At 48.9% G+C, this 70,503-nt stretch overlaps 3 protein-coding genes across 3 annotated transcripts in view; all 3 read left to right on the top strand.

Moving 5' to 3' along the window:
• The window catches only part of LOC121270973 (DNA repair protein XRCC1-like), a 16,269-nt gene extending 546 nt beyond the window's left edge, over positions 1-15,723 (top strand). Inside the window, exons 2-7 of the mRNA XM_041176649.1 lie at positions 1,838-2,009; positions 2,733-2,790; positions 5,892-6,031; positions 10,013-10,103; positions 12,023-12,098; positions 14,735-15,723. Of these exons, the coding sequence (XP_041032583.1) occupies positions 1,838-2,009; positions 2,733-2,790; positions 5,892-6,031; positions 10,013-10,103; positions 12,023-12,098; positions 14,735-14,848 (651 nt within the window). The 3' untranslated portion in view covers positions 14,849-15,723. The remainder of the gene's footprint in view (positions 1-1,837; positions 2,010-2,732; positions 2,791-5,891; positions 6,032-10,012; positions 10,104-12,022; positions 12,099-14,734) is intronic.
• A 13,365-nt stretch (positions 15,724-29,088) lies between these two features.
• LOC121271061 (D(2) dopamine receptor-like) lies at positions 29,089-47,279 on the top strand. The gene is made up of 8 exons (XM_041176765.1): positions 29,089-29,342; positions 29,796-30,110; positions 34,845-34,954; positions 41,193-41,332; positions 42,500-42,699; positions 43,892-43,978; positions 45,495-45,834; positions 46,718-47,279. The coding sequence occupies exons 1-8, from the start codon at positions 29,301-29,303 to the stop codon at positions 46,912-46,914; spliced, it is 1,431 nt and encodes a 476-aa protein (XP_041032699.1). The 5' UTR covers positions 29,089-29,300; the 3' UTR covers positions 46,915-47,279.
• A 934-nt stretch (positions 47,280-48,213) lies between these two features.
• On the top strand, positions 48,214-56,954 carry LOC121270994 (interferon-inducible GTPase 5-like). Its single transcript, XM_041176679.1, has 3 exons — positions 48,214-48,238; positions 51,299-51,355; positions 55,888-56,954. The coding sequence occupies exons 1-3, from the start codon at positions 48,214-48,216 to the stop codon at positions 56,952-56,954; spliced, it is 1,149 nt and encodes a 382-aa protein (XP_041032613.1).
• The last annotated feature ends 13,549 nt before the right edge of the window (positions 56,955-70,503 follow it).

The following is a 70,503-nucleotide window of genomic DNA, read 5'->3' as shown; positions in this document are numbered from 1 at the left end:
AACCCCCCTCATACCCACCTTTGCCCATACCCCTGAATACCCTTGACTAACAAGATAATCTTATCAATCTCAGTTTTGAGATGAATATTTGATCTCCTGTCTGCTGCTATTTGCCAGAAGAAAGTTGCAATCTCCTGTTAAGGTCTGCACAACGCTGCCTGAAAGCTTCACGGAATTGGATTGAACAGGGGCTTTTAAAAAGCCATCAGACACGGACCTTTGAGTGCAGTTTGGTCGGGTGACGGGAGGGCTGGATTGTGGAAAAGCTCCACCAACACTCAAGAAGCTCGACACCACCCAGGACAAAGCAGCCCCTCTTGATTGGCACCCCATCCACAAACATTCACTCCCTCCACCACCGACGCACAGTAGCAGCAGTGTGTGTACCATCTACAAGATGCACTGCAGCAACTCACCAAGGCTCCTTCGACAGCGCCTTCCACACCCACGACCGCTACCATCTAGAAGGACAAGGGCAGCAGACACATGGGGAACACCACCACCTGGAAGTTCCCCTCCGAGCCACTCACCATCCTGACTCGGAAATGTATCGGCCGTTCCTTCACTGTCGCTGGGTCAAAATCCTGCAACTCCCTCCCTGTGGTGTAGGTACACTATGGGTGTACCTACGCCACAGGGACTGCAGCGGTTCAAGAAGGCAGCTCACCACCACCTTCTCAAGGGGCAATTAGGGATGGGCAGTAAATGCTGATCTAACCAGCGATGCCCACATCCCACGAATGAATGAAAAGGAAGTTGCAATGGACTATTTTGTTGAGGTTCATCCCGAGCAATTCTATGACACAGGACTCTGTGCTCTACGGGCTGTTCCCAGGGACACACACCAAGACAAACATCAACTGCAGCTGGAGGATCATCAACTCAGTGAAAGACGCTCTTTGGTCTGCCCAAAACCTGTTGGTTTTCCAGCGCAAAGAGTTGTCCCCGACCAGTTGTTGCAGACTGGCACATTCCAAGGTCCAGGACTACGTGCTGAGGGACACACTAAAGCTTGGGGCAGCCGCTGGGAAAGGCGCAATGGGGAAAGGTCACTGTCTTAAGGCCCTCCCACGATAATAATCCTCGGGACGTATGTTTGACATGAAACATGCGCTGCATTGTGTTTATATAACCTACAGTTGTAAGTGTAGTGTGGCACCTCAGAGCGCCACGTACTGTCTTGAAAGAAACTGATCTCGTTTGCACATTATTGAACCGTTAAGTAATGTACCTCTGGTAAATATCTTGTAAATTCTTTGGGAAAAGAAAGTGTCAGGGCTGGGGCAAAATCAGCCCCCTCTTTCAAAGAGCCGGCACTGGCTTGATGGGCCGGGCAGTGGCGTAGTGCTATTGTCGCTAGGCTAGTGTTTCGGAGACCCAGGGTAACACTCAGGGGACCCAGGTTCAAATCCCACCACGGCAGATGGTGGAGTTTGAATTCAGTAAAAATCTGGAATTAAAAGCCTGCTGATCATTGTCGATTGTTGTAAAAACCCACCTGGTTCACCTAATGTCCTGTGGGACATGTCTGCCACCTTTACCTGGTCTGGTCTACAAGTGACTCCAGACCCACAGCAATGCGGTTGACTCTTCAATGCAAATAGGGATGGGCAGTAAACGCTGGCCTAGCCAGTGACGCCACATCCCACCAATAAATCTTTTTTTAAAAATGGTCGCTCGTTTCTGCGATTGCATTCAACATAGCTTTTTTTTTCCCCCCTCGGTTATCTAGCTTGCCGCCTCAGCCCCTGGGGTTTGTCCTCGGCTGTGTTCTGAGCTCTTTTTCGGAACCTGACTCTGGCCTGCCCTTGCTGACCGCTCTTCTCCTCTGTGGCAGGTAGCACCGGCAGACCCCCGCAGGTTGCCCGCCAAGGGGCCGAGGCTCCCCCCCAGGCAGGAACCGTGGAGACCAGGCGGAGAGGACCTCGGGCCCAGCACGTCCCGGACCAACCCCAGGCCGCTGACTCCGGACGAGGATTATGGAGGCTCCACGGATGAAGATTCGCCAGGTCTGGAGTCCTTGGATGGAATTTTACCCTCCTGCAGAGCATCAAGGGGCTTTTCAACTGCTTGTCGTGTTTGATGACCCTGTAACGTTCTGCCCATTCGGGAGTAGGGGGTGGCGCGGCGGACGGTGCTATAACCTCGAGCTTCATCACCTCTGTAACCTCCCTGTTCTCCTTGGAGCAGAGCAGGTTAAGGGGGAGATTGAATCGAGGTGTTCAGAATCATGAGGGGTTTGGATAGAGTAAATAAGGAGGAACTGTTTCCAGCGGCAGGAGGGTCGGTAACCAGAGGGACTCAGATTGAAGAGAATCTGGAAAAGAACCAGAGGGGGAGATGAGGTTTCTTTTTGACACAGCGCGTTGTTGTGATCTGGAAGGTCTGAAAGGGCGGTGGAAGCAGATTCAATAGGAACTTTCAAAAGGGGGGAATCAGATTAATGTTTGAAGGGGAAATATTTGCAAGGCTGTGGGGGAAAGAGCAGAGGGAGAGTGTGGGGACTAATTGAATAAACCTTTCAAAGAGCCAGCCACCAGCACGATGGGCTGAATGGCCTCGTTCAGGGCTCCACAATTTATGCTCCTGCACATGATGCAAATTCCACTTCCTTTGATGTACAGCTGAGATTCTGATTTTGCATAATCACTCCAAGAAAAACTAACCTCGTGGTAATAAGGTGTGAAAGTACGTAACTAATTTAGGTTGTTGTTTATTTTCTTTTAAACCAGTTGGTGGGAAGTGTTTTGATGATGATTCTGGCTGTGACACAGAGGATGAACTCAAGAGGTAGGTGTTTTCTGTGAGAAATCCAACATGCTAACCTGTAGAACTATAACTTGCGTTTATATAGTGCCTTGAATGTAGGAAATCAAGTCACAGCAGCGTCAGTCAGATAGATTTCAGCACTGACCCACATGAGATATTAGGGACAGGCGACCAAATGCTTGGTCAAAGAGATAGGTTCAGCTAGCATCATAAAGGAGGAGCAAGGTGGAGAGGTTTATGGAGGGAATCCCAGCGCTCAGGGCCCCAGGCAGCTGAAGGCACGGCTGCCAATGGTGGAGCGATGGGAATTGAGGGATCTTCAAGAGACTGGAATTGGAGGAGGGCAGCGATCTCCGAGGTTTGTAGGGGCCGGAGGAGGCTACAGAGATGGGGAGATTTGTAGGAGCAGGAGGAGCTTACAGAGATAGGGAGGATTGTAGGGGCTGGAGGTGGTTATAGAGATATGGAGGGTTGTAGGGGCTGGAGGAGGTTACAGAGATAGGGAGGGTTGTAGGGGCTGGAGGAGGTTACAGAGATAGGGAGGGTTGTAGGGGCTGGAGGAGGTTACAGAGATAGGGAGGGTTGTGGGGCCGGAGGAGGTTATAGAGATATGGAGGGTTGTAGGGGCTGGAGGAGGTTACAGAGATAGGAAGGGTTGTAGGGGCTGGAGGAGGTTACAGAGATAGGAAGGGTTGTAGGGGCTGGAGGAGGCTACAGAGATAGGGAGGGTTGTAGGGGCTGGAGGAGGTTACAGGGAAAAGGAGTGTTGTAGGGGCTGGAGGAGGTTACAGAGATAGGGAGGGTTGTAGGGGCTGGAGGAGGTTACAGAGATAGGGTTGTAGGGGCTGGAGGAGGTTACAGAGATAGGGTTGTAGGGGCTGGAGGAGGTTACAGAGATAGGGTTGTAGGGGCTGGAGGAGGTTACAGAGATAGGGTTGTAGGGGCTGGAGGAGGTTACAGAGATAGGGTTGTAGGGGCTGGAGGAGGTTACAGAGATAGGGTTGTAGGGGCTGGAGGAGGTTACAGAGATAGGGAGGGTTGTAGGGGCTGGAGGAGGTTACAGAGATAGGGAGGGTTGTAGGGGCTGGAGGAGGTTACAGAGATAGGGAGTGTTGTAGGGGCTGGAGGAGGTTATAGAGATAGGGACGGTTGTAGGGGCTGGAGGAGGCTACAGAGATAGGGACGGTTGTAGGGGCTGGAGAAGGTTACAGAGGTAGGGAGGGATATAGGAGCTCGAGGATGTTACAGATTAGGGTGGTGGGGTGAGAGGAGGCCAAGGAGGAGATTTGAAGATGAGGAGGAGCATTTTAAAATCGGGTTTCTGCTGGACCAGGGGCCAGTGTCGGCCAGCAAGCCACAGGCAGTGAGAAGAATGTAATCCGAGATCAGGCGAGACCTGGGCAACAATGCTCCCTCGGGTGGTCCCGGGGATCGATGAATTGGGGCTGAATCGTGTTGGCGGTTTGCGGGATCTTGCTGTGCGCTTCACCACTGTCCGCTGCTTTTTGCCTGTATAACGCCAGCGACCGCCTTTCGAGGAGTTCACCGCGGTTTGGGTCAGAGTGGTAAGTGCCTGGTACATGCACAGCCTTGCCTCCACTCCCTGCAATCCCCACTTGAGCCTCTCCCCGTTGTGCCTGTTCCTCACTCTGCTGGGCTGACACCGCTGACCACCTTTGTGAATCCGTCCCTGGGAAACACGGCGATTCACTTCCTGGAAATGGAGTGGATTATCGGCCATGCCTTGAAGAGAGAGAGAGCACGACAAACCCTTTTATCGTTGAGTTTGATCCAGCACTCTTTAAGATGCGCTGTGTTCACCCACGCTCCCACTCGAGTGCAGTCCACTGTAGCTCAGCCTCGCCGATGTGGACAGAGTGGTGCGGAGGTGGCTTTACCCATTTCCCCACCACCTTCTTTCAGTACCTCAGCTGCCTCTCCCGAATGTTGTTGGGGGTGGGTGAGCGGGGTGGCAGGTGTGTGGTGCTACCACACCTCCAGCTCCGCCCCCTCAGCAGCTTCACGGAGAAAGTGGGGGTGGGGGCATTACCGCTGTGGTGACTTAATCCAGGGGTCTCCAGGCCGGCCTCCCGTATTCCGCCCCCTGTAAAGGTGAAATCGTCCAAAACACTGACGCGCCTCCCCCCCCCCCCCCACAGCATCCTAACTCATACCAATTCCCATTCACCCATTGCCTCCTACTTCTTGCTGACTGACATTGGCTCCCAGTCTGGCAACACCTCAGTTTTAAAATTCTCATCCTTATTTTCCAATCCTTTCTTATCCCCCTCCCTATCTCTTGTCTCTCCTCCAGTTCCAACAACCCTCCCTATCTCTGTAACCTCCTCCAGCCCCAATAACCCTCCCTATCTCTGTAACCTTCTCCAGCCCCAATAACCCTCCCTATCTCTGTAACCTCCCTCCAGCCCCTTACAACCCTCCCTAACTCTGTAACCTCCTCCAGCCCCAACACCCCTCCCAATCTCTGTAACCTCCTCCAGTCTCTACAACCCTCCCTATCTCTGTAACCTCCTCCAGCCCCTACAACTCTCCCTATCTCTGTAACCTCCTCCAGCCCCTGTGACCCTCCCTATCTCTGTAACCTCCTCCAGCCCCTACAACCCTCCCTATCTCTAACCTCCTCCAGCCCCAACAACCCTCCCAATCTCTGTAACCTCCTTCGTTCCAACGACCTTCCCTATCTCTGTAACCTCCTCCAGCCCCTACGACCCTCCCTTTCTCTGTAACCTCCTCCAGCCCCTACAACCCGCCGAGATCTCTGCTCTCCTCCAATTGCAGCCCTTTGAGCATCCCCCGATTCCCATCGCTCCACCATTGGCGGCCGTGCCTTCAGCTGCCTGGGGTCCTAAGCTCTGGAATTCCCTCCCTAAACCTCTCCACCTCTCTCCTCCTATAAGACGCTCCTTGAAACTCACCTTTTTCACAACTTTCCCTGTGCCTAATATCTCCTTATGTGGCTCGGGGTCAAAGTTCTGATTGATATCGCTCTTGTGATGCAGTTTTACCACGTGGAGGATGTTTATAAGTGTGAGCTGCCCCCCTTTGAGTGATTGTACCAGCCGGTGTGGCCGCTGAACCTCTGAAACTCTCTCACTTCTCAGGGTACAGGAGCACCATCAGAAGAAGCACAAGGCACTGAAGGAGGTAGAGATTGACCCTTACGCTGGCTCGACAGATGAAAATACAGATGTGGAGGAGAGTGGCAGCGGAGACGTGGACCTGCCCATCCCAGAGCTCCCTGGTGAGTCCCGCTCTCCCTGCTCGTCTTGAGCTGGGGTCTCTAAGGTTCAGCAATGGGGAAAGATTTGCCCCAGCCTTGGTTCATGCATTTCAGGGAGAAGGTCCCCATCAGAGGCCAACTGACCCAGGTTTGCGTGCCACACGAGCCTTGTTGAGGTGAATAGTGTCGCTGCATTTAAGGGGAAACTGGATAGATAAACAGATGAGGGAGAAAGGAACAGAAGGAGATTGTGGTCAGGTGAGATAAAGAGGGAGGAGGCTCATTTAGAGCAATTGTTTTATTCATAAATAGAATGTGCACTTCGCTGGTGGGCAACAAATGTTGGTCCTATCCCTAATTGCTCCTTGAGGAGGTGGTGGTGAGCTGTTTTCTTGAACCACTGCAAGTCCCTGTGGTGTGGCTACACCCACAGTGCTGTTAGGGAGGGAGTTCCAGGATTTTGACCCAGCGACGGTGAAGGAACGGCCAATATATTTCCAAGTTGGGATGGTGAGTGGCTTGGAGGGGAACTTCCAGATGGTGGTGTTCCCATCTGTCTGCTGCCCTTGTCCTTCTAGGTGGTAGAGGTCCTGGGTTTGGAAGGTGCTGTCGAAGGAGTGTTGGTGAGTTTCTGCAGTGCATCTTGTAGATGGTACACACACTGCTGCTACTGTGTGTCGGTGGTGGAGGGAGTGAGTGTTTGTGGATGGGGTGCCAATCAAGCGGGGCTGCTTTGTCCAGGATGGTGTTGAGCTTCTTGAGTGTTGTGGAAGCTGCACTCATCCAGGGCAAGTGGGGAGTATTCCATCACACTCCTGACTTGTGCCATGTAGACTGTGGACAGGCTGTGGGGAGTCAGGACGTGAGTTATTCACCACAGGATTCCCAGCCTCTGACCTGCTCTTGTGGCCACAGTGTTTATATGGCTCGTCCAGTTCAGTTTCTGGTGAATGGTAACCCCCAGGGTGTTGATAGTGGGGGATTCAGTGACGGTAATGCCATTGAATGTCATGGGGAGGGCTGGTTAGATTCTTGTTGCAGATGGTCATTACCTGGCACCTCCGGTGGTGCGAATATTACTTGTGCCTTAATCATTTACAAGCCTGCATGTTGTCCAGATCTTGCGTAAACACCAGCGTGGACTGGTTGAGCTGAATGGCCTGCTCTAGTACTGTAATTTCTGTGTAAAGAGCGAGAATGAACATTGCGACTACACTTTATAAACCAAGATGGAAATAAAAGGATTCGGTTAGTTCTGTGGCGCTTTGGGAAGCCCAGGTGCCGTGACAGGCACAATATAAATGCAGATTTTTGCCTTGGTTTTTAACCTCCGTGCAGATTGCAGGGTCGTCCTTACAATAATATTTTCAGTTGTAGATTCTTTATGAAGCTTTTCCGCACCAGTGGAACTCTTGATTTTTTTTGGCGTTTCGTTTTTTTGCTCGGAATAACATGACATTTTTTTTTTAAATTTCCTTCCTTTGTGCTGTTGATTTAATGGCCGGGGTTGAAATTCCTACTCCCCGTACCGACCGAGCAGAAAGCAAATTGTTTCTCATCTGGGCGCGTTTGTTATTGAAGCCGGGTCGATATCGCGTAACCTCGCCAAGTCGTTGTTCCCTGTTTGATGTTATCTGCCCTGCTGCTCGGAGAGTAGCTTTTATTGAAATTATTATTGTTATTTTTTTTTTAATACAAGAGCGAGGGCTTTGCGGCGAATGCAGAAACCGTACTGAGGGTGGGTCGGGTCGGCTGTGGAAGATGCTCGGAGCTGACCTGAGACCAAATGCCGGCTGTGCCGCAGTTGGGAATATTCAGCGCCAAGCTCCTTCCCGGTATCTGGGAAGGGTTGCCGGTGGGGGGGGTAGGGGGGTGGTGGTGATTGGGACAAGATTATTGGCTCAGGCGAACTGAGGAGCCTGCGCCCCGGCTTCATCACAAGAGGAGCCAGATGTTTGCGGGATAATACAACATGGGAGGAGGCCATTTGGCCTGCCTCTGAAAGAGGCTGTCCGCTTAACCCCATCCCCTCGTGCTTTCTCTCCTCCCCCCCCCCCCCCCCCCCCCCCATAGGCCTGCCACATGCCTCAATTTTCGTGTGAACAAGAAATGTGTTCGCGCAATGGTCACAGCACAGAAGGAGGCTGTTTGCCCCGTCGTATCTCTGCTGGCCGTCCAAGGGAGCTCTTTGCCTAGTGTCACTCCCCTGCCTTCTCGCCGTGGTCCACCGCTTCCTTCCTTTTCGGATAAGAATCCAATTCCCTCTTGAAAGCTTCGATTGGACCTCCCTGCTTCCCTCCCATGCTCCCGGGCAGTGCGTTCCAGACCCCAGTCACTCGCTGCGTGAAAAAGTTTCTCCTCAGGTCTCCATAGCTTCTTTTGCCGATCCCCCTCTAAAACCTGTGTCCCCTCTGGTCCTCGATCCTTCCAGCAATGGGAACAGCTTCTCCCGATCCAGTCTGTCCAGACGCCTCATGATTTTAAACACCTCTATCAACACCCCCTCTCAACCTTCTCTTCTCCAAGGAAAACCCATCCAATTTACCCAATCCAGCTACATAGCTGAAATTCCTCATCCCTGGAACCATTTACTTGAATCTTTCCAGCACTCCCTCTAATGCCTTCACATCCTGCCTAAAGTGCGGTGCCCAGAACCAGACGCAATGCTCCAGTTAAGGCCGAACCAGTGTTTCATACAAGTTTAATAAAGCCTAGGTCTCTGTTTGCACACTAAATACCTCGCCGCAAGGTTGCTGTTCAGGGTGGGAACTGGCTCATGTAAGATTATTGGATAAATGTTTGAAAAGGGAAGACCATGCAAGGATTGAAGGAAGGGAGATGGGATGAGACTGGACAGCTGCCGCTGAGTATCTGGCATTGTGTGGGTGGAATGGCCTCTGCTGCTGGAACTCGCCGCCTTCGAGGGCGGTGGAAGCGGAGACAGTGAACGGTTTCAAAAGGAAATTGGATAGGCACTTGAGGGGAATAAACTCGCAGGAGTATGGGGATAGAGCAGGTGGGGGTGGGACTGACTGGATTACTCTACAGAGAGCTGGCATGGACTCGATGGGCCGAATAGCCTGTGCCGTAAAGCCTCTAAAGTGGAACTCCCTTACTGCCAGGAGTGGTTGAGGCAAGCGGCCTGGATGCACTCAAGGGGAAAGGCAAATAAGCACATGAGGGAGAAAGGGTTGGAAGGATAGAGTGATGGTGGGGAGGTGGGGGGGGGGTCAGATGAAGCAGGGATGGGAGGAGGCTCGTGTAGAGCAGAAACATCGGCAGGGAGCAGATGGGCCGAATGGCCTGTTTCTGTGCCGTAGACTGAATATTGTGGGACCAAGGTCTGGAAGCAGGTCTTGGCTGAAACCCACGTTTGGTCCAGTCAATTAGACGTTTTTACATTCTTACAGGGAGGTGATGGCGTAGTGGTATCGTTGTTGGACCAGTAGTCCAGAGACCCAGGGTAAAGCTCTGGGGACCCGGGTTCAAGTCCCACCATGGCAGATGGCGGAATTTGAATTCATTAAAAAAAAATCTGGAATTAAAAGTCTGATGGTGACCATGAAACTATTGTCGCTTGTTGTAAAAACCCATCTGGTTCACCAATGCCCTTTTAGGGAAGGAAGTCTGCTGCCCTTACCTGGTCTACATGTGACTCCAGACCCACCGCGATGTGTGGTTGACTCTTAAAATGCCCTCTGAATTAGGGGATGGGCAGCAAGTGCTGGCCTGGCCAGCCACGCCCACATCCCATGAATGAATTTGAAAAATCCCTGATTTGGGAAACGTCACATTGGACTCCATTAAACGACTGTGCGACTGGTAAAGAGTTTCTGTGGGGATCTGTGGAGTTCCGAGAGCCTTAACTCTGTGTGGAAGTGATCGTTCTTCATGCATGTTGTTGGAATGCGTTTCCATTTCCTCGTGCCATCTAACAAAGCCTTAGCTATTACCGACCGCCCCTTCCTCACCATGACTACTACCTCTCTTCATTTCCAACAGACCTCTTTTTGGGGAAACACTTCCTTTTGTACGGAGAGTTCCCCAACGACGAACATCGGATATTAACCCGATACATCACCGCCTTCAATGGGTGAGCGGGGTTTTCGTTTCCTAGCCTGGCGTCGGGGTGTAAGTATGAAGCGCGATCAGTTTATTCGAGGGAAGCAGCCAAGGCCTTGGCCGTAGCTTGGTGGGTTTAACATTCTCGACTCCCGAGGTCAAAGGGTCTTGGGTTCGAGGCGATAATTCCGTAAGTCCTTATACAACGAGGCGGGGGTGCTGTGGGCGCTGAAGCTGTTCCTGTGGAGCGAGGTGGAGAATGGACAGGATTTCACACGTTCATCGATGAGGCAAACACACACCCCTAATGCCTCCAGTGCTATTCCACCCAATCTGCCCATCAAAGTCCCCCCACCCCCGGCGGCCTGCTGTCAAAGTACTGCCCGACTGTCAAGTCCATTCAAAACTTTCTCCGGCCAGGGACTTTACCGATCAGCGTCGCGTCTGCAGACGTTCCTGTCCTGCCAAGTTGACCAGTTATTTGATGAACCTCTCAAGCTGGTGAGCGTTTAAGCCCCTCCATTCCTCCCCCCCCCATCAAACCCCAGACTATATTGTGGTTCCCTCCAAGTGAGTCACCAGTTGAGGACTGGATGTAACAGTTCTCTGAATGTAGCTTTACAAAGGAGTGTGAGGAGGCCATTTGACCCCCTAGAGCCTGCCCCCCCCCCCCCCCAACCCCCAATTCATTCGGTTCAGGGCTGACCTTCTACCTCAACTTCACCCTCTTGTCCTATCCCCAGATTCCTTGATGCCCATAAATCTGTCGATCTTAGCCTTGAATATACCACACGACGGAGTATCCCACAGCTCTCTGGGGTCGAGAATTCCAAAGAACCACAACCCTCTGAGTGAAGAAATTTCTCCTCATCTCAGTCCAAAATGGCCAATAGGAGCAAGCTAAGTTAGGTGGCAGGGTAAGCTGTGGGGAGGACACCGAGAGGCTGCAAAGAGATATAGAGAGGTTAGGTGAGTGGGCAACAATATGGCAGATGGAGTAGAATGCAGGTAAATGTGAGGTTTTTCACTTTGGTCGTAAGAAAGGAGAAGCAGAATAGTTTTGAAAAGATGTGAAACATTTACATATTGACATTAGAGATGTGCTTGTACAAGGAACGCAGCAAATTAGCATGAAGGCGCAGCAAGCAATTAGGAAGGCAAATGGCTTTTTGGCCTTTTTATTGCAAGGGGATTGGAGTACAAGAAGAAAGAAGCCTTGCGATAGTTGTACAGGGTTTTGGTGAGATCACATCTGGAGCACTGTGTGCAGTTTTGGTCTCCACATTTAAGGAAGGATATGCTTGTATTGGAGGCTGTACAACAAAGGTTCACTGGATCGGTCCCTGGGGTGAGGGGATTGTCCTACGATGAAGGGGCTGAGTAAACTGGATCTACACCCTCTGGAGTTTGGAAGAATGAGAGATGATCTCATTGAAAGATAAAGATTCTAAAGGGGTTTGACAGGGTGGACGTGGATCGATTGCTTCTGCTGGATGGGGAATCTAAAACACCGGTGGGGGGTGGTGGGGGCGGGGGGGTGCACCATCTCAGGATAAGGGGCCGATCATTTAGGACTGAGATGAGAAGAAACTTCTTTACTCAAAGGGTTGTGAATCTTTGGAATTCTCTACCTCAGAGAACTGTGGAAGCTCCGTCACGGAGTATATTTATGGCTGGGATAGACAGATTTTTGGTGCCTCAAGGAATTAAGGAATATGGGGAGCTGGGGTGAAGGTGGAGTTGAAGCCCCAGATCAGCCATGATGGTTATAGAACGGCGGAGCAAGTTTGACAGGCCGAATGGTCTACCGCTTTTCCTATTTCTAGGAGGAGACCATCCGATGAGATCGTGGTTAATCTGCTAGCTCAGCACCACTTCCCGCCCTATCTCCGCCCGGTTAATTTGGAGCCTTCTGTCTAAGATGTCTTTCTCTTTTGCCTCTTGGTGTAGAGCCTTGGAGGAGTACATGAACGATGCAGTAAACTACGTGGTCACGGCTGAGGAGTGGGACGATCGATTTGATGAGGTGAGACAAGGACAGGGCAGTCCTGTGGGTTTGGAGAGGGAGCAGTGAATCCAGTGTTAACACAGCTTGAGCCTGTTCCACCATGCAGTTAGATCACTGCTTCTCCAACGTTCTGGGTTGAAGGTCCCCTTTCCAAATGGATTGGTAATTATGGATCCACATTATCAGCCCCTTGGCAGCACAGAACTTGAATTTGCTGATGAGAGATGTGTTGTTGAAGCTTTTCATCTCGCGCTCATCAACAATGCCAAACTTCAAACATTCACAACAATCTATTGGACAGGGGAAAAGGATGCTGATTGGTTGCCAAGTTGAATCTAATTTGCCGAGGCTTTGCCTTGGTTCTCCGTTGCTTTCTCCGACAGTGCAGCACTCCCTCAGTACTGACCCTCCGACAGTGCAGCACTCCCTCAGTACTGACCCTCCGACAGTGCAGCACTCCCTCAGTACTGACCCTCCGACAGTGCAGCACTCCCTCAGTACTAACCCTCTGACAGTGCGGCGCTCCCTCAGTACTGACCCTCCGACAGTGCGGCACTCCCTCAGTACTGACCCTCCGACAGTGCGGCGCTCCCTCAGTACTGACCCTCCGACAGTGCGGCGCTCCCTCAGTACTGACCCTCCGACAGTGCGGCGCTCCCTCAGTACTGACCCTCCGACAGTGCGGCGCTCCCTCAGTACTGACCCTCCGACAGTGCGGCGCTCCCTCAGTACTGACCCTCCGACAGTGCGGCGCTCCCTCAGTACTGACCCTCCGACAGTGCGGCGCTCCCTCAGTACTGACCCTCCGACAGTGCGGCGCTCCCTCAGTACTGACCCTCCGACAGTGCGGCGCTCCCTCAGTACTGACCCTCCGACAGTGCGGCGCTCCCTCAGTACTGACCCTCCGACAGTGCGGCGCTCCCTCAGTACTGACCCTCCGACAGTGCGGCGCTCCCTCAGTACTGACCCTCCGACAGTGCGGCGCTCCCTCAGTACTGACCCTCCGACAGTGCGGCGCTCCCTCAGTACTGACCCTCCGACAGTGCGGCGCTCCCTCAGTACTGACCCTCCGACAGTGCGGCGCTCCCTCAGTACTGACCCTCCGACAGTGCGGCGCTCCCTCAGTACTGACCCTCCGACAGTGCGGCGCTCCCTCAGTACTGACCCTCCGACAGTGCGGCGCTCCCTCAGTACTGACCCTCCGACAGTGCGGCGCTCCCTCAGTACTGACCCTCCGACAGTGCGGCGCTCCCTCAGTACTGACCCTCCGACAGTGCGGCGCTCCCTCAGTACTGACCCTCCGACAGTGCGGCGCTCCCTCAGTACTGACCCTCCGACAGTGCGGCGCTCCCTCAGTACTGACCCTCCGACAGTGCGGCGCTCCCTCAGTACTGACCCTCCGACAGTGCGGCGCTCCCTCAGTACTGACCCTCCGACAGTGCGGCGCTCCCTCAGTACTGACCCTCCGACAGTGCGGCGCTCCCTCAGTACTGACCCTCCGACAGTGCGGCGCTCCCTCAGTACTGACCCTCCGACAGTGCGGCGCTCCCTCAGTACTGACCCTCCGACAGTGCGGCGCTCCCTCAGTACTGACCCTCCGACAGTGCGGCGCTCCCTCAGTACTGACCCTCCGACAGTGCGGCGCTCCCTCAGTACTGACCCTCCGACAGTGCGGCGCTCCCTCAGTACTGACCCTCCGACAGTGCGGCGCTCCCTCAGTACTGACCCTCCGACAGTGCGGCGCTCCCTCAGTACTGACCCTCCGACAGTGCGGCGCTCCCTCAGTACTGACCCTCCGACAGTGCGGCGCTCCCTCAGTACTGACCCTCCGACAGTGCGGCGCTCCCTCAGTACTGACCCTCCGACAGTGCGGCGCTCCCTCAGTACTGACCCTCCGACAGTGCGGCGCTCCCTCAGTACTGACCCTCCGACAGTGCGGCGCTCCCTCAGTACTGACCCTCCGACAGTGCGGCGCTCCCTCAGTACTGACCCTCCGACAGTGCGGCGCTCCCTCAGTACTGACCCTCCGACAGTGCGGCGCTCCCTCAGTACTGACCCTCCGACAGTGCGGCGCTCCCTCAGTACTGACCCTCCGACAGTGCGGCGCTCCCTCAGTACTGACCCTCCGACAGTGCGGCGCTCCCTCAGTACTGACCCTCCGACAGTGCGGCGCTCCCTCAGTACTGACCCTCCGACAGTGCGGCGCTCCCTCAGTACTGACCCTCCGACAGTGCGGCGCTCCCTCAGTACTGACCCTCCGACAGTGCGGCGCTCCCTCAGTACTGACCCTCCGACAGTGCGGCGCTCCCTCAGTACTGACCCTCCGACAGTGCGGCGCTCCCTCAGTACTGACCCTCCGACAGTGCGGCGCTCCCTCAGTACTGACCCTCCGACAGTGCGGCGCTCCCTCAGTACTGACCCTCCGACAGTGCGGCGCTCCCTCAGTCCCGATATTCAAGTTTGTGCTCAAGTCTCTGGAAGGGCCTGCAGCCCTTTGATTCAGAGACCAGTGAGAGAGACAGAGAGTGCTACCCACTGAAGTCTCTTGTGAGGCAGAGACAATTGGGTTTGGTATTCAGGGAAGAATGAGATCAAAGCTGCAAAAGGAACGTGCCCTCAGAACTGGTGATGTGATTTGACCCTCTCGCCCACAGGCTCTGATGGAGAACTCGAACCTGGCCTTCGTCAAGCCCCGATGGGTCTATGTATGCAACGAGAAACAGAGAATGGTACCCCACCAGCCCTACGTTGTGGTACCCCAGCTATAGCAGCTTGAGCAACGTTGACCATCACACTGAACCTGGAGGAGAGCACTGGGGCTGAAGACAAGGGGGACCCAGACTCTGGCTGCACATCAATCCATCAACCCTGTCAAACTACAAGATGAACTATTCTGCAGTTTACTGGCGCTTTGAGTGTGCATCTGGTGAGAAGGCAAATAGATAATCTTTATGGGACAGAAGGAGTCCACTTGGCCCATCGAAACCCTGCCGACTGTCTGTAGAGCAGTCCATTTGGTCCCATTCCCCAGCTCTGTCCCCATTGCCCCACAGGTTTATTTCCCTGAAGTGCCCATACAATGTCCTGTAGAAATCGTTCATCATCTCTGCCTCCACCTCCCTCATAAGCAGTGAATTCCAGGTCATTACCACTCGCTGTGTTTAAAAAAAAACCTTCTTCATTGCATTCCCTTCCCACACCTCTTGTCCAAAGCCTTAAATTTGTGTCCCCTGGTCCTTGGTAATGGGAACAGCCTCTCTTTGTCTACCTTATCTAAACCCATCATCATCTTGTACACCTCGATCAGACCCCCTCTCCCTCAATCTCCTTTGCTCCAAGGAGAACAACTCCAGCTTCTCCAACCCGCCCTTGCAGCTAAAATCCCTTATCCCCTGGACCCATTCTGGTCAATCTCCTCCGCACCCTCTCAAGGACCCTCACCTCCTTCCTGAAGTGTACCAAACACACCAGAAATCTTGACTTGAAAGGAAAGGGGTAAACTGAGTTTGTATAGCTTGCGACACCACTGATCTTGATCGAGGTCATTTAAAGCTGTACTCGAGATACTTTTTTTGTTGTTGTTGTTTCTATTTTGGTGTAAATAAATAAAACGGAGTGAAATTCTTCGACATTTTCATACAAATTGCCAGCTGTGCTGCCTGTTGTTTTAGGATTTTTGGATTATCTCTTTGCCAGGGGCATCTGACAACCTCGCTGCATCAACCCAGAAGGATCACACACATCTCCCAACCCTCTCCCTTCCGCTTTTAGACGCTTCTCAAAACCTCACTCCACAACCCAGCTTCTGGTCACCTGCGCCGAACGTCTCGGAGAGTACAAGAGCAAAGAGTTCCCGTTGAACTTGTATAAGACACTAGTTCAGCCTCAGCTGGAGCATTGTGGCCCAGCTCTGCACTTTCGGAAGGAGGTGAAGGCATCGGAGAGGGTGCAGAAATGATTCGTGAGAATGGTTCCAGCCATGAGGGACTTCCATTGGTGAAGATAGGTTGGAGAAGCTGGGACTGTTCTCCTTGCGGACGAGAAGGCTAACAGGAGATTTGGTAGACGTTCAAAGCCATGAGGGGTCTAGACAGTACATCGGGGGAAAACTGTTCCCACGGGTGAAAGGATCAAGGACGAGAGGGCACAGACTTCAAACAATTGGCAAAAGAAGCAAAAGTGACGATGAGGAGGAACTTTTTCGGCAGGGAGTAGTCGGGGTTTGGAATGCACCGCCTGAGAGGCAGGTTCGATTGAAGCATTCGAAAGGGAAGCGGACTGTTACCTGAACGGGAAGAACATGCAGGGTTGCGGGGAATAGCACACAAGGTGCATTGCTCGTTCAGAGCTGGCCCAGACGGGATGGGCCAAATGGCCAGCTCCTGTGCTGCTGTAACAGTTCTGTGATCCGGCTTGACGACAAATTCTGTCTGAATTCCCACCGGTGAAATGCCTTTGGACGTTGTACTATGTTACGGGCGCTATGTAAATGCACGTGGTTGTTTTGAAGGAGTGCACTGGAAGAAAATAGAGTGAAGACTGGGGCGGATGTTGTCGCACTGGAACCAGTAGATGCATTCGTCCACTGAGGACAAATGGTGACAGAAGATGGTGGAAATGATGCCAGACTGAGGAGGGCTGAGATGGCCAGAAGTAGTTTTGTGAAGATGATAGGGTGTGTTAACAGCAAGAAAACCCAAGCTTGTAACGAGGGGGAAAACTAGACTCCCTCCCTAACAGCGCCGAGGGTGTACCTACACCACATGGGACTGCAGCGGTTCAAGAAGGCAGCTCACCACTGCCTTCTGCAGGGCGACTAGGGATCAGCAATAAATGCTGGGCTTAGCCAGCAAAGCCCACATCCTGTCAATGAATTTTTTTTTTAAATCTCATGCGCCACATTCTATCCACCTTCCCGTCTGCCTCAGAAACCTGGACAGCAAATAAATGTCGGTGGAAGAAAATAGAGGCCTTTGACATGTGGATGCTATGAGGTGCGCTTAAAAATTCCACTTACAGACCATGAAGAGGCGCTGGAGACTGGAAGAGCAAAAAAGATCTGCAAAAGAGTGATGTCCAGAAAAGCGCATAAACCTCATACTTTCCCCACATTATATTTCATCTGCCAAGTTTTTGCCCACTCACTTAACCTGCCTTAGAGCCCTTCGTAGACTCCTTGTGTCACCCTCCACCACTTGCCTTCCCACCTATTTTTGTGTCGTCCGCAAACTCGGGGATAGTACATTTACTTCCCTTGTCTAACGTCAGTACTTAGGCCATTTGGTCAGAGCTGGGAAGCGACAGGGATCTCTGCTGGAGGTCAGAGTGGAGGGGGACAGCAGCTGGAGGGGTCAGGCTCGGCATGGCCGGATGACAGACGTCACGGAGCGGCTGCGGACGAGCTACACTGGATGGCGCAGGGCAGATGAACATCACGTACCGTGACAGCAGATCGCCGGGTAGGAGTAGCTACAAGCAGCAGCAACGTACCCTTTCCTTTAAAGGTTTACCCCGGTCTGTTACGACTGCCGGCGGTGAGGGCTTTGTGAGGCCGTGGAACGTTTTGGAACCCCGGTTCGCCTGCGCTCAGACTGTGCCGTAACACACGCAATTTGAGTCACGTTTGGACTGCACCGGGGATGCGTGGTCGTCTTCAGGGATGTTCTTAAAAGATTCCCAAGGGAATGTCAGCATTCCGTTCGCAGAATATTACCGACAGGAGGGTCTGGTATCTGCTACAGATACATTGGGGAAAATGTACCCAAACACGCTTGAAGTTATGCTCGTTTTCCAAAGGGACTTTTTAAAATTTGCAGGAATGTGGGAGGGGAATGGGTGGAGGTGGGGGCGGAGGGGGAGTCTGATAGAATGGGACAAACTATGTTGCTCCTCAGATCAGTTGACGCAGACTTGATGGGCTGAATAGCCTCCTCCTGTGACATCCTGTTCCATGGAGTTGCCCCCCTCCCCACCACAACCAGAAATCTGGGTATGCATATCAGGAAAGGATTGACAGGCTGGGTCTCTCTCTCTCTTGAAAATGATGATGGAGGGGTGACCTTATCAAGGTCTTTAAAATGATGAAAGGCTTTGATAGAGTGGATACAGAGCGAATGTTTCCTCTTGTGGGGTAAAGCAGAACTAGAGGCCATCAATATAGTGGCAACAGTGTGTACCATCTACAAGATGCACTGCAGGAACTTACCAAGGCTCCTTAGACAGCACCTTCCAAACCCACGACCACTACCATCTAGAAGGACAAGGGCAGCAGACACATGGGAACACCACCACCTGGAAGTTCCCCTCCAAGCCACTCACCATCCTGACTTGGAAATATATCGGCCGTTCCTTCATTGTCGCTGGGTCAAAATCCTGGAGCCCCCTCCCTAACAGCGCTGTGGGTGTACCTACACCATATGGGCTGCAGCAGTTCAAGAAGGCAACTCACCGCCACCTTCTCAAGGGGCAATTAGGGATGGGCAATAAATGCTGGCCCAGCCAGCGACACCCACATCTCAAGAATGAATTTTAAAGAATATGAGTCACCAAGAAATCCAATGAGGGACTCGAGAAATTTCTTTAAACGGGGAGTGCTGAGAATGTGGAATTCGTTCCCATAGGCAGCGGTTGAGGTGAATAATATAAATGTATTCAAGGGAGAAGCGAGATAAACACACGAGAGAGAAAGGAATAGAGGGTTAAGATGGAAGATTTATATGAGGAAAGATGGGAGGAAGCTCAAGTGGAGCATAAACACTGGCACAGACTGGTTGGGCTGAATGGCCTATTTCTGTGCTGTACTTCCTATTGTGAACTCATTTGTCAACGTCGTGGAGCTAACATGACCCTGTGACCCCAGGGTGTTGTAATTATGGCTCCTAGTTTCAGACTCTCCACATCTAACTTTGTCCAAAGTCTAACTGGACAGGACACAAAACCCCTCACTGTTAACTTTGAGCCACGCATTTAACTCCTTGACTTCGTTTACCCTATGCCAGTTTGCCCGTGACGCAGGTAGTAATCCCGAGATTATTACCTTGGAGCTTCTGCTTTTTAATTGGCGTTGGAGTCCATATGAGCATGGATAGAGGATTGGCTAACTAATAGAAGAGAGAGAATAGGGATAAGGGGGCCATTTTCAGGATGGCAACCTGTAACTAGTGGAGTGCCACAGGGATCAGTGCTGGGGCCACAATTATTTACAATATATATTAATGACTTAGATGAGGGAAGTAAATGTACTATCGCCACGTTTACAGATGACACAAAAATAGGTGGGAAGGCAAGTGGTGAGGGTGACACAAGGAATCCACAAAGGGCTATAGGCAGGTTAAGTGAGTGGGCAAAAACTTGGCAGATGGAATATAATATGGGAAAGTGTGAGGTTCTGCATTTTGGCAGGAAGGATAGAGGAGCTGAATATAATATAACTGGAGAAAGACTGCAGAAAGCTGCAGCACAGAGGGATTTGGGGGTCCTCGTGCATGTATCCCAAAAAGCTAGCATACAAGTTCAGCAGGTAATAGGGAAGGCAAATGGAATGTTAGCCTTTATTTCAAAGGGAATGTAGTATAAAAATAGGGAAGTCTTGCTAAAACTGTGCAAGGCACTAGTTAGATCTCACTGAGGATACTGTGAACAGTTTTGGTCCCCTTATCTAAGGAAAGATATACTGGCATTGGAGGCAGTCCAGAGAAGGTTCACTAGGTTGATCCTGGGTATGGAGGGATTTTCTTATGAGGAGAGGTTGAGTAGGATGGGCCTGTACTCATTGGAGTTTAGAAGAATGAGAGGCGACCTTATTGAAACATAGAAGATTCTTAGGGGTGTTGACAGGGTCGATGCTAAGTGGGAGAGTCTAGGACCAGAGGGTATACTCTCAGAGCAAGGGGTCGCCTGTTTAATACAGAGCTGAGGAGGAATTTCTTCTCTGAGGGTTGTGAATCTGCAGAGGTCTGTAGAGGCTGGGTCGTTAAGTATATTCAAGGCTGAGATAGATTTTTAATCAGTAAGGGAATCGGGGGTTATGGGGAAAAGGCAGGGAAGTGGAGTTGAGGATTATCAGATCAGCCATGATCTCATTGAATGGCCTACTTCTGCTCCTACGTCTTGTGGTCTCACTCTGTAATGCAGGGCTGGGGGGAGAAGGTGTGGCACTCGGTGAATTGCTCCTTCAGAGAGCCAGCCCGGACATGATGGGCTAAATGGCCTCCTTCTGTGCTGTAACCATTCTATGATCTCTTGTGGGTTTCACGTCCATTGGGGGCAGAGAGTGGGGCTGGGTCAGGTTGGCGCATGGGAACACTAATCACCTCCAAGCTCCCCTCCCAGTCACACACGCTAACCATCCCAACTTGGAGATATATATCGGCCGTTCCTTCGTCGTCACTGGGTCAAAATCCTGGAACTGCCTCCCTAACGGCTCCGTGGGAGCCCCTTCACCACACGGGGCTGAAACGGTTCAAGGAGGAGGCCCACCACCACCTTCTCAAGGGGCGTCTCGGGATGGACAATGAACACTGGCCTTGCCAGTGACACCCACGTTTCAACAATAAAGACAGAAGCGCACAATCCTGCTTCCCAGTTATTGGACGGACTGACGCAAGGTCCTAACGCACCTACCCCTGAGCCAGAAGCCGTGGGTTCAAGCCCCACCCCAGGACTTGACGTCCACGGGAGGTGCACTCATTACATGGCCGAGCGGGTTGAGGATCGCCCTGAAAAATCCTTCCAAAATACATTAACGCCAGGCAGTCTGAGCGGGCGAGACCCCTGGTCAGCCATGTGATGGGGGAGCCTCTACCATCACTACCCATAGCTCCAGGCAGTGGCCTGAAGGTATTGTCATCGGGCTAGTGATCCAGAGAGCCAGGGTAATGCTCTGGGGACCCAGGCTCGAATCCCAACGCGGCAGATGGAATTTGAATTCAATAAAAATCTGGAATCATGATTGTTGTTAAAAACCCATCGGGTTCACTAATGTCCTTTAGGGAAGGAAATCTGCTACCCTTCATGTGCGCTCATAACTCTTCATGTAGGGTCCGAGGGCCTGGCCTACATGTAGGAGTCCAGCCCCACGGCAATGTGGTCGATTCTCAAATAGCCCAGGGACGGATGTTCATGTCTCGTGAATGAGTTTTTCAACAAAGGGCTGCGACATGCACCTGAAAAGCGGGTGTCGGCACAGCAACTCTGACTCTGAGCGAAACGAAGCAGGTGCAAAGTTTCACTGCTGTCGGTTGTGTTGTACGACTCACCAAGCTTGCAGGGGGTTAAATGTTCGCGGGTACCATCCCGGGAAACCAGGAACTGCAAACGACAGCTGTCGAGAGGAATTAACGTTTGAAGGTGGTGGGGGGGAGGTTTTTTACAATGAAGGTGACTGTGTCAACATAGGGCTTGTTGCTTCATTCGACATGTTAGCGAGTGTATGGTTTCAGATTCTCGAATCACCGAGAATATGAACCTGCAATAAGCAGTTTAATGTAACACAGTCCAAAGCTGTTTCACACGATGGTTATCAGACAGAAGAATCGGTTCTGCCAACTGGTACCAATTGTAAAGAGGTGAAAGAAAGGGACCTGGTGTTGTTGGCGCACAAAGCTGAGGGGATGGCAGGGCAGGTTCACAAAGCAGTTAATAAGGACCTGCCCTTTATAAATAGAGGCGGAAAGTACAAAAGGAAGAGACGTAAACAAGAGGCCGGGATTGGAGGACCGCGAGACTCGGAGGGTTGCAGGGGGCTGCAGGAGGTTGCAGAGATAGGGAGGGTTGTAGGGGCTGGAGGAGGTTACAGAGATAGGGAGGGTTGTAGGGGCTGAAGGAGGTTACAGAGATAGGGAGGGTTGTAGGGGCTGGAGGAGGTTACAGAGATAGGGAGGGTTGTAGGGGCTGCAGGAGGTTACAGAGATAGGAAGGGCTGTAGGGGCTGGAGGAGGTTAAAGAAACAGTGACAGTTAAAGGAGCAGGGAGAAGTTGCAGAGATAGAGAGGGGGCGAGGAGAGATTTGAAAAGAAGGATGAGGATTTCAAAATGGAGGCACTGCTGGACTGGTAGCCAGTGTGGCTCAGCGAGCAGCACGATAGCGATGGGGAAATGGGACTTGGTGCAAGTTAGGCTGGGGGAGGTGGTGGGAAAACAGAGTATTAGGATGGGCTCATGTCTGATGATGTTTTACTGACAGTAATAGATTTGGGGCTACTTGGGCTGATTTTATTTGTGGATTATGCACTAAACGTTTTTATTCAGCCCCTGCCGGCAAGTGTCTAACGAGTGGCTAATGCAGGGCAGGGATAATAAAATGGTGCATGGAGGCCATTCGGCCCATCGTGCTTGTCAGCTCAGTGTGGCCTCCTAGGTAGCGTTCTCACCTGGGAGCCAGAAGAGCGAGTGCTCAAGCCCCAACTGCAGAGACTCACGCCCCAGAATCCAGGTCCATGCTTCATCAGTACTGAGGGAGCGCTACACTGTCGGAGGCTCAGTACTGAGGGAGTGCTGCACTGTCGGAGGCTCAGTACTGAGGGAGTGCTGCACTGTCGGAGGGTCAGTACTGAGGGAGTGCTGCACTGTCGGAGGCTCAGTACTGAGGGAGCGCTGCACTGTCGGAGGGTCAGTACTGAGGGAACGCTGCACTGTCGGAGGGTCAGTACTGAGGGAGTGCTGCACTGTCGCAGGGTCAGTACTGAGGGAGTGCTGCACTGTTGCAGGGTCAGTACTGAGGGAGCGCTACACTGTCGGAGGGTCAGTACTGAGGGAGCGCTGCACTGTTGCAGGGTCAGTATTGAGGGAGCGCTGCACTGTCAGAGGGTCAGTATTGAGGGAGAGCTGCACTGTCAGAGGGTCAGTACTGAGGGAGTGCTGCACTGTCAGAGGGTCAGTACTGAGGGAGTGCTGCACTGTCAAGGGGGTCAGCACTGAGGGAGTGCTGCACTGTCAAGGGGGTCAGTACTGAGGGAGTGCTGCACTGTCAGAGGGTCAGTACTGAGGGAGTGCTGCACTGTCGGAGGGTCAGTACTGAGGGAGTGCTGCACTGTCAGAGGGTCAGTACTGAGGGAGTGCTGCACTGTTGAAGACGTCTTTCAGGTGTGACGTTAAACCACCACCTCGTTTGCTTTCTTTGGTGGATATAATCGATCTCACGGCCGCTATTTTGAACAAGAGCAGTGGGGGAGTCCTCCCCAGTGTCCTGGGGTCGATATTTATCCCTCAACCAACATCACTGATCGAAATGGATGTTCTTGGTCTTTGTTGGAGCTTGCTGTGCACAAAATGGTGTCTCATTACAACAGGGATGACATTTCAGGAACTAATTTGATTGGCTGTGATGTTGTTTGGGATGTCCTTAAGCGGTGAAAGGCGCTAGAGAAATGCAAGACCTTTTATGGCTCTAAGGGTGAGGGCTGGGTATTTCTGCTCTTGTCCGGGATCACTGTGCCTAAACGTTGTACCACTTACTAATTACCTGCCTAAGATTAGCTAACCTGTAACTAATTACTTCAGATGCTTGAAGGGGAAAAATTCGCAGGGCTGTGGGGTAAAGAGCAGGGGGGAGAGTTGGACCAATTGGGTAGATCCTTCAAAGAGCTAGCACAGGCACGATGGGCCGAATGGCCTCCTCCTGTGCTGTAATTCTGATAAATTTGGAGGCGTCCCTTCGTCGCAGGAAGCCAATGGATTAAACAGATAAATGGGAAGGTGAAACATGGCGAGACCCAGTGGTAATCGACAGACACTTGGTGAATTTAATATTCTCTCTCCTTGCTAAACGTTTAATTCTGGCTGCACAATGGATCCTCACTAAATCCTTACCTGTTGCTAAGAGGCGAGTGATGGACGTGTGAAGCCGGAGGTGGGATCCCTCAACTCTTAAACTCCTCCCCAGGACTGCAATGGTTAGCTGGGGGAATTAATTTCTGGTCTGTTGAGTTGTAATCCGATTGGGTGTCTGGCTTAATGTGAGAGAACGTCAAGCTGTCAGGGAGAGGGATGATGCTGAGGCGAGCAGGTCTCTGATGGTGCGTGTGTGTATATGTGTGTGTGTGTGTGTGTGAGGGAGAGACAGGCTGTTCTGAGAGTTCGGTATAGGCAGCACCAGTGCAGCCTTGAATGATCGAGAAGGTCTCTCTTTGCCGGAGTGAGATTCCCCGCTATGTGGGTGCTGCTGGGAAGGAAGAGCAGAGGGAGATGCGCAAGGAGGAACTCGGTGCTGGGACGGATCAGAAGTGAGTGTACTACCCAATTTTCAACATCAAATTATCAAGGTTGGGTGGGGGGAGGGGGGGGAGGGGGGTGGGGGATGCAAACAGGAATGGAACGCCAGTGGCGAAAAGTTGGTGACGCAGGTTGCTAGAGACATTTAAAAGAGCAATAAGCACTTGGTTTCATTTCCAGAGGGTGAGCATTGAAAAACACAGGGTTTTGTTCAACCTGTGTCAAGCGATGGGAGCACTGGGCGCCGGATATAGAGGCACCGGAGAACATGCAAAACAAAACAGATTTACAAGAAAGATTCCAGATCTGAGAGGCTATAACCATCAGGAAAGACTGAACAGGCCTGGGGCTCTTTTCTCTAGAAAAGAGAAGGCTGAGTTGGGGGGAGTGGTGGGGTGACATGATCGAGGTCTTTAAAATGATGAAAGGGTTTCGATCGGACCGAGGTAGAGAAGATGTGGAGGAGACCAGAACTGGGCGGGAAAGAGAGGTGGGGGGGTGGTTAGTGGTTATCAATATCAGATCGTCATTAATAAATCCAACGGGGAATTCAGGAGAATTTACCCACAGAGAGTGGGGAGAAGTTGGAACCCACTCCCACAGGAGGTGAATAGCATTTAAGGGAAAGAGTCAGGAAGGGTGGGGGGGTAGTGGGATTAACCCGATCGCTCTTCAAAAGTGCTGGCATGGACTCGATGGGCTGAGTGGACTCCTTCAGTGCTGCTCAATTTGGTGAACGGAAGCAAAACTTTCTGCCGAGCTTTCTTTCCATATCCAAGGGTTCAGTCCTGTCAAAACGTTATTTGTACCACAACAACTCGCTGTGTCAAAAAAAAAATCCTCATCTCCCCCTCTGGTTCTTTTCCCGATTTTCTTCAATCTGTGTCCCTCTGGTTACCGACCCTCCTGCCACTGGAAACAGTTTCTCCTTGTTGACTCTAGGGAAAACCCTGATGGTGGTGGGGAAGGTGTCAGGGTATCAATGCCCAACCATTGACAGCTCCAATAGCTGACCCCGAAGGTGCCAGGCTTCACCAGGTGTGGCAGGAGGGCACCAGCAGCCGTTTCCCGGCTCCGTGCTGGATCCCCCCCGGAGCTGTGCCGAACCCACTGCCTGAGAAACAAGCTCCTTGTGGCCCGGGAGCTGTCCCCCTCTTCAACGAACCACCCACCCCCCCCACCCCGCCCCCGGCGTAGAGGGAGGCAGTGCAGCACCTTCGAGAGGGTGGACTCGATGGGCTGAGTGGACTCCTTCAGTGCTGCTCAATTTGGTGAACGGAAGCAAAATGAATGGAAGGCCCTGCCTGAAAGGGCGGTGGAATCAGATTCAATAGGAACGTTCGAAAGGGAGGGAATTGGATAAATACTCCAAGGGGAAACATTTGCAGGTCTGTTGGGGAAAGAGCGACGTGGGGGAAGGGTCTAATTGGATAGATCTTTCAGAGAGCCAGCACAGGCGCAATGGGCTGAATGGCCTCTTCCTGTGTTGTAAGGTTTTATGATTCATTTCTTTCTGCCCACACACTGGATGGTGCACCCTCCACAGTCACTGACTAACACTTTTGCTTGTTTTTGTCACTGTTTTATTCTGGTTCTTTGTCAAATCCGCCTCTCTCTCCCGCTCTTCTGGTCTCCCTCTCCTTCCCTCCCACTCTCCTACTCCCAGGTCTCTCTCTCCTTCCCTCCTGCTCTCCTACTCCCCTGGTCTCCCTCTCCTTCCCTCCTGCTCTCCTACTTCCCAGTCTCCCTCACTTTCTCTCCCAATCCCCGCTCTCCCTCCCTTTCTTTCCTGCTCTCCCACTCCCCAGTCTTTCTCTCCTTCTCTCCCACTCTCCCATTCTGCCCAGTTTCTCTCTCCTTCTCTCCCACTCCCCCCTGGTCTCTCTCCTTCTCTCCTGTTCTCCCACTCTCTCTGGTCTCGGTCTCCTTCCCTCCCACTCTCCCACGCCACCAGTCTCTCTCTCCCGCTCTCCCATTCTGCCTGGTTTCTCTCTCCTCTCCTGCTCTCCCACTCCCCCAGTCCCTCCTTCTCTCCCGCTCTCCCACACCCCCGGTGCCTCCTTCTCTCCCGGTCTCCCACACCCCGGGTCCCTCCTTCTCTCCCGCTTTCCCACTCCCCCGGTCCCTCCTTCTCTCCAGCTCTCCCACACCCCCGGTCCCTCCTTCTCTCCCGCTCTCTCACACCCCCGGTCCATCCTTCTCTCCCGCTCTCTCACACCCCCGGTCCCTCCTTCTCTCCCGCTCTCTCACACCCCCGGTCCATCCTTCTCTCCCGCTCTCTCACACCCCCGGTCCCTCCTTCTCTCCCGCTCTCCCACACCCCTGGTCCCTCCTTCTCTCCCGCTCTCCCACACCCCCGGTCCCTCCTTCTCTCCTGCTCTCCCACTCCCCCGGTCTCTCCTTCTCTCCCGCTCTCCCACTCCCCAGTTAGGGGAGGCGCTGGTGTAGTGGTATTGTCGCTGGACTAGTAATCCAGAGACTCAGGGTAATGCTCTGGGGGCCCGTGTTCGAATGGTAGTGGGTTCAGATGGTGGAATTTGAATTCAGTAAAAATCTGGAATTAAAAGTCTAATGATGACCATGAAACCATTGTCAATTGTTGTAAAAACCCATCTGGTTCACTAATGCCCTTTAGGGAGGGAAATCTGCTGTCCTTACCCGGTCTGGCCTACATGTGACCCCAGACCCACAGCGATGTGGTTGACTCCTAAATGTTCTCTGAAATGGCCGAGCAAGACACTCAGTTGTATCAAAACAGCTACAAAGCCTCGAAAAAGGAACGAAACTGGACGGATCACCTGTCATCAACATCGGCACTGGAAACGACAACAGCAATCTCAGCCCTGTCCTCCTTACTAACACCTCGAGGAGCCATATATAAATACTGTGGCTACAAGAGCAGGTCAGAGGCTGGGAATCCTGCAGTGAGTAACTCACCTCCTGACTCCCCAAAGCCTGTCCACCATCTACAAGGCACAAGTCAGGAGTGTGATGGAATACTCCCCACTTGCCTGGATGAGTGCAGCTCCCACAACACTCAAGAAGCTCGACACCGTCCAGGACAAAGCAGCCCCGCTTGATTAGCACCCCATCCATAAACATTCACTCCCTCCACCACCGACACACAGTAGCAGCAGTGTGTGTACCATCTACAAGATGCACTGCAGGAACTTACCAAGGCTCCTTAGACAGCACCTTCCAAACCCACCACCACTACCATCGAGAAGGACAAGGGCAGCAGACACATGGGAACATCACCACCTGGAAGTTCCTCTCTGAGCCACTCACCATCCTGACTTGGGAATATATCGCCGTTCCTTCACTGTCGCTGGGTCAAAATCCTGGAGCCCCCTCCCTAACAGCACTGTGGGTGTACCTACACCACATGGACTGCAGCGGTTCAAGAAGGCAGCTCACCACCACCTTCTCAGGGGCAATTAGGGATGGGCAATAAATTCTGGCCCAGCCAGCGAAGCCCACATCCCATGAATAAATTTTTAAAAAAGCGTCTCTCTCCTTCTCTCCTGCTCCCTCATTCCCCAAGGTCTCTCTCTCTCTCCCCTTCTCTCTCACACCTGGTCTCCCTCTCCGTTTCTCCCTCTCCCACTCCCCCCATCTCCTGCTCTCTCTCTCTCTCTCTCCCTTTCCCTTTCTTCCATCCCCATTCACCATCTCCCTTTCTCGCTCTCTCTCTCTCTCACTCTCCCTCCTTCTCTAGTCTGCTCTCCCTCCCTACCTCAATCTCTCTCTTTCTCCCCTCTCTCGGACCCCAACCCCCCTCCCTCCATCTCTCTCCCTCTCTCTCTCTGTCTCCCTCCCTCTCTCTTCCCTCCTCTCTCTCTCTCCCTTCGCTCTCCTCCACCCCCACCTCTGGAAAATTGAGGGTTTGAATCCCAACTCTATCTCTTTCCCATTTCTCCCGGTCTCTCTCCTCTCCATGTTTATACAGAGGAGAGAGTGTCAGGATGAAATTCAGTGTGTTATAGAGAGGAGAGGGGGTTGGAATGGAACCCAGTGGGTTATATAGAGGAGTGAGGGTCGGGGTGGAATCCAGTGGGTTTTGCAGAAGAGAGAGGGTCAGAGCAGAATCCAGTGGGTTACAGAGAGGAGAGAGGGTCAGGATGGGATCCAGTGGTTTTTACAGAGGAGAAAAGGTCAGATGGAATCCAGTAGTTTATTCTTTCCTTCCCTCCTATTTTTTCCTCCCTCCCTCCCTCCCTTCCAATCATTTTTCCCAATTTATTCCTTCCATCCCTCCATCTTTCCTTCCCTTCCATTCTCCCTCGTTCCTTCCTCAGGCATTTCCTCCCTCCCCTGCTCCTAACCTCGGAAGAGAGAGGAGGGTACCAGAGGTTTGGCCTGAGGGATGGGATTGGCTGATTGATACCCGGTGAGATTGGCCTACGTGGTTTACATTGGGATTGGAAGTCCACTTAGCAGGAAGAGAGGAGAGGATTGGGCAGTCTTCAAAGAGGTAAGTAGAGAGGATGAGGTGGATTTATGTGGAGAAAGAATCTAGAGAGAGAGAGAGAGAGGGGACAGGGCTGAGCAGACTGGTGGGTTTTTGTCCCTGAGTATTATCCAACCTCTGCAGATCATTATCTATTGAGTAATTTAGTTCCGTGTGTAGACCAGTCGATATACAGTGAATGAGTTAACAATAGTTTGGGGACCGCAATTGTGCAGTTCCTATCATGGCTGATAGATTTCATATAATTATCTTCTCGAGGCATTGTGAACACACATCCCTCATGTGAACTGATTAGTGCTTATAAATAGTCTGTGCACAGTGCTTGACATACAAGAGGTTTTACTGATTTAATAAATGTCTTGATGAGGTAGTTTTAACAGAATCGGATTAAGTTACCATCGGACATCCGAAGATGACACCTTCACCGAACATAATCTTTACTGTTGGACAAAGCCAACTAGATTGGATTCAGAGGCACCGTTTAAGGGGTGTTTATATGGACACTTTAGAGAACTATTGTTCGCATTTTGGACCTGCCTATGTCCCAAAGCCTTTTACAACAAATGACAGAAGTACCAAAGGTAGGTGCCACATTGAGCACAGCCAACTTCAAGGCGGTTAATGAGCAGATCACTTGATTTAACCCTCCCTCCGTTCCTCAGTCCTGCCCTCTTGAGCGTCCCCCGATTCCCATCGCTCCATCATTGGCGGCCGTGCCTTCAACTGCTTGGGGGCCCTAAGCTCTGGAATTCCCTCCCTAAACCTCTCCAACTCTCTCTCTCTCTCTCTCCCCTCCTTTAAGATACCCCTTAAAAACTGACCTTTTTGACCAAATTATTGGCCGCAACATCTCCTTATGTGGCTCGGTGTCAAATGTCATAATGCTCCTGTGAAGCACCCTGGGACGCTTTGCCATGCTAAGTTGTTGTTGCCGCTATTGCTTCCCTTTTACCCTTGGTGCCCGGATCACCGGTATTGCTGCGCCATTTTCCCCCTTGGTTGGAGTTAAATTTTTTGCCTTCTTTCCTCTGCAGGCTACTGAGGAGGTTGGAGTTCAGAGGTCGCGGCCAATGGCTGCTCCAAGCTTGGCTGCCCTGAACGACTCGCAGACGAGGGAGCTGGGGCCCTGGAGTAACGGGACCGGCGGGCAGTGGAGGCATCCCTACAATTACTACGCGGCCTTGCTCAGCCTCCTGATCGTCGTGGTGGTGTTTGGCAATGTGCTGGTGTGCATGGCAGTGTCCAGGGAGAGGGCACTGCAGACCACCACCAACTACCTCATCGTCAGCCTGGCTGTGGCAGACCTGTTGGTGGCAATGCTGGTGATGCCCTGGGTCGTCTATCTGGAGGTAAAACCATTAGTTCGCTCCCGCTTATCGACGGGCAGGAGGGCCCCCGAAGGGCGTTGGGCCTTGCAAGCGACCCACATCACGCCTCAGCGACCCCCCCCACCGCCGGAGAGGTCCTAAGCCCCTTTTCCCACTTCCCTTCCTGGAGTCTGTCACTTGCGCATCAGTGGTGGCCAGAACAAGGTCGCTGTTCCGGTCACCCATTTAGATACCAGGCGATTGGCGAACAACACAAGACTGACCTCGACCCTATAGAAACAGAGGCCAGGATTTTACAGCCCATCCGCCGGGCGGGATATTACTGTCCCGCCGGACTGAATCACAGAATCACACAGTGCAGAAGAGGCCCTTCGGCCCATTGAGTCTGCACTGACACGTGAGAAACAACCGACCTACCTACCTAACCCCATTTACCAGCACTTATCCCATAGCCTTGAATGTTATGACGTGCCGAGTGCTCATCCAGGTACTTTTTAAAGGATGTGAGGTAACCTGCCTCCACCACCCTCCCAGGCAGTGCATTCCAGACCTTCACCACCCTCTGGATAAAAATGTTTTTCCTCACATCCCCCCTAAACCTCCTGCCCCTCACCTTGAACTTATATCCCCTTGGTGACTGACCCTTCAACTAAGGGGAACAGCTGCTCCCTATCCACCCTGTCCATGCCCCTCATAATCTTGTACACCTCGTCCAGGTCGCCCCTCAGTCTTCTCTGCTCCAACGAAAACAACCCAAGTCTATCCAACCTCTCCTCATAATTAAATGTTTCATCCTGGTGAATCTCCTCTGCACCTCCTCCAGTACAATCACATCCTTCCTATAATGTGGTGACCAGAACTGCACACAGTACTCCAGCTGTGGCCTCACCAAGGTTCTATACAACTTCAACATGACCTCCCTACTTCTGTCATCTATGTCTCAATTGATAAAGGCAAGTATCCCATATGCCTTTTTCACCACCCCACTAACATGCCCCTCTGCCTTCAGAGATCTATGGACACACACGCCAAGGTCCCTTTGTTCCTCAGAACTTCCTAGTGCCATGCCGTTCATTGAATACTTCAAATTACTCCTTCCAGAGTGTATTACCCCACACTTTTCAGGGTTAAATTCCATTTGCCACTTATCTGCCCACTTGACCATCCTGTCGAAATCTTCCTGTAGCCCAAGACACTCAACCTCACTGTTAACCACCCAGCCAATCTTTGTGTCATCCACAAACTTACTAATCCTACCAATGGAGATTTAAATGGCTCACTGCGTCCGCTGGGGGGTGGGGGCTGGGTGGGTAGATGCCACGGTGGGGCCATAAAACCCTGACTGTACAAAATAGGAGCAGGTTTAGGTCATTCAGCCCTTCGAGCCTGGTCTGCCATTGAATATGATCATGGCTGATCCTCTACCTCAGGACTCCTGCGCTCTCTCCCCAGACCCCTTGATACCTTTAGAATCCAGAAATCTATTTATTTCCTTCTTAAGTATATTCAGTGACTTGGCCTCCACAGCCTCTGTGGTAGAGAATTCCACAGGTTCATCAGCCTCTGAGTGAAGAAGTTTCTCCTCATCTCACTCCTAAATGGCCTACCCTGTATCCTGAGACTGTGACTCCTTGTTCTAGACCCTCCCAGCCAGAGGAAGCATCATCCCTGCATCCAGTCTGTCCATCCCTGTCAGAATTTTATACATTTCAATGAGATCCCCTCTCATTCTTCTGAACTCCAGTGAATACAGGCCTAGTCGGTCCAATCTCTCCTCATACAACAATCCTGCCATCCTAGGAATCAGCCTAGTGAAACTTCGCTGCCCTCCCTCTATGGGAAATATACCTTTTCTTAGGTAAGGAGACCAAAACTTCACACAATAAGGAGAGGCCATTCAGTCCCTCGAGCCTGTTTCACCATTCAATTGGGCCATCATGGAATGGTCCAGCACAGAATGAGACCATTTGGCCCATCGAATGGGGAGACAGTGGCGTAGTAGCCATGTCACTGGACTAGTAATCTGAAGGCCCAGTCTAACGCTCTGGGGACATGGGTTCAAATCCCTACAAGGCATCTGGTGGAATTTAAATTCAGTTAATAAATCAAGAATTGAAAGCCAGTTTCAGTCATGTGACCACGAAACTATCACCGATTGTTGTAAAAACCCATCTGGGTCACTAATGCCCCTTTAGGGAGGGAAATCTGCTGTCCTTACCCAGTCTGGCCTACATGTGACTCCAGACCCACAGCGATGCAGTTGACTTTTAGTTGCCCCCCTGAAATGGCCGAGCAAGCCACTCAGCTCAGGGGCAATTAGGGATGGGCAACAAATGCTGGCCCTTGCCAGCGATGCCCACATCCCATGAAAAGATAAAAAGAAAATTGAGTCTGCTGCAGTTTTTTGAAAGATTAATCCAGTTAGTTCCCACTCTCCCCCACCCCTCGCTGCTCTTTCCCCCATAGCCTGAAAATTTCTCCCCTTCAAGTATTTATCCAATTCCCCCTTTTGAAAGCTCCTATTGAATCTGCTTCCACCGCCCTTTCAGGCAGCGCCTTCCAGATCACAACAACTGGCTGTGTGATTAAAAGTAGCTCTTCCTGGCCTCCCCTGTATTACTGGTGAGGCTCACTTGCACTGAAGGCTTATCCGTCTTAGCGAAAAAACCTTTCCCACGCTGTCACGGCCAACGTGCTGAACGATCATCATGGATGGAGGATAGATAGTATTGGAGCTGTCAGGCACGCTTCTGAGGGTTGGTGATCCTCCAAAGAGCGAGTCTCGCAATCCCATCTCTCAATCGCTTTTCATTACCACTTCAGATAAAGAAAAGGCAAACATGAGATTGGCGGGCATAATGAAGCGATTCAGTGCATAAATGATAAAATATTCATTCATTATCATCCAACTGCTAGATAATTAATTTTGTATAATGTCTCTGCTAGATATCTAACCGCACTACTCTCGCACAATTAAACCTGGAGCAAAATGAGTTTTATAGGAAATGAGAATTACTGTAATATTCATTGCTGCAGTGCTTGTCAAACTAATTTATACTTCGTACTGTCTAGATTGTCCACAAGCGTTTCATCTCTTGGAACGTTCTTCATCTTGAAACTACTCGAATTACTGTTTTCGCCTTTTATATTCTTTTCAGTGGAGATGTAATATCTCCATGGGCCTCAGTGACAAATGCATGAAACAACCCAAGTGTTAAGCCAATGTTCGGAAAGTTTGATTAATGTCGGTGCAAGATGAGCGTTAGTTTCTCAACAGGAGATTGTTAAGATGATGTTATAAGACATAATCAAATGATTCAAATCAACATGTTCACTTGGCATATTCATGGTTAGAATATGAAAATGTCTAGGCTTTTTCCTGTGGCTAGAATTAATAATTGATGTGTTATTTAATGAAAATGTCAATGAATGTGCATCTGTCAACAGCAAAACAGCCGCAAAAAGTTTATAATTTCAACAGCAACTTATGATTCTACAGCACCTTCACTTTTAATGAAATATCTCCAAGATGCCTCACAGGAGCGATTGTCAAACAATATTTGACCCCCCTGCCACATCAGGACATATGAGGGACCGGTGACCCAAAACCTCAGTCACCAAGTGAGGATTTTAAGGAACATCTTATAGCAGGAGAGAGAGAGATAGAAAGAGAGAGAGAGAGAGAGATAGGGGCTGGAGGAGGTTACAGAGATAGGGAGGGTTGTAGGGGCTGGAGGAGGTTACAGAGAAGAGGAGGATTGTAGGGGCTGGAGGAGGTTACAGAGATAGGGAGGGTTATAGGGGCTGGAGGAGGTTACAGAGAAGAGGAGGGTTGTAGGGGCTGGAGGAGGTTACAGAGATAGGGAGGGTTATAGGGGCTGGAGGAGGTTACAGAGAAGGGGAGGGTTGTAGGGGCTGGAGGAGGTTACAGAGAAGGGGAGGATTGTAGGGGCTGGAGGAGGTTACAGAGATAGGGAGGGTTGTAGGGGCTGGAGGAGGTTACAGAGATAGGGAGGGTTGTAGGGGCTGGAGGAGGTTACAGAGATAGGGAGGGTTGTAGGGGCTGGAGGAGGTTACAGAGATAGGGAGGGTTGTAGGGGCTGGAGGAGGTTACAGAGATAGGGAGGGTTGTAGGGTCTGGAGGAGGTTCCAGGGATAGGGAGGGGCCACAAGGGGAGATTTGAAAACAGGAATGAGAATTCTAAGATTGAGTTTGGATTCACCTCAGGTTTCCATGAACACATTCCCTGGAGCCATTCTTCCTGTTCATTCTGATGAGCTAATTTGGGGGTGACAATTGAAAGCGGGTGGGGTAGGTGGTCCTTGGGCTCTGTTCCCTGCACACCCCCACCCCACCCCCACCACCCCCCCCCTCCCACCCCCACTGCAGCCCCTCCCACACCACCTGCAAAAGTTTCGAGGCTCTGCTCTTAGCTGTCTTGTGCCCAAAGGCAGCAGAAGGACAAAACACTGAAGATGCTGGAAACCCAAAATGAGAACAGAAAATGCTGGAAACACCCAGCATCTGTGGAGAGAAGAAACAGAGTTAATGTCTAGGTCAGACCCAGAGGGTAAGGCATGGTAGGAATGCAGATCTTTTATCTGGATTTAACGCTGGACATGGAGCTCCAGTCAATGAACGGACATCCGGATGGCTGGAGGTGCTCTGTGGTCTTGTGGAAAGGTTTGTTTGAAGGGGTGACACCCTGGCTGTGATCTGCTGCTGATGCTGTTTGTACTGTGCTCTGGTTAAAGGTGGTCGGCGAGTGGCGTTTCAGCTGGGTTCACTGTGACATCTTTGTGACACTGGACGTGATGTTGTGTACTGCCAGCATCCTCAACCTGTGTGCCATCAGCATCGACAGGTAACCGGGGGGGCTTTCAGTGACCTTCGCCAGCGCGGAAACTGGCCATTCAGCCCATCTTCTCTGTGCCGGTGTTTCTCCTCCACATGAGCCCCCTCCGCCTCCTCTCCACCTCACTCCGTTCACCATATCCTTCTACTCCTTTCTCCCTCATGTATTTATCCAGATTCCCCCTTAAATACATCCATACTATTCACCTCCACCACTCCCTGTGGGAGCGAGTCCCACATTCCCCCCACTCTCTGGGTAAAGAGGTTTCTCCTGAATCCCCCACTGGGTTTATTTTTTAGGAATGTGGGCATCCGCTGGCAAGGTCAATATCGCCCTTGAGCTGAGTGACCTGCCAGTGTTAGGGTTAGAGTCAACCACCTCTCTGTGGGTCTATGAAAGGGTCTTCTGTAGTAATTATAGTTCTGATAAACATAGGACTGTAGCTTTAAGCACAGGGGGAGGAAAAGAGGAGAGCGATTCTCCTGAGTATTTGTGGGAGCAAAACCTACAGTTTAATTCGAAGCTTGATGGTCCCCAGAGTCCATGATTTGAAGGCCCTCAGTAAATTAGGAACATTTTCAGCCCAAACCTTCAGTCACAATGCAGAGGTTCAGGTTCAGTTCACTGAATACAGCCCCGAGGGAGACCTACGTGGTGAAATTAAAGCAACGAATGGAATATTGTGATTTTGGTGAAAGCCTGAATGATATGCTCAGAGATCGTTTTGGTCTGTAGCGTGCAAGAGGATGCTATTCAGCGATGATTGCTGACTTGAGTTGAAGAAAGCGTTAGAAATAGCGCTTGCGATGGAAAGCGCTGGAAGGGATTCACGAGTGATTCAAAGTGCACAAAATGGTGCCCTTTTCCTAGTTGGGTGGGAACGGTCAACCGAAAGTGGCACAAAAATCCAGGACTCCGCCGCAAAGCGGGAAAATTGAGGAACCAGTTTATTAGTAAATTAGAAAACTAATTTTTATCAACGTGGAAACAATCGTACTAACGATTGGCAACTCAAAAAGGTGGGAGTGTTATTTTTGTCGCAAAAGAGAAGACATATTGAAACATTGCAAAGTGAGATTAAAACGGGCTTCCAGGCAACAAGCAAAGCCCAATGAAGTCTATAGTGTGGAAGAGCCAGAAACAACCATTTCCGACATTTAATCCTTATTCGATATGAACGTTGGGAAGACAGAACCAGTCACTGTCACTTTACAGGTGAATGGGAAACTCTTAAAAATGGAAGTAGACATTGACGTTTCTGCCACTGCAGTAAGGGAACACACTTTCAGATATTTAAACAAGGGTGCTCAACAATTAAATTTGGAACAAACTTCTGTCAAGTTGAAAACGTACACAGGTGAAGATATCCAGGTAAAAGGTATCACCAGAGTAACTGTTCATTATAGACACCAAACAGCACAACTACCAGTGATGATATTAGAAGGTAGAGGGCCAAGCCTTCTAGGTGGAAATTGGTTGAGGGCAACGAACCTTGATCGGCCAGTGAGATTTCATAAGGAAGCTGGAAGAGTTCCTGAGTTGGAAAAGGAACAAGTCAAGGTCCTTCGGAAAAACCTGGAGAGTCCAAGGACCGCACCTGGATGGGAACGGAGTGTGTGAGCCATTCAGCAAGCTGAAGACTGTCTTAAACAATTGCATGGAAGAATAGCAGAAGAAACTTAAGCAGGCTCTGCTGAATGACGGAATTCAAGATGAAGCGAGTGAGTTTCGCAAAGGAACGGAAACCCCTGTTGAAAGACCCTCACACACGACAAGGTCCCCTTGGGTCAAAGCTCGTACCTCTGGAAAATGACGAAGAGAAGCAGGAAGAATTTAAACGTCACTCTGAACAAACTGAAGAACCAGTTGGCGCAGGAGACGCAGCAATATTCAAGGTTCCGGGAGGAAGCCCAACAGATACACGAAGGAGACAGAATAGCTGAAGAATCAGCGGAATGAAGCTGAAGAGGCTTTGAAAGGAAAATTCGTAGAACTTTCCAAGATGCGAGAAGAGAATGAAGTCACGGGTAACTCAACCACTGAGCTCAGACAGGTTGGGAAATCAGCTGAGAGAAGTCTGGCCAACAGTGAAGTCAAGATGAAGACCAAGACTAAACTCTGTGGTAGAAAGAAGAAGACCAAAAGGAGGAAGATCCTGAAAAGACAATAAGAGGCGGGAATGAAAAAGTTAGCAGGTGAATCATCGGAAACCAAACTTGCTCATTTCCTATTTCACTACAGAACAGCACCCCCTCCCCACACACACACACACACACACACACACTATGACAGGAGCAAGAGTTACTGATGAGGTGCCATCTTCAAACATGACTAAGCCTGATACCTCCCCAATTTGGAGGGGAAGGTGGAGAAAAGTCAAGGGAACCAAAAAGTGTCTCCTGATTTGCACAGCCGTGAGCAACAATTTGCTGCTGGAGAAACAATGTTTGTAAGGAATGCCGGTGGAGGGTGGAAGTGGTTACCTGCTAAAGTAAGCTGTGTGACTGGACCATTGCTGTACCACGTGGAAGTGGAGGGCCAGATCACCCGTAAGCATGTGGGTCATTTAAGAAGAAGGGAGATACCCCAACAAAATGATGCTCCACCTGTAACCATTACTGAACATGTGGTTCCTGTTGAAGTTGCTCAACCAAGGATAGACATGCCCGATGTCTCTGTCAGAGTGGAAGACACTGAACTGCCTTGTGCCTAATAAGGTACCTGGTATTAACGCGGTTCCAGAGAATGTGGTTCCTACAAAAGAATCGGAAGCCGTGGAGCTGTGACGTTCCACACGGATCAGGAAACCACCTGAAAGACTGAACTTGTAATTTCATGACCTGTGTAAATATTGTAATGTCATGAGATAAATATCCTCGTAAATACAAAATGTACAGAAAAGTTTAAGGTGGGGGGGGGGTTGGTGGGGGGATCTGTAGTAATTGTAGCTCTGATAAACGTAGGACTGTAGCTTTAAGAATACGCCTATGTTGTAAGATCACATGATCTGTGTAAACCAATGAGTTAGCAGTGCAGAGAGATTTCTTCTTTAGTTATAGAGTTAGATGCACATATGTAACTGCTGCTGCTGTCTTGTAAATAAAGTTCAACCTTTCCACCAAGCAAAGCTGCCTAGAAAATCCACTCTATCACACTTTCCTTCCCTAAAGTACGTCAGTGAAACAAACAGGGTTTTTCTGACAATTGATGGTCACCACTATTGAGACTAGCTTTCAATTCCAGATTTATCAATTGAATTTAAGTTCCGCCTACCAGTGTGGTGGGAATTAAATCCATATCCCCCAGAGCATTAGTCTGGGCCTCTGGATTGGTAGTCCAGACGTTAATACTATGCCACCACCTCACCTTTTAGTGACAATCTTATGTTGATGGCCCTTGGGTCTGGTCACACCCCACATAAATAGAAATACTTTCTCTATGTCTACCCTATCGAAACCCCTTTCACCGTCTTAATCAGGTCACCCCCTCAGCCTTCTCATTTCTAGAGAAAAGAGCCCCAGCCTGTTCAGTCTTTCCTGAGAGTTCTTGCCTCTCGGATTTTGGCAGTGCAGGAAATGCAGAAGGGATGAAGAACAGCCTCCTTCGGTGCTGTGAAGTCCTGAGAAGATCAGGAAAAGGGGTTTAAGTCACTCCGTCTGGCGGAAACTGCACAAGCAACAGACTTAAAATGGTGGCGGGTAACTCGCTTCTCCAGTCCTTTTGGCATCGGGTGGCAGGGGTGTGACAGGAAGAATTTAAAAAAGGCGTATTATCTAAAGGGTGAGAGATTGCAGAGCTCTGAGATGCAGAGGGTTCTGGGTGTCCTAGTGCATGAATCACATAAGGCTATTATGCAAGTACAGCAAGTGATTTGGAAAGCAAATAGAATGTTATCATTTACTGTGAGGGGAATTGATTCCAAAAGTAGGGAGGTTAAGCTTCAGTTGTACAGGGCACTGGTGAGACCACATCTGGAGTATTGTGTACAGTATTGGTCACCTTATTTAAGGAAAGATGTAAGTGCGTTAGAAGCAGTTGGGGGAATGTTTACCGGACTAATACCAGGAATGGGCTGGTTGTCCTATGAGGAAAGGTTGGGCAGGTTAGGCTTGTATCCGCTGGAGCTTAGAAGAGTAAGAGGTGACTTGATTGAAACATTTAAGATCCTGAGGGGTCTCGACAGGGTGGATGTGGAGAGGGTGTTTCCTCTTGTGGGAGAATCCAGAACTAGGGGTCACTGTTTAAAAATAAGGGGGTCGCTCATTTAAGACAGAGGTGAGGAGAATTGTTTTCTCTCAGAGGGATGTGTGTCTTTAGAACTCTCTTCCTCAAAAGGCGGTGGGAGCAGAGTCTGAATATTTCTAAGGCAAAGCTGGATAGATTTTTGGTTAACAAGGTGGGGGTGAAAGGTTATCAGGGGTTGGCAGGAATATGGGGTTGAGGTTACAATCAGGCCAGCCGTGATCTTATTGAATGGTGGAACAGGCTTGAGGGGCCGAGTGGCCTACTCCTGTTCCTAATTCATACGTTCCTATGTGTCCGTCTGAATTCATGCACATCAGGGTCCCGTGAGGGTACATGACACACCTGTGCCATTGTCAGTGGAGTGCCCTCTGGGCTGCATAAGGGTAGCTAGGCTCTTTCCTTCCTCCCTTCACCCACCCACCCCCCCACACAACACCTCCCTCCTCAGGCCTTTATCACCACCCTGCCCCCTTCCTCCATTACTTTCCCTGGGCTTCCTAGTTTCTGGAGGGGTGGGCCGGCGAGACCCAATGGGCGGCGAGAGGCGCTCTCATGACTCCAGGTTCTCCCGATGTGCATTGACAAGGTTCCCCCCACCCCCCACCCCCCGTCTCCTCCCGGCAACTCGATACAGAATGGGACCCTCCCATGAGAGAGGCTGTCCCGCTTGTGATCCTGGTTGGAAATGGTGGAAACTGGGAAATATTGGGATGCAGAGGGACCTGGGTGTCCTTGTACACGAAGCACAGAAAGTCCAACATGTAGGTACAGCAAGGAACTCGAAAGGGAAATGGTATGTCCGCCTTTATTGCAAATGGATGGCATATAAAAGTAAAGAAGTCTAAAAATAATTATATAGGTCTTTCATGAGACTACACACAAAGTGTATAGTGCACAGTTCTAGATCCCTAACCCTACCCCTAACCCCAACCCTAACTCCTTAACCCCATCCCTAACTCCCTACCCCTAATCCTAACTCCCTGACCCCATCTCTAACTCCCCAACCCCGTCCCTAACTCCCTACCCCTAAACCCATCCCTAACTCCCTACCCCTAACACCAACCCCATCCCTAACTCCCTACCCCTAACACCAACCACATCCCTAACTCCCTACCCCTAACACCAACCCCATCCCTAACTCCCTACCCCTAACACCAACCCCATCCCTAATTCCCTACCCCTAACCCCATCCCTATACCTAACCCTAACCCCATCCCTAACTCCCTACCCCTAACCCCAACCCAACCTCTAACTCCCTAACCCCACCCCTAACTCCCTAACCCCACCCCTAACTCCCTAACCCCACCCCTAACTCTAATTAAACTGATTCCTGGGATGAGAGGGATGTCCTATGAGGGGAGATTGAGTAGAATGGCCCCATATTCTCTGGAGTTTAGACGAATGAGAGATAATCTCATTGAAATGTTCAAAATTCTTTGGGGGTTTGACAGGGTTAATGCTGGGAGGCTGTTAACCCCCCCCACCCCCACCTTGGCTGGGGAGTGGAGAACAATGGGGCAGGGGGGGTCACAGCCTTAGGGGTTGGCCATTTTGGACTGAGACAAGGAGAAATTTCTTCACTCAGAGGATTGTGAATCTTTGGAATTCTCTGCCCCAGGGAGCTGTGGATGCTCTGTCGTTGGGTATACACAAGACTCAGATCGATAGATTTTTAGGCACTGAGGATGGGAAAGTGGAGTTGAGGTAGAAGATCGGCCGTGATCTTAATGAATGGGCGGGGTAGGCTCGAGTGGCCAAATGGCCTCCTCCTGCTCCTATTTATCTGGTTGTTTGCTAGTTCTAGCCAGTACTGTGTACCTTTTTCCGATTGGATCAATGGATCCTCATCCTCAACCTCCCTTGGTTGCCATGGCAACAGGAGTAGGCCATTTGGCCTATTGAGCCCACTTCCCTTGGCTTCACTCATCACCTATTTTGGAGTTTTTTAAAGACCGTCCGGTTCGTCAACAGTTCTAACCTGTTTCTTGTCCACCCCTTGCAGATACACAGCGGTTGCCATGCCAATGCTATACAATACCCACTACAGCTCCAAGCGGAGAGTCACATTGATGATAACCATGGTTTGGGTGCTGTCCTTCGCCATCTCATGCCCACTGCTGTTCGGGCTAAAAAACCACCCCGGTAAGCTGTGCCCATTATGAATCCTTCTTTCACCTTTTATTCCTCTAATATCTCCTTCTACGGTGGGGGAGGGGCATGAGAATTCTCACAGCAGTCCCAGAGATTGGGAACTTCAGTTCTATGGAGAGACCGGAGCAGCTGGGATTGTTCTCCTTAGAGCGGAGAAGGTTAAGGGGGAGATTGAATCGAGGCGTCCAAAACCATGAGGGGTTTGGATAGAGTCAATAAGGAGAAACTGTTTCCAGTGGCAGGAGGGTCGGTAACCAGAGGGTCACAGATGGAGGAGATTCGGGAAAAGAACCAGAGGGGGAGATGAGGAGAATTTATGCTCCGTACAAGCCCCCTCCCACCCACTCTTTATCTCCCCCCATCACCATTTCCTTCTCTTCCTTTCTCCCTCATGTGTTTATCCAGCTTCCTGCTTAAATACATCGATACTATTCACCTCCACCACTCCCTGTGGGATTGAGTTCCACGTCCTCCCCACTCTCTGGGTGAACAAGTTTCTCCTGAATTCCCCATTGGATTTATTAGTTGTTGTACTACGCTGGTATCCCACCACTGCCAACCATGTTGTATTATGGTGCACAGTGGTGTCTCAACGATGAGACCTTGAGACTTGTAGATTTAAACATCAACTCTTTATCTATTTACAGATCCCAGGTTACTGTCATACATGGCACTGCTACCTCCATGCAGGCTGGTTCCAGAGTGTTCTCTCTAGACTGTTCTCTCAGTCTGTTACCATGTGACTCTATACATCATACCGTGGGTGGTGCTATTCTGCAGTCCCACTCTAACCCTTACTCTGCCAAGCACCTTTACATTACAGTGGCATGCAGGCACATACAGCACTAGTGACTATCTTATATTGGTGGCCCCCTAGTTCTGGTCTCCACCCACCTACCCCCCCGCCCCAAAAGTGGAAACAACTTCTCTGGATCTACCCTGTCAAAACTCTTTCATAATTTTAAAGGCTTCTATCAGGTCACCCCTCAGCCTTCTCTTTCCCAGAGGAAAGAGCCCCAGCCCGTTCAGTCTTGCCTGGTAGTTATAAGCTCGTAATTTCAGTGCCATCTTTGTGAACCTTTAGTTGCATCCTCTCCAGTGACTCAGTGACATTTTTTGCAATTATGGAGACCATGAATGCGCTCTGTCCTGTTCCAGATAAAAGGGACGAGACCATCTGTGCCATCATGAACCCTTCTTTCGTCTTATATTCCTCTATTGTCTCCTTCTACGTTCCCTTCATCGTCACGCTGTTGGTTTACGTCCAGATCTATGCCATGCTGAGACGGAGGAGGAAGCGGGTGGCAGCTAAGAGGATCAGCGTTGCCATGGAGCATGAAGTCCCACCACCCATAAAGGTCAGAAGAGTAAATAACAAGCTCAAATATTAAAATAAGGGGATGTGCATAGTGGGTGTGGTGTAAGTGACTGGCCTTTAACCTCTAGATGCTGCGATTAAATTCTGCCCAAGTTCACTTTGTGTAGAGGCTGCACGGGTTCAATTTCGACATGAGTTAGAGTGGCTTCGATCCATTGTGTATCGGACACACTGCCATAACGCAGGTTTGCTTACAACCTGCTATTTAAGGGAGGATACAGGCTGACTGAGGAAGTGATGTCACCACAGGTACAGGATGTCAGTCATTTGTAGGAAGCTGCAGGTTGGCAGGTATAGAGGGAACTGTACATCTAACCCCGTGTTGTACCTGTCCTGGGAGTGTTTGATGGGGGCAGTGTAGAGGGAGCTTTACTCTGTATCTAACCCCGTGCTGTACCTGTCCTGGGAGTGTTTGATGGGGGCAGTGTAGAGGGAGCTTTACTCTGTATCTAACCCCGTGCTGTACCTGACCTGGGAGTGTTTGATGGGGACAGTATCTTGCTTTATTATTTAAAAAAACATATTTTTAGGGTGAAATTTCCTTGTGCAATATTACTGTACGTTTCACACGATCATATTCCACCTGAAACATTCACTCCCCCCATCACCGACACACAGTAGCAGCAGTGTGTGTACCATCTACAAGATGCACTGCAGGAATTCACCAAGGCTCCTTAGGCAGCACCTTCCAAACCCACGACCACTACCATCTACAAGGACAAGGGCAGCAGACACATGGGAACACCACCACCTGGAAGTTCCCCTCCAAGTCACTCACCATCCTGACTTGGAAATATATCGGCCGTTCCTTCACTGTCACTGGGTCAAAATCCTGGAACTCCCTCCCTAACAGCACTGTGGGTGTACCTACACCACATGGACTGCAGCGGTTCAAGAACGCAGCTCTCCACCACCTTCTCAAGGGGCAATTAGGTATGGGCAACAAATGCTGGGCCCAGCCGGCGAAGCCCACGCCCCATGAACAAATACATTTTTTCAAAATGCAATCCTTAAATTAGTCATTTTGAAAGGATTATTTAGTGAATAATCTCTCAATTCAAATTGTAAACAATGGATTTTTTTTATGGCCAATGTGAAGTATTTGTATCCATGTTGGCGCTGACACTGTTGCCAGGGTCGATAATTCCATTTTTTGTCTGATTTGGTTTCAGAGTAAGTGCACACACCCAGAAGATGTCCAACTTTGCACTTTAATGGTCCAATCAAATGGGAGCACCAGTGTGAGTAAAAAGAAATTGGTAAGGCCTCATCTGGAGACATCAGAATCCTCGGAGCTGATTGACATGTTCCCAGTTCAACTTGAATGGCTGAAATTCCCACTTGTCACTAAGGTCACCAATCATTCCACAGGTCATTGATCAACTCTCTTCCCATTCGCTGCCATCGCACAGAATCTCATTGGACCCAAACCTCTCCCCACTCACTCCCATTGTACACAATCCCAATGGAACAAGCCCCTTCTCCTTCACTCCTGTTGCACAGAATGTCAATAGATCGATCCATTCCCATCACACAGAACCCCAATTCCTCATGTTCCAGTGAAGCTCAACGCAAACTGGAGGAACAGCACCTCATCTTCTGACTAGGCACTTTACAGCCTTCCGGACTGAATATTGAGTTCAACAATTTTAGATCATGAACGCCCTCCTCCATCCCCATTCACTTTCCGATCCCCCTTTTTCCAATAATTTCTAAATTTTTTACAACTATATTTTTTTCTTTTCCCTCCTATTTTTAAAATTTATTTTGATCTATTGTTTCATCTCCACCTTTTAGCCCATTTCGATTCCTTCCCCCCAACCCACCCCCACTAGGGCCATCTGCCACTAGCTTGTCCTGCTTGCTACCCTTAATGTCCTCATTAGCACGTCCTTTAGACAACATCACCACCGTCAACACCCCTTTGTCCTTTTGTCTATGACATCATTGGCAGTCTCCTCTTGGCCTCCATCTAACACTGGGCCCCTATCGAGCTCTACCTGTCCCACCCCCCTCTACTAGCTTATATTTCAGCTCATTTCTATATGTCTTAGTTCTGATGAAGGGTCATACGGACTCGAAACGTCAACTGTATCCCTCTCCGCAGATGCTGGCAGACCTGCTGAGTTTTTCCAAGTATTTTTGTTTTTACCTAGATTCCTTTCACTTCCATGGGGAGATTGGAGAAGCTGGGATTGTTCTCCTTAGAGCAGAGAAGGTTAAGAGAGAGATTTAATCGAGGCGTCCAAAATCATGAGGGGGTTTGGATAGAGTCAATAAGGAGAAACTGTTTCCAGTGGCAGGAGGGTCGGTAACCAGAGGGACTCAGATTGAAGAGAATCGGGAAATGACCCAGAGGGGGGAGATGAGGAGGATTTTTATTTTGACACAGCGAGTTGTTGTGATCTGGAAGGCGCTGCCTGAAAGGGCGGTGGAAGCAGATTCAACAGGAACTTTCAAAAGGGGGGAATTGGATAAATACTGGAAGGGGGGAAATTTGCAGGTCTGTTGGGCAAAGAGAGGGCGGGAGTGTGGGACTAATTAGAAAGCTCTTTCAAAGAGCCAGTAGAGGCTTGATGGGCTTAATGGCCTTCTCCCCTGCAGTATGATTCTGTGAACAAGTTAAATGCCCACACCCCACGTACAAAATGGTGACTTGGAGACAAGGGCCCTTTGTCATTCCCTTCCTTGTCCTCTCCTGTGATTTGTGTGCGCTCTGAGCCGTGCTATTGGCTGTTGGTAACACCCATTTTCTCTTTCTTTTTGGCATCCTAGACACTGGTACGAGAAGCAATCCCTTGCTCTGAAGAATCTGAGGGGGTCCTCTTTGTGGGGTCACCCGAGAGGTCAAGGCCAACAGGAAGTCCGCTGGCTTTCCAGCTCGGGACCACTTCCGGCTCCTGCCTGATGGCCGGTAAATGGAAGGCCCCTTCCTCCATCAAGGTATCCGCGGACCCCGAGTGCGATGGCCAAGCAAGGTTCTTCAGGCGGAGTGCTTTTGAGGTGCGGAGGGTGTCGGACGAGAAACATGTGCCAGTGGCCAAATCAGCCGCGAAAGGCAAACTGTTCCACCAGAAGGAGAAGAAAGCAACACAGATGTTGGCGATTGTCTTGGGTGAGTCTAGAACAATCTAGAACAATAGCCTATGTTCCACTGAGTCATGTCAATCTAGAACAATAGCCCAAGATCCACAAACTCCCCGTGGTCTAGAACAGTAGGTTAGGTGCCATTGTGCCGCATTGATCTGGAATAAACAAGGTCTATCGGTTCTTACAATGATCTAGAATAAACGGCCGAGTTCTATGTCGTTGCAACTATCTAGAACAATAGACGAGATTCCATTGTGTCTCAATGATTTAGAAGAACAGGATAGGTTCCATGGATCTTGCAATGATCTTGCACTGGAGGCTAAATTACATGTTCTATAACTAGACTAACTTCCATAGTCTTGAAATGATCTAGAAAAATAGGCAAAATTGCCTTGTGGCACAATGATCTAGAACCATCAGTTAAGTTGCTTTGTAGCACAATGATTTAGATCAACATTCCAAGTTCTATGGGTTTTGCAATGATCTAGAACAATCAGCTGCATTCCACGAGACCACAACGTTCTAGAGCAATAGGCCAAGCTGCAAGGAAATGTAGTGATCTAGACTAATTGGCTGTGTATGGTGTTACCATATTCCAGTAGATTAGACTGAGTCCTATAGTGTTTCAATGATCTAGAACGATAGGCTAAGTTGTATGAATCACTATGTTCTAGGATCGATTCTATACCGATGATACCAAATTTGTAAGCTTGTGTGCCAGGGATGTAATGTGAATTTTAGCAAAGAACTAGCAACTGCAAGTAATTAATGGAGGCCCTGTTGCCACTTGGCTGAGGGGCTCGGAGTGGGGTAGGAACCCTTTCGCGAGTCACTGCGTTGCGATGACAAATGGCCACATGTGCATTGACAACTCTTTTCCTCTCTCTCTCTCTCTGTCGGATTGGCAGGCGTCTTCATCATCTGCTGGCTGCCGTTTTTCATCACTCACATCCTGAACGTCCACTGCCAGAGGTGCTACATCCCGCCAGCGCTCTACAGCGCCTGCACCTGGCTGGGCTACGTCAACAGCGCCATCAACCCCATCATCTACACGACCTTCAACGTGGAGTTCCGCAAAGCCTTCATGAAGATCTTGCATTGCTGACTCTGGAACAGGGACCGACTCTGGAACAGGAACTGTGCAATTGAGAGCCAAGGGACCAGACCATGAAATTTGCAACTGTCTGATGTCTCCACACGAGAGACAGGGGCTTTTAAGGATCCCAGACTATAAACACCTCGTCTCTGCTGTCTTCACCACACCCTAACAGGAAGCCAGAATGATCACTTCCTGCCCAAGACGGAGGAACATGAGAGTACTACACACTGGCACCTTCTGAAAGTGACAATAAAAGGATGAGTGCTCACATCACAATGTTATGTAGTTTACGTACAGTCTCTACACCTAAACACCTTCCATCGCCACCTACTCTGAGTTTAGTTGTTGCGTTCCTTACTGAAGTTCCCATTTCCTGGCACCCAAGCTAGCATCCTCAGAATTAAATGCAGTCCTTGATCATTGTGCCACCACGAAATGTAACGTATGGGTCATGTGGAGATGAGCAGAGAGACATTAGCCCAAACCTAAAGTTGGCAGGCCCTTTATTTTCTGTTCATTCATGGCTGGCATTTATTGCCCTCCCTCGTTTCCCTTTGAGCAGATGGGGATTTGCCTTCTTGAATACCACTGAACGGCTTGCTGGGCCATTGCAGAGGACTCTTAGGAGTCAACCACATCGCTGTGGGTCTGGAATCACATGTGGGCCAGACCGGGTAAGGATGGCAGATTTCCATCTCTAAAGGACATTAGTGAACCAGATTGGTTTTTTACAACAAGAATGATAGGATCATGATCATTGTTACACACTTTTAGTTCCAGCTTTATTTACTGAACCTAATTTAAATTCCTTCCTGCCATGGTGGGATTTTAACTCACGTCTCTAGATTTTGAGTCCAGTAACATGACCACAAGGCTACTGTTCAACTCAACAGAGTTGATAAGGTGGTAATAAAAGCGCATGGGTTCCTTGAGTCTATAAATGGAGGCACAGAATATAAAAGCAATGAGATTGTACTAGAACTTGCACGACTGTTCTTTCAGAGAGCCAGCACAGTCTCAATGGGCCAAATGGCCATCCTACGTGTTCTAATTTGATGGCAATGCAAGCCTTTTCTTCTCCTTAATCCAATCTCTGGCAGACATAATGCCTCAAAGCAATGAATATACTGAGAAATGTACACAATTATCCTGATTCCCCACTGGGTAGAGATGTGACTTCAGTCCTTGCCTCACTTTACAGATTGTGATGGAAAGCTCAAATCTTTATAGTCATGCACGCTGTGCTAGATGATTCATTCTGGTCTAACAAGAGTTTACTTTGAGTAAAGCAGCCCCAGAAACGAGATGGTACCAATCTGTCCATCATCAAGTTAGAATTTGAGACAATGAGCAATCAATTTTAAAAAAAAATTCATTCATAGGATGTGGGCTTCGCTGGTTAGGCCAGCATTTATTGCCCATCCCTAGTTATCCTTGAGAAGATGGTGTTGAGCTGCCTTCTTGAACCGCCGCAGTCCACATGGTGTAGGTACACCCACAGTGCTGTTAGGGAGGGAGAACCAGCGACAGTGAAGGAACGGCTGACATAGTTCCAAGTCAGGATTTCCCCCCTGGCTGCAGAGGCAGAACTGTGGAGGTGTGGGGGGTTGGGGGTTGCTGGGGGTGGCTGGAGGGGGGGGCAGTCACAGTCTCAGGATAAAGTGTTGACAATTTTGGACTGAGATGAGGAGAAACTTCTTCATTCAGAGCATTGTGAACCTTTGGAATTCCCTACCCCAAAAATTTTGGATGCTTAGTCGTTGACTATACTCAAGCCCGAGATTGATACATTTTTGGATAGTAAGGGATATGTCGGGCAGGGAAGTGGGGTGAGGTGGAAGACCAGCCATGATCTTATGGAATGGCGGAGCAGGCCTGAGGGGCTGAATATTCTCCTTCTGCTCCATGCTGGCCCCTTCTCGCCTAATAATCTATTGGCAAAGTTTAATCGGTCAGACATTCAATAGAACCTCAGCAGCACACTCAGCTAAGTTGTACAGTGACACACTAAGCTCAGGAGCATCTTGGAGAATGAACAATTTGAACCATCTCATTAAGTAACACTCATGAATCGTTAAGTGCCAGGAAATAACAATTGCCAACAAGAGAGAATCGAACTATCTCCCTTTGACGTTCAATAGCATTACCATCACTGAATCCCCCACTATCAACATCCTGGGGGTTACCATTGACCAGAAACTGAACTGGACTAGCCATATAAATACTGTGGCTACAAGAGCAGGTCAGAGGCTGGGAATCCTGCAGTGAGTAACTCACCTCCTGACTCCCCAAAGCCTGTCCACCATCTACAAGGTACAAGTCAGGAGTGTGATGGGATACTCCCCACTTGCCTGGATGAGTGCAGCTCCCACAACACTCAAGAAGCTCGACACCATCCATGACGAAGCAGCCCCGTTTGATTGGCACCCCTTCCACAAACATTCACTCCCTCCACCACCGACACACAGTAGCAGCAGTGTGTGTACCATCTACAGGATGCACTGCAGGAATTCACCAAGGCTCCTTTAACAGTACATCCCTAACCTGCAACCTCTACCGCCTTGAAGGACAAGGGCAGCAGATGCATTGGAACATCACCACCTGGAAGTTCTCTTCCAAGCCACATACTACCCTGACTTGGAAATATATCACCGTTCTTTCACTGTCGCTGGAACTCCGTCCTAACAGCACTGTGGGTGTACCTACACCATAGGGACTGCCGCAGTTCAAGAAGGCAGCTCACCACCACCTTCTCAAGGGGCAATTAGGAATGGGCAATAAATGAAAGAGTGAAAAAACAATTTTATAACAGGGCAAACTATTTTTAAGTTTAAAAAAATGTTTTTAATTTCAACCATACCAATTCCTAGCCCTGCGTATATATGTCTATAGGATTAGGGTATAAAATGTCACACATTGATAGAAGATGGCCAGAAATCATTGATCCAACCCAATAATTTTTTAGTTCCACAGGAAGGTGGTTTGCATGGAGCACATCAAAGGCAACAAGCAATTCATTCGAAGAGAATTAGCTGCTTAATGCCAACTGGAGAAGACAGGGCCTCAGTTTAATGTGTCATCCGACTGCCATTCCTCAGACAGTGCGGCACTCCCTCAGTACTCACCCTCCGACCGTGCGGCGCTCCCTCGGCACCGACCCTCTGACAGCGCGGCGCTCCCTCGGCATGCACCCTCCGACAGCGCAGCGCTCCCTCGGCACGCACCCTCCGACAGCGCAGCGCTCCCTCGGCACCAAGAGTGCCAGCAGACACCGCATGCTCCCTCTCCAGGGACATCCGGCCATGAACGTAGCCGCGGAAGAGGGACAAACAATCGGGCAGGACTCCCCCGTCGATTGCCCGCTGCCTGGACCTGTTAATGGCCAACTTGGCCAATCCCAAGAGCAGGTTCACGAGGAGGTCCTCCTCCTTCCCGACCCCCTTCCTCACCAGGTGGTCATGTCCCTAGGGGCTGGCCATTTCACTTGACCATTATCATTTTGATTCAGGGGCAAGATTGCTACTCCTTGCACCCTGACTACTATTTAACTGTCATGTCCCTAGGAATCTTTCGGGTTAAACCAATTAAACCAAATCAACAAAATGAGGACAAATCAAGCACAGCCCCTAATTCAGGTCAGCTGTAAAACTAAAGACAAAATTTAAAGGAAACTTACAACTTCAAACCAAAATGTGATTAAAGGGGTCAATAAAACACCCCAGTCCCCGCGGTGCCCACCGAGCACGAAAGGCCTCAAGTGTGCCAGCAGACACCGCGTGCTCCCTCTCCAGGGACATCCGGCCGCGAACATAGCCGCGGAAGAGGGACAAACAATCGGGGCTTCCCCGTTGATCGCCCACTGCCTGGACCTGTTAATGGCCAACTTGGCCAAGCCCAAGAGCAGGTTCACGAGGAGGTCTTCCTCCTTCCCGACCCCCTTCCTCACCGGGTGGTCACGTCCCTAGGGGCTGGCCATTTCACTTGACCATTATCATGTCTAAGTGGATGTAAGATTTCAGCTGGTTTCTGAGTCAAGTTAGTCACTTTGGATGCCCCTTTGCTCCCATTAACCAATAATTGGCTCAACGAGATGGTGGAGATGTTACATAATAAACATTCTGAGGGGTGACAATGAGTCAATGGAAACTGGGCTGCACTTTTTTTGAATTGACATAGGTGCTTCAGTTAAGTAATCAGAAGAGATCAGTTAGCATTGTATAAAAGCTGTGGGAGCACTTAGCAGTGTTGTGAGATTGGATGGTCAGTTGAGGGTTTTCAACCAGGTAGGTGGGTGATGGGAAGTAGTTCTTGGCTTGGTCAGGAATGGGCTTTCAGTTGAGGAGGGACAGGAACTATCAGCAGGTTGGGCCTTATCTATGGAGGTAAACAGGAGGAAAAAAAAAAGTTGAGTTAGTGTGTCAGGTTGATGATCTTTTATCAGAACTGAGTCCAGTTAGAAATGGAATAGGCTTTCAGCAAGTGGAGAGGATTTTTTTTAACAACTTCAAAATGGAAGTGATTGAAGGATGAGCAGTTCTATGGTGGGTTAAGGGAATTAGTTTTGGGGTAAGTAAAGAAAATAAAAATGTCTAGAGGAAGTGTGAATGGCAGAATTTTTAAAGGTGGCTGTTGTCTGAAAGGGAAACAAAATGAGTAAAAGTGAAACTGGCAAAGGAAACAAAATGGGGGCAGAGGTCAGTCTGAAGTTGTTGAACTGCTGCAGGCTGTCTCTAGTTTTGAGAGATGAGGTGTAGTTTCTTGAGCTTCAGTGGAATAGTGGAGCAGGCTGAGGGCAGAGGTTGGAGTGAGAGCCAAGGTAGAGAATTAAAATGGGTGGTAACAGCTTTGAGGACTATTAAGGCGGGGGGGGGGGGGGGGAAAACCCTCTTGTCCACCCCCCCACCCCCCAAAACCCCCCGGTCATAGCATTACTATCCATTTTTAGCATGCTTGTTACTTTTGTAGTGAGTGAGGAAGCTCTTGAAGCAATGCTCCCTTTGTTCTTTGACAATTTGAGTTGCTGGGCAGCTCCTTGTCTGTCCTTCCACTAAACAAATTAGGGAGGTTCTGGCTGTGTTTTTGTTGAGCTCAGACTGGTCCAAAACCATTAATGTTTCATTGTGAGTGATTCCTGGAATAATATCTCCAAGAGGAAGGAGGGTATTTGTGTTGGCTTCTTCTTTAAAAGAGCTACTTTTTTTTTGGGGGGGTCCTGTAATTGTGACTAGTAGTGCAGAGCTGATTCTCCTTTTATGGCTAATGTTAGTTTGAGCTGTTGACCTCTAGCCTAAACCAGAAAACAGATTTGAAATTGAGAGAGAAATGGTTTGTGGGGGAGGAAAGATGATGGGTGTCTGTAATTTTCAGTCCCTTTTTTGAATGATGTAATCTTTCAGTTGAATAATGCTGTTGTGGTATATATTAAACCTAAATGTGCTAAGCACTGCAGTGATAGATTAATCAGGCCATTGAACAGCTTTGCACAATTAATTTGACTTGAAATGCTATTGATTTTCCTGATGTAATGATGCTCATTAACTTGAGTTACTAGTCTAGAGTTCTGACTGAGTTGTAATGTTACACTATTTTTCAATGAGAAATCCAACTTTGTTCTAAATTGGATAATCTGGCTTTTTTTTTTAAAATATCACCCTAGTACTTTGCTTTTAGATGCTGACTGGGGCCTTTAAACTTATGAATGTGATTTATATTGGGTTTCCACTTGGTGGGGGAGACCAGATCTAGGGACTGTCAATATAAGATTGTCACTAAAATCCAGTGGGGCATTTAGGAGAAATTATTTTTACCCAGAGAGTGGGGAGAGAAGGTGGAACTTGCTCCCACAGGGAGGGGTTGAGATGAATAGTATAGATGTATTTATCCATCTTCCCCTTTTTTAAATACATGAGGGAAATGGGGAGTTGAGTTGGGTAGGAGGCTTGACTGAAGCATCAGCACTGGTGTGGGCAAGAGGGGTTGTATGAGTTGTCCCTATGTTCCAAAGAAAATATTAATTGATATATTCTCGACTCAAATGATTCCTGGGATGAAGAACTCTATCCGACAAGGATAGGTTTGGGACTGTCTTCCTTGGATAAAATAAGGCTGGGAAGATCCTGAGGGGTATGGACAGGGTAAATATTGGGAAGCTATTCCCAATCAAGAGCATTAAGAACTAGAGGACACCAATTCTAAATAATGGGTGGGGGGGTGGGAGGGTGGGAGAAAGGAGTAAATGTGATGTGAGGAATTCTCTTCAACCAGTGGGTGGTTGGAACCTGGAATGAACTTCCTGAAAGGGTGATGGAGGCAGGTTCAATCAAGCTATTCAAAGGGGAATCGGATTGCTCCCTGAAAAGTGCTAGGTTACGGGGATAAGACAAGGGAGTGGGACTAGGCAGATGGCTTTCAGAGAGCCAGTCCTGAGACAAAACCTAATGTCCCCTTTCTGCACTAAAGATACTGTGCTCTAATAACAAAAGCATTTTTTGTATTAATGTGCAAATCAAAGGTGGAATTTGAGTGGTTTGTTAGTTGTATGTTGTCAGAATTAACTTCCCCTGGCCAGTGATCCCAATAACCTGCTTGAGATATTTTTGAAGGAATGACTTACCTGCACACTAACACAGACAACTGATCATAGAGGGCCCTGTGCCTTTTGGTTGACCTCTCTACACCAGAGTAGAAATGGGTTTGGTTGATGTCTTGCATGTGGGACTTGCCCCAATTAGTTGTAATTAATCCAGTGTTTATTAACACCAGTGTCCAGCTGAATGCCAGACTATCACTGTTAATGTATCTGGAGGCTAAACATTTTCTGCATTTATACAGCACAGGGAGGTCATTCAGCCCATCCTGCATGTACTGACTCATCTGATTAGTTCTGCTCTCTTGTGGTGGCCCCTTTAGCCTTGAATATTTCTATTTGTGGGACTTTATTCTAGAATCTGCTGCCACCATTGTTTTACAACCATTAAATAAAGTTTTCTCATGTTGCTATGGTTTCTTCAACACCTGTTTAAAATCTAACTTCTCAGCCATTGAACAATTTGTGATATTTTGAGAACCTCAATGTCCTCTTAAGCTTCTCCATTCTCAAAGGAGCAATCCCAGCTGCTCCACTTTTCTTACCTGTACAAGGAAAAGTTGATCCCCAAGGACCTAGGCAACACAGATTTGAGGTTTTAGGTAGGAGATGGGATGTGTGGGGCAAGTGTGAAGAACATATATTTTTTAACACTGCGAGTGTGGTGCCCAGAAGGGTGGTGGAGGCAATAAATGATTTCAAAAGTGGTGGCATATTTTTTCTCTCCAAGCCTGTTTTGGTGTAATCCAATTTTTTATTAAACACTCCACAGTGAACTCGAGAGGGTAGAATCGGAGGGGTAGTTTATTTCACACGTACAAAGCAGGAAGGAGGGTTTGCCGCATCTTCTACCCCCTCTCCACCCACTTTTACATTCATACAAAAGGTATAAAGGAAGAGGCACAAGGCCAAGACCCCAGAATAAAAGCTCTTGTTTCACTGGAGTCTAGAATCAGAAGTCCAATGATGTATTCCTTTCAGAGTTGGCAGACTGAAGACAAATGCTGGATAACTTACTTTTCCTATACAGAACTTTCATGATGGGATGGGCACATGGAGATGCATTAGTCTTGTAGGCACTAGTACAGTACTTTCCAGTAGAAAGTGTAGATGGGGGGGGCCAGGGCAACTTAAACTTGGGCAGAGTCCTGGTTCTGCTGCCACTTGCTCTATGGAAGATGGCCGTCTGCTCTGCAGCCCCACAAGGCAGGGTAACTGGTTCTCCCAGCTAGGGTGGTGGGAAATCATGTGATATGACTCCCACTTCTCTACTCTGGTTTAGACAAAGGATTTATATTCCTTTGTGTGGATTCTTCAGATGGTTAATGTTTCAATCATTAATTTCCCAGAGGTTTTGGGATCCTTTGAACTATCAGACTGATCATCTCTGGCCAGTCCTTGGCCTTAGAAATGTAAATGGTCTTTGTACAATTCCCTTTGTTGTGACAGTAGAGATCAAATCCATCATTGGCATCTCTTCAGAGATAACAAAGTGGCAGCTGTTCTGAGTGCCAGGAAGTTCCTTTTTGTTTGAGTCAGCCAGCAATGGCTTCAGTGAGGTCTTGGTGCCCCAGGACTGCAGGGGAATGGCACTACGGAATTGCTCAGTTGACAGATTGAATGGCCTCTGACAAATTGTCATTGTATCTAGCACGCAAGGGAATAAAATCAGGCCTCCATCTATACAAAGTGACCCACTGAGTGTTATTGTCTGTTTCCTCAAGGTCTAAGAAAAAGGTGATTTCCCTCAGTTGGCCATTTGGGCTTGAGTTAATTTTCATTCATGAGGTGTGGATGTTGCTGGCCAGGCCAGCATTTATTGCCCTTGTTCAGGGGGCATTTTAGAATCAACCACCTGGCTGTGGGTTTGGAGTCGCATGTAGGCCAGACCAGGTAAGGACAGCAGCAGATTTCCTTCTCCCAAAGGGCATTAGTGAACCAGATGGGTTTTTACAACAATTGGTTTCACGGCCATCACTAGATTTTTAATTCCAGATTTTTTTTATTGAATTCTAATTCTGCCATGACAGGATTTGAACCCAGGTCCCCAAAGCATTGCCCTGGGTCTCTGGATTACTAGTCCAGTGACTATTCCACTGTACCACCACTTCCACTCCCTCTCTCCTTCCCCCCGCCCCCACCCCCCCCCCCCCCCCCCCCCCCCCCAGGTGTTTGTGGGCATTAGAAATGGAAGGAGGACTCTTAGAGCTCATCGGTGTGTTCATTCTTTGTTCTATGCCATAGATTATTTTGATTCTAACTAGGGTTTATTTTTTCTCAGTTGCCGAGCATGGATTTGGAAATTGCAGAGATTCTAGGAAGGCTCTCGGATGCCATGAGCCGTGGTGGGATATCCGAAATGGCATCTTTGGTGAAAGCCGAGAGGGAGAGAGTGGAAAGTGTGATGGTTCACGTGGCAGTCACCGGGACCCCGAAAGTGGGGAAGTCCGCCTTCATTAATTCCATCTTGGGTTTTGAGGACAGCAAAGATGGCGTGGCCCCCACTGGCAGCACCCAACAGGTGGCAAAGCCGGCACCTTACAGCCGCCCAGGAAACCCCAGCTCCGTGTTCTGGGAGCTCCCCAGCATTGAGGCGGCCACCTTCTCACCAGGTGACTACCTGAAGGCAGTGGAGGCCGACAGGTACATCGGCTTCTTCATCCTGACGTCGACGAGGTTCACCCGGCAGGCTGCGGCCCTCGCTGGCGAGCTCAGGCGGGCTGGCAAACAGTTCTACTTGGTCCGCACCAAGATTGACTTGAGCGCTCCTGGCTACAAGAACAAGGAGTTCACGGAGGACACCCTGCATGTTATGACCGCTGACCGCTTTGCAAACCTGGACATCAAATACACGACTGCTCGCTTCTTCTGTGTCTCCTGCCACGAGGTTGACCAGTTCGACTTTCTGGAGTGCATCCAGGCTCTGCAGAAGAATTCCTCCCCTCCACTCCAGAAACACGCCCTGTTGCTCTCCCTGCACTACTTGGCCAGCAAGGTGGAGCTGAAGAACTCCCTGAAAGAGTTGATTCCGGTGTCGGCCATCTACAGCTGCATCATCGACCCTGTCCCGGTCAAGCAGCTGCCTTACCAGGCCAACATCCCCTTTCTGTACAACGAGATCCGGTTTTACCGTGTCATGCTGGGCCTGGACTTTGTGGCCTTGAGCAAATGCGCCAAGCTGATTGGCCGGCCAACCTTCGTCCTCTCGGATGAGATCCAGACCAAGATGGCGAGGGAGCTGACGGAGGAGGGCGTCTCGGAGGAGCTGCTGAGGTGGACGCAGAAGAACGTGCAGGTCTCCCCCAGCAATGCCAAGTGGGTACCCCTCCTCAAGACCCTGCCTGGAGGGAAGCTGTCTGGGGCTTCCACCATCCGCTTGTTGGATGCCATGTTGGAGCAGTTCACAGATGATGCCTGCCGGATTCAGAGGAAAATGGTGGATATACTGAGGAATGACTAACATTGTTTGAGGCCTGACAATCTTAATGGTGTTTGGTACAAATGGAAAAAGGTAGAGGAAACCTCAACTGCAGTATGAAAGGTCAACAATGTCCTCTGGTGGGTGACATGAATTAATTCCTTACTCCTTTTCTCCATATTCTGCAGAGGCATTCTATTCTGACAGTCCAATGCACAATGCCTCCTTCAAGTACAAAACACTTATCCTGAGACCTTCACCTGTCTCAACTACTAAATGAGATTGGCTTGCAGATTAAATTCTACTCGGCTGTCCACGTGGACATGGGCCAAAATTGGAGGCTAGGCTCTGTGCAAGATTTGTATTTCACTGCAGCTGGTAGCTACCACGCTAGGTGGGTATGTGAAGTTGTGCCCAAGCACCTCCACCACCATCCTCCAGCTGTGGTCAATGCAATATTGAACGTCCCTCCATTGTCTGAATGAGCAATGTAACCCAGATGTGTTTCCTTTTGTATGTAGCTTATGCTGCATTGTACATCCAAGTCTTTGTTGCAATATTGAATCATTTCTTCCATCCTTCCCTTTATTAAAAGTAGCAATACCTCTTGATGTTGTAATAGTAAACAGCCAATGGCCCTCCAGGAGCCCTGGTATAGACTGAATTGCTGACTCTCCACTTCTAAAGGTGCTGGATGTGATATTTTTGACTTAACCCTGTGTCCAGTGTGGCTGAGCAGTTGGGGATATGATGCAACACTTCAATTTTTTTTAATTGAACCCTTTTTTATCAACACTACTTCTGCCCAATTTTGGGGCAGAATAATTAACTGTATTGGCAGCACTGCTTTTGTTTGTTTTTCCCCCCTCCTCCCAACAGGAGGTGGTATTGGAAACTTGACACTGCAGAGGGAGTTAGTGGGTGAAAGGGCAGCAAAATTGGATTCAAAAAGGAAATGTCAAGTGTGGCCAAAAGAAATGGAGGTTGTGGTTTCTGAGCAATGCAGGGAAACTTTTTTTACTAAGAATGTAAACAGCTGTTTCTTGTACAGATTACAGCTGAGTGAATCTCTTATTTCACAAAAGGAATGCTATTGGGAGTGTCAAAATTAACAATGTTTCAGTCTATGTCCAATTGATAACTCACTAGGTTATTTGAGAAACTTAAGATTTTAAATAAAATTGTGTACAGTGACTGGCTGACTTTTCAAAGTAGCTTTAGTGAAGGGTTTAACTGCGGTTGACTGATTTTTGTATTTAAAATGGCTTCAACATTTTGTTAACTGCTGTGTAACCTGTTTTTTTCATTTTCCTGTTCTGTTCAAGAATTTCCTGTAAATACTGTTTCCCATGAATGCCTTTGTTTGTGGTTCATCAAAGACTATTTTGTATTGGAGCTGTCTGTCACCCATGAGGAATTGCTTTATTAAAATTAACTTGTTTTGCAAAATATCCTGGGGCCAGGTACCTTGGAATTTTTTCTCATTGCTAACTGTGTAGTTTGTTTCTGTAAAACTGGGATTAGGTATACACACCTTCCCTAACCCTGGATAACTTTAAAAACCAAATCTTTTTTGATTTGCAGCACACGCTATTTGGCCCATGTCTGTACCAACTGGGATTAGTCCATAGTCTTGTGGATTACAGCATGAAATGCAGATTTCCACGCCCTTTTTTTTTCTGGGGAGGCAGTGGCATTGTCACCAGACTGTATTCCAGAGACCCAGGGTAATGCTCTGGGGACCCGGGTTCAAATCCCACCACAGCAGATGGTGACATTTGAATTCAATAAAAAGACCCCCAATTGACAATGGTTGTGGTCAGACATGTTGTTTAAAAACCCATCTGGTTCACTCCCTCCCTCTTAGGGAGGGAAATCTGTCCTTACCTGGTCTGGCCTACATGTGACTCCAGACCTGCAGCACTATGGTTGACTCTTAATGTCTGAATAAGGGCAATAAATGCTGGCCAAGCCAGCAATATCCACATCCTGTGTAGAAGTTACTGCCTCTACTCCATCACCCTGTATAAAAAAAATTTTTTTTAAAATGAATTCATGATGTGGGTGTTGCTGGCTGGGCCAGCATTTATTACCCATCCCTAATTGCCTTTTGAAGGTGGTAGTGGTGAGTTGCCTTCTTAAACCACTGTAGTCCATGTGATGTAGGTACACCCACAGTGCTGTTAAGGAGGGAGTTCCAGGATTTTGACTGACAGTGAAGGAACAGCCAATATATTTCCAAGTCAGAATGGTGAGTGGCTTGGAGGGGAACTTCCAGGTGGGTGTTCCCATCTATCTGCTGCCCTTGTCCTTTTCTAGGTGGTTAAGGGTTTGGAAGGTGCTGTCAAAGGAGCCTTGGTGGAATTCCTGACGTGCATCTTGTAGATGGTACACACACTGCTGCCACTGCATTGGTGGTGGAGGGAGTAAATGTTTGTGGATGTGGTGCCAATCAAGTGGGGCTGCTTTGTCCTGGATGGTGTTGAGCTTCTTGTGTTGTGGGAGCTGCGCTCATCCAGGGCAAGTGGGGAGTATTCCATCACACTCCTGACTTGTGCCTTGTAGATGGTGGACAGGCTTTGGGGAGTTGGGAAGTGAGTTACTTGTCATATGTTCATAGCCTCTGACCTCATGTAGCCAGTGTTTAAATGGCTAGTTCCATTTCTATGCCCATCTAATCTTTCTACCAATGACTTAAATTTCTGTCTCCTGGTGGTTGACCTCACTAAGGGGAAATGTTGCTGGCATCCTTCAATCTGGGTGGTGATGGGCAAGTGACAGATGATCCATTCAGATGCATTCACTTGGTGTACTTTTTTTTTGAAGGCCAAGGGGCAGATTCTACCTCAGGCACTGTACCATGAAGTTGCCAAATGATATTGGGGATTGTTAACAGGCTGTTGTAGCCACTGGCCATTTGTGGCATGCTGTGCCACTGCATAAGAATTGACTCCCAAGTGCAATAGTCAATGGTTAGGGCCTTCATGTCATGGCTACAAGCATCCTTGAAGCATTGCCTTGGTTGTCCACTGGTCATTTGGCTCCATGTACCTTGGCTACATGGAAGGTCCTTGGGTGTGTGACCATCTTCCATTGTTATGACCTTAGCCAGTGTTAATTGCTATTCCATCCAAATCTCAGGGGGAAACTTGTCTTAATGACTTTACCCCTCTTTTGTATTCTGAAAGCAAGATGATATATTAATCTCAGTAAGAAGTCCAGTAATGCTTTTACTTTTATTTCTTAATCCCAAAAGTTTTATTAGCAAGAATAAAAGTAAACTTAAGAACACAAGATTACAGTTACACAAGGTTAAGTTTTTAAAACATTCCTCAAAATTCTACTTGGTCAAACTGACAAGTAAACACCTCCAGGCAATGATCCCTTTATAGATGGTTAACCAAATAAAATCCGGAAGTATTATCCATGGAATTCATTGCCACAGAAGGCTGTGGAGGCCAGGTCATTGAGTGTATTTAAGAGCAAGATAGATAGGTTCTTGACTGGCAAGGGGGTCAAAGGTTACGGGGAGAATGGGGTTGAGAAACTTATCAGCCGTGATTGAATGGCGGAGCAGACTCGATGGCCTAATTTCTGCTCTTTTCAGCCCAATGTCTCATGGTCTTATATTGCACAAGGCAAAGTGCTTTAGCTTTAATAAAGGCGTATGACCTCTATCCTCTTCCACTCTACAGTGGAATCCACTTCAGAATAAAACTGCTTTTCTGTTGACTGGATGGCTGGTTCAAACAGCATCCTCTCTCAGCCCAGAGCTCCAGCTATCTCTAATCCTAAACTCTTCCCCAGTACCTCTAATACCAGTTCCATTGTTCTCAAACCTCCTTGAAACTCAAATCCTTCCATGTTTAAAACTTATGTTTCTGTCTTGCCTTTGCTTTTTGGGTAAATAAAATATGCTATCCCCGCTACTATTTACCTATGGAACTTCTGTGAGATGCAAAGATGTTTCTTTGTACCTCTGACACCTGGAGGGCTGCCAGAGTAAGAGATGTTTAATCACTACGCAAATAATCATCACCTTTCAAAATATCAAACAGGAATTGTGTCCAAATAAACATTTTGATGTTTTCTCCTCTAGCATTTCATTTAAATAGTTTTGGAAAGTAATACACGTACTGATAAGGGTTGAACCAGAATATTCAGTGACTCATTTGTCTCACTGCCATTGTATTCCAGCTGCCAAGGGGCCTTTGATGTGTATTCACACAGTGAAAATACAGCTGTAAGTGAAAGGATATCGATTCTTAAACCCAGAGTTTGGTCATTTGGTATTCAAACAAACTCTCAACTTCTCTAAAAATGCTAATGTTAGATCTAACCTATTTACTTGTACCTCAAACTTAACACCCCTATCCTTTACATCTTTCAAACCCCCCAACACGTGTGCGCGCATGCACACACTGCCGCTGTCTGGGTACCGGCACACTTGCGCAGTCCTCACAAATGCAGAGCTCCTGAGGGAAATGGATACTTCATATCCACTGTGCATCATGGCCCTCTCCATTACAGATAAAATGCCTAATTCTCTACACAGTTACAGCCTGCTCCTTGGTCGCCTCTGTCCCAAAGAAAGCAAAATAGGGAACGTTTTCCTCGGCAGCCTCTTTGGAAAGGCCAGATTTAAGGAGAGATTGTCGCCTTTAAATTAGGTTTTGTTTTAGATGGGAACCCTGGAGGATTCTGATGGTTAAATCTCAAATTTTCGCATATTTGCAAACAAAGAATATCATTACTAAGTTGATGAGTCCCTCTGGGTAGTGTGCACGTTAGCAGAATGATTTAATATGCTACACCATCACACCATCAGCACATTTGACTTCCCCCCCCCCCCCCCCCCACGGGGGAGGAATCAACAGTGTGTCACAACAGATAATCTTATTATATTTTTCCCCCTGAGTATGGTGTGGTTTGGCGGGGGGAAAGCAATCTGATAAATGAGTCTCAAATGTCCAACCATCGCTATGCAGAATTCCTCAAAAGCATAATTATGCATAACTATACCAGCAGTTTACTTTTTAAACTATAAAAGGTCACCCAACACTTACTCTTTCCCAAGCCAGGGAATCCCACTGTGGTGCGCAGGACAGGCCATTCATATGGCTGATACCAGACTCCGGAAGCAACCGCTGTACTCCGAACTCAGTGGAGGCAGGAGACTCCCTGAGAGGATGGCGGACATGTTACGTGACATTTCTTTCCCCCAACCCCCAAACTATCACTGAAGTTGGGGGGTGGGGGGGGGACAATATCCCCACCGACTGGTGGAAGTCCCTGGCTTGTGACCAACCAAAACGGGTGGTTCTTCTGTGAAGCCAAAGCCCAGGCATCGGAGGGAGTGTGCAAACCCGCAGAGGAGCCATCTTCCCCCACCCGCCCTTCAATCGGCGGCTGCCACTGCGTGTGGCGCAGTCTGCAGATCGTGCTCTGGGCTTCTCAGCCGTTTCAGAACCCGTCGGAGCGGAAGCAAGTCATCCTCAACCCTGGAGGGCTGCCAGAGTAGGAGATGTTAAATCACTACGCAAATAATCATCACCTTTCAAGATATCAAACAGGAATTGTGCCCAAGTAAACATTTTGATGTTTTCTCCTCTAGCATTTCATTTAAATAGTTTTGGAAAGTAATGCACGTACTGATAAGGGTTGAACCAGAATATTCATTGACTCATTTGTCTCACTGCCATTATATTCCAGCTACCAAGGGGGCCTTTGATGTGTATTCACACAGTGAAAATACAGCTGTAAGTGAAAGGATATCGAGTCTTAAACCCAGAGCGCTGGAAGAGGCTGAGACCTTTTGAATGGAAACTCCAAGGGGGAATTCGGGAGAAACTTAGTTTCCCGGCGAGTGGTGAGAATGTGGAAGTCGCTCCCACAGGGAGGCGTTGAGGTGGTTAGCAGAGGGAAGCTGGAGAGACATAAGGGGGGAAGGAACAGAAGGATGTGGTGAGAGGGTGGGAGGAGGCTCATGTGGAGCAGAAATACTGGCACGGAGCAGATGGGCCGAATGGCCTGTTTCTCTGCTGCGGTCATGTAGAAAAGTCCGTCCTTTCAAATAAAAACCCTGCGGATAAATTTAATCGTGTGAACCGTGTAATTGTTTAAAAGCTCGTTTAAAGCCTCTATTTGTATGCTAGAAATTTTAATGAGTTGAAAAAGCAAATGGAAATTTGTCTAGAACGTTTTTAGATATATGTAGGAAAAGAGAATTTAACATTTTGTTCCGTAATAGGGTATAAGGCCACCGATGATAGTCAATGAGCCGTCACTGCTTAGAAGGGAGGCCATTTGGCCCATCGAGTCCATGCTGGTTCTCTGTAGAGCAACCCAGTCAGTCCCATTCCGCCCCGTTCTATCCCCATACCCCTGTGAGTTTATTTCCATCAGGCTCCCACCCAATTTCCTTTTGAACTCATTCATCGTCTCTGCTTCCACTGCCCTCGTGGGCAGCGAGTTCCAGTTCGTTACCACTCGTGTGTAAAAAAAGTTCCTCCTCGCATCTCCCCCCCCCCACATCCTCTGTGCAAAACCTCAAATCTGTGTCCCCTGTACCTCGCTAATGGGAACAGCTTTACTTCATCCACTTTATCTAAACCTGTCCCAATCTTATTCACCTCCATCAGTGGAGACGTTAACATTTTTTTTTCCTACAGGAAGTATTGACATGATTAGAACATTAGAACATAAGAAATAGGAACAGGAGTGGACCATTCAGCCCCTCGAGCCTGCTCCACCATTCCATAAGATCATGACTGATCCTCTTGTGTTTCGATTTCTGCACTCCCATCTAACCCCGATAACCTTTGATTCCCTTGCCTCACAAGAATCTGTCCACCTCCGCCTTAAAAATATTCATTTACCCCGGCTCCACCTTCTTCTGAGGCAGAGAATTTGAAAGTCGCGCAACCCTCTGAGAGAAATAAAATTTCTCCTCAACTCTGTCCTAAAAGGGTGACCTCTAATTTTAAACCGGTGCCCCCTAGTTCTGGACTCACCCACAAGAGGAAACATCCTTTCTATGTCCACCCTGTCAAGGCCCTTCAGGATCTTGTATACTTCAATCAAATCGCCCTGATTTTTGAATAGAAAGCCTGACTGACTTATTGGCTAGCAGTCTGGCCGCAGGGTCAGAGGTCGTGGATTCAAGGCCCACTCCAGTCACTTGAGCCCACAAGCTGGGCTGACACTCCTGATGCAGTACTGAGGGAATGCTGCACTGCTGCATGAGGCTTTCAACTGAAGACCATAAGACATAGGAGCAGAAATTAGGTCATTCAGCCCATCGAGTCATTCAATCATGGCTGATAAGTTTCTCAACCCCATTCTCCTGCCTTCTCCCCGTAACCTTTGATCCCCTTACCAATCAAGAACCTGTCTATCACAGTCGTAAATGCACTCAATGACCTGGCCTCCACAGCCTTCTGTGGCAATGAATTCCATAGATTCACCACTCTCTGGCTAAAGAAGTTTCTCCTCATCTCTGTTCTAAAAGGTCTTCCCATACTCTGAGGCTGTGTCCCTCGGGTCCTAGTCTCTCCTACTAACGGAAACATCTTCCCCACGTCCACTCTATCCAGGCCTTTCAGTATTCTGTAACTTTCAATCATATCCCCCCTCATCCTTCTAAACTCCATCAAGCATAGACCCAGAGTCCTGAAACGTTCCTCATATGTTAAGCCTTTCATTCCTGGGATCGTTCCTGTGAACCTCCATGAAGGCCCCCCCATCTGCCCTCTCGGGTGGATGTAAAAGATCGCAAGGGGCCTATTCCGAAGAACAGCAGGGGAATTCTCCCCACTGTGTCATGAGCATTGATCTCTTGGCCCATGACATTGAAAAAAAGCAAGTAACCACATTGGTAATCTGTTGCTGTTTGGGGATGCTTGCTGTGCAGCGAATGGCTGCCACCTTTCCTACAACGCAACAGTGCTTACACCTCAAAAGTACTTCATTGACTTGTAAAGTTCTTTGGAATATCATGAAAGGTGCTTTATGAAGGCAACATATCTACAAAATTGTTTAGAATAGGTAAGAGTTGTGTTGTATTGCTGGTGAGACATGCTGAGAAGATTTCCACCTTGCACTCCTCAGATTGGTCAAGGCGTTACCTTGGACAATGCACCAAGGGAACTGTCCCCCCACCCCCCCCGCCCAAGGCTTTTGCTTCATTCAAAAAAAGGCACAATGCCTGGACATATTCCTTTTGCCTGCAGAGGACAGGTTCCTGTTTCTGAATATACGTAGCTTCTAGTAAATCTTCTTGATCAGAACCAGTGTCCCCCGAGCGTTAGTCCGGACCGCTGGATTACTAGCCCAGTGACAGTATCACTGCACCGCCATCTCGCCCTGAAACTCTCTGGGCTACATTTGAGTTTTTACTGGGTGGTTGCATCTCAAGAAAGTTTAGTGACTCTTGATGGCCTGTGTTGACAACTCTTGTTTTGACATGGAGGCAATTATTTGGCCTTGACCAACCATCCTGGCGTTGACCATTGATTCACTTGCCTTCAATATTTCCCCCCAATTTTTCAGCAATTAGATGAGGTTATGTCTTTTTTAGCCATCTTAATGCCTTTTAAGGAAACGTGTCCCTCTTTTTCAATCACAGTGCTTCTTAAGAAGGTATTTTATCTTTTTCCGTACCTTAATGCCTTTTGAAAGAAGATGGTTTCCTTTATTCAATTATGTTAATGCCTTTTAAGAAATGCTCTCTTTTTCAGTCATCTTAAAGCCTTATAATATGCCGCCTCCATGCACTTGAGAAGATATTTGATCATCTTAATGCCCTTTTCCCCAGATTTTGGGAAGGTTCCATTAGATAGGCAAATAGCAAATATGATTCCTTAATTCAAAAAGGGAGGGAGACAGGAAGCAGGACACTATAGGTTAGTTAGCTTAACATCTATCATAGGGAAAATGTTAGTAGCTATTATTAAAGACGTTATAGCAAGGCACTTAGAAAAATTCAAAGCAATCAGGCAAAGTCAACATGGTTTTTTTAAGGGGAATCATGTTTAACCAATTTAGGTTTAACCAAAACAAAAACAAAAATACCTGGAAAAACTCAGCAGGTCTGACAGCATCTGCGGAGAGGGACACGGTTAACGTTTCGAGTCCGTATGACTCTTCAACAGAACTAAGGAAAAATAGAAGAGGTGAAATATAAGCTGGTTTAAGGGGGGGATGGGACAGGTAGAGCTGGATAGAGGGCCAGTGATAGGTGGAGATAACCAAAGGATGTCATAGGCAAAAGGACAAAGAGGTGCTGAAGCTGGTGATATTATCTAAGGAATGTGATAATAAAGGTACAGATAGCCCTAGTGGGGATCGGTGGGGCGAGGGGATCGAAATAGGCTAAAAGGTAGAGATAAAACAATGAATGGAAATACATTTAAAAATAATGGAAATAGGTGGGAAAAGAAAAATCTATATAAATTATTGGAAAAAAGGGGGGGATTGGAAAGTGGGTGGGGATGGAGGAGAGAGCTCACGATCTAAAATTGTTGAACTCAATATTCAGTCCGGAAGGCTGTAAAGTGCCTAGTCAGAAGATGGGGTGCTGTTCCTCCAGTTTGCGTTGAGCTTCACTGGAACAATGCAGCAGGCCAAGGATGGACATGTGGGCATGAGAGCAGGGTGGAGTGTTAAAATGGCAAGCGACAGGGAGGTCTGGGTCATGCTTGCGGACAGACCGCAGGTGTTCTGCAAAGCGGTCACCCAGTCTGCGTTTGGTCTCTCCAATGTAGAGGAAACCACATTGGGAGCAGCAAATGCAGTAGCCTAAATTGAGGGAAGTGCAAGTGAAATGCTGCTTCACTTGAAAGGAGTGTTTGGGCACTTGGACGGTGAGGAGAGAGGAAGTGAAGGGGCAGGTGTTGCAGCTTCTGCAGTTGCATGGGAAGGTGCCGTGGGAGGGGATTGAGGTGTAGGGAGTGATGGAGGAGTGGACCAGGGTGTCCCGGAGGGAACGCTCCCTGTGGAATGCCGCCAGCGGGGTGGGGGGGTGGAGTGGGGGGGAGGCTTGAAGGGAAGATGTGTTTGGTGGTGGCATCATGCTGGAGTTAGCAGAAATGGCGGAGGATGATCCTTTGAATGCGGAGGCTGGTGGGGTGATAAGTGAGTACAAGGGGGACCCTATCATGTTTCTGGGAGGGAGAGGAAGATGTGAGGGCGGATGCACGGGAGATGGGCCGGACACGGTTGAGGGCCCTGTCAACGACCGTGGTTGGAAAACCTCGGTTAAGGAAGAAGGAGGACATGTCAGAGGAACTGTTTTTGAAGGTAGCATCATCAGAACAGATGCGACGGAGGTGAAGGAACTGAGAGAATGGGATGGAGTCCTTACAGGAAGCGGGGTGTGAGGAGCTGTAGTCGAGATAGCTGTGGGAGTCGGTGGGTTTGTAATGGATATTGGTGGACAGTCTATCACCAGAGATTGAAACAGAGAGGTCAAGGAAGGGAAGGGAAGTGTCAGAGATGGACCATGTGAAAATGATGGAGGGGTGGAAATTGGAAGCAAAATTAATAAATTTTTCCAGGTCCAGACGAGAGCATGAAGCAGCACCGAAGTAATCATCGATGTACCGGAGAAAGAGTTGTGGAAGGGGGCCGGAGTAGGACTGGAACAAGGAATGTTCCACATACCCCATAAAGAGACAGGCATAGCTGGGGCCCATGCGGGTACCCATAGCCACACCTTTTATTTGGAGGAAGTGAGAGGAGTTGAAGGAGAAATTGTTCAGTGTGAGAACAAGTTCAGCCAGATGGAGGAGAGTAATGGTGGATGGGGATTGTTCGGGCCTCTGTTCGAGGAAGAAGCTAAGGGCCCTCAGACTATCCTGGTGGGGGATGGAGGTGTAGAGGGATTGGACGTCCATGGTGAAGAGGAGCGGTTGGGGCCAGGGCACTGGAAATTGTTGATGTGATGTAGGGTGTCAGAGAAATCATGGTTGTCGGTGGGAAGAGACTGGACAAGGGGAGAGAGAAGGGAGTCAAGATAGCACAAAATGAGTTCCGTGGGGCAGGAACAGGCTGACACGATCGGTCTGCTGAGAGATTCCCGTTTGTGGATTTTTGGTAGGAGGTAGAAGCAGACTGTCCGAGGTTGGGAGACTATGATGTTGGAAGCTGTGGAAGGAAGATCTCCAGACGAGATGAGGTCAGTAACAGTCCTGGAAACAATGGCTTGATGTTCAGTGATGGGGTCATGGTCCAGGGGGAGGTCGAAGGAAGTGTCTGCGAGTTGACGCTCAGCCTCTACCTCGCAGAGGTCACCCTTGTCCTCACTTATCACCCCACCAGCCTCCGCATTCAAAGGATCATCCTCCGCCATTTCCGCCAACTCCAACATGATGCCACCACCAAACACATCTTCCCTTCACCTTCGGTCTGTCCGCAAGAATGACCCAGACCTCCCTGACACTTGCCATTTCAACACTCCACCGTGCTCTCATGCCCACATGTCTGTCCTTGGCTTGCTGCATTGTTCCAGTGAAGCTCAACGCAAACTGGAGAAACAGCACCTCATCTTCCGACTAGGCACTTTACAGCCTTCCGGATTGATTACTGAGTTCAATAATTTTCGATAATGAACTCCCTCTTCCATCCCCACCCCCTTTCCGATCCCCCTTTTTTCCAATAATTTATATAGATTTTTCTTTTCCCACCTATTTCCATTATTTTTAAATGTGTTTCCATCCATTGTTTTAACTCTGCCTTTTAGCCTATTTTGATCCCTTCGTCCCACTCCACCCCCACTAGGGCTATCTGTACCTTTATTATCACATTCCTTAGATAATATCACCACCATCAACAACTCTTTGTCCTTTTGTCTGTGACATCTTTTGGTTATCTCCACCTATCACTGGCCCGCTATCCAGCTCTACCTGTCCCACCCCACCTTAAACCAGCTTATATTTCACCTCTCTTCTATTTTTCCTTAGTTCTGTTGAAGAGTCATATGGACTCGAAACTTTAACTGTGTTCCTCTCCACAGATGCTGTCAGACCTGCAGAGTTTTTCCAGGTATTTTTGTTTTTGTTTGGATTTCCAGCATCTGCAGTTTTTTGCTTTTATCTTAGGTTTAACCAAGTTCTCCGAAGGAGCCACGTGTGTTGTGGATAAAGGGGAACTGGTAGAGGTACAGCACTTAGATTTTCAGAAGGCATTTGATAAGGTGCAACATCGGAAGTTATTGTGGAAAATAAAAGCTCATGGGTGTAGGGGTAACATATTGGCATGGATAGAAGATTGGCTGGCAAACAGAAAACAGAGGGTAGCCATAAATGGGTCTTTCTCTGGTTGGCAGGATGTGACGAGTGGGTGTGCTGCAGGGATCAGTGCTGGGACCTCAACTTTTTACAATTTATATAAATGACTTGGATGAAGGGACAGATGGTATGGTGCCAACACAAAAATAGGTAGGAAAGTAAGCTGTGTAATGACGCTACAAAGTGACATAGATTGGTTAAGTGAATGGGCAAAGGCCAGGCAAATGGAGTACAATGTGGGCAAATGTGAAATTGTCCATTTTGGCAGGAAGAATAAAAAAGAAGCCTATTATCTAAATGGTGAGAGATTGCAGAGTTCTGAGATTCAGAATAATCTAGTGCACGAAAGGTTTGTATGCAGATACAGCAAGTACTTAGGAAAGCTAATAGAATGTAATAGTTTATTGTGAGGTGAAGAGATTACAAAAGTAGGGAGATTATGCTTCAGTTGTACAGGGCACTGGTGAGACCACATCTGGAGTTTTGTGTACAGTATTGGTCACCTTATTTAAGGAAGGATGTAAGTGCGTTGGAAGCAGTTCAGAGACTAATACGAGGAATTGAGTGGGTTGTCTTATGAGGAAAGGTTGGACAGGTTAGGCTTGTATCTGCTGGAGTTTAGAAGAGTAGGAGGTGACTTGATCGAAACATTTATGACCCTGAGGGGTCAGTGGATGTGGAGACGATGTTTCCTCTTGTGGGAGAATCTAGAACTAGGGGGGTCACTGTTTAAAAATAAGAGGTCAATCATTTAAGACGGAGATGAGGAGAAATGTTTTCTCTCAGAGGGTCATGGGTCATGGAACTCTCTTATTTGAAAGGCGGTGGAAGCAAGGCCTTTTAATATTATTAAGGCAGAGCTACATAGATTCTTGATTGACAAGGGGTTGAAAGGTTATCAGGGGTAGGAGGAGGGTTACAACCAGATCAGCCATGATCCTATTGAATGGCAGAGCAGGCTTGGAGGGTCTAGTGGCCTACTCCTGCTCCTTGTTCGTATGTTTATATATGTCCTCTTTTTGGTTATCTTAATGCATTTAAGAAGACATGTTCTCTTTTTCAGTCATCTTAATACCTTCTGAGAAGACATGTTCTGTATCTTAATGCATTTTGGAAGATATGTCCTCTTTTCCAGTCGTTTGGGAAGATGTGTTCTATTTATCAATCATCTTAATGCCTTTTGAGAAAAGATTTCCTTTTCAGTCATCTCAAGGCCTTGTAAGAAGATATGCTCCCTTTTTGCGAATGCATTTTAAGATGTTCTCTTTTTCAGTCATCTTAATGTCTTCATCTTCATGTCCTTT

The sequence above is a fragment of the Carcharodon carcharias genome, chromosome 29 (genome assembly GCF_017639515.1).
Source record: "Carcharodon carcharias isolate sCarCar2 chromosome 29, sCarCar2.pri, whole genome shotgun sequence".
Taxonomy (NCBI): domain Eukaryota; kingdom Metazoa; phylum Chordata; class Chondrichthyes; order Lamniformes; family Lamnidae; genus Carcharodon; species Carcharodon carcharias.
Note: the sequence above shows the minus strand (reverse complement) of the source record. Positions and strands in the feature narration are given on the sequence as shown.

Excerpts from the sequence above, each read along its gene's own strand:
- LOC121271061 (XM_041176765.1), top strand. The coding sequence starts at position 29,301 with ATGTCCCAAAGCCTTTTACAACAAATGACAGAAGTACCAAAG. Across the intron at positions 29,343-29,795 it reads AAATGACAGAAGTACCAAAG|GCTACTGAGGAGGTTGGAGT; the intron begins GTAGGTGCCACA and ends TTTCCTCTGCAG. Across the intron at positions 43,979-45,494 it reads GTGTGAGTAAAAAGAAATTG|ACACTGGTACGAGAAGCAAT; the intron begins GTAAGGCCTCAT and ends TTGGCATCCTAG.
- LOC121270994 (XM_041176679.1), top strand. The coding sequence starts at position 48,214 with ATGGTACCAATCTGTCCATCATCAA. Across the intron at positions 48,239-51,298 it reads ACCAATCTGTCCATCATCAA|GAGGAAAAAAAAAAGTTGAG; the intron begins GTTAGAATTTGA and ends GGAGGTAAACAG. Across the intron at positions 51,356-55,887 it reads TGATCTTTTATCAGAACTGA|TGGAAAGTGTGATGGTTCAC; the intron begins GTCCAGTTAGAA and ends AGAGGGAGAGAG.